This window comes from Nomascus leucogenys, chromosome 12 (assembly GCF_006542625.1).
Source record: "Nomascus leucogenys isolate Asia chromosome 12, Asia_NLE_v1, whole genome shotgun sequence".
Lineage (NCBI taxonomy): Eukaryota > Metazoa > Chordata > Mammalia > Primates > Hylobatidae > Nomascus > Nomascus leucogenys.
In genome coordinates this window covers 59817426-59889514 of record NC_044392.1, presented here as the reverse complement: position 1 = coordinate 59889514, position 72089 = coordinate 59817426, and the positions used below count along the sequence as shown (strand labels likewise).

The 72089-nt window shown below is 41.4% G+C and overlaps 1 protein-coding gene across 1 annotated transcript; it reads left to right on the top strand.

Moving 5' to 3' along the window:
- The first annotated feature begins 26460 nt into the window (after positions 1-26460).
- MAB21L3 (mab-21 like 3) lies at positions 26461-47984 on the top strand. Its single transcript, XM_003268034.3, has 6 exons — positions 26461-26694; positions 35031-35171; positions 38162-38453; positions 41829-42007; positions 42505-42699; positions 47488-47984. Exons 1-6 carry the CDS (start codon positions 26647-26649, stop codon positions 47719-47721), a joined length of 1089 nt encoding a protein of 362 aa, XP_003268082.1. The 5' UTR covers positions 26461-26646; the 3' UTR covers positions 47722-47984.
- The last annotated feature ends 24105 nt before the right edge of the window (positions 47985-72089 follow it).

Below are 72089 nucleotides of genomic sequence, written 5' to 3'. Positions count from 1 at the left end.
TCTTCATACTGCTTTTCATAGAGGTTATACTAATTTACATTCCTGCCAGCAATGTATAAGCATTCTCCTTTCACCCACATCCACACCAACATCTGTTGTTTTTTGACTTTTTAATAATGGCTATTCTTGCAGAAGTAAGGTGGTATCTCGTTGCAGTTTTATTTTGCATTTCTCTGGTGATTAGTGATGTTGAGCATTTTTTTTCACATTTTTCTTCCCCATTTGTGTATCTTCTCTTAAAAAATGTCTATTCATGTCATTTGCACACTTGCAAATGGGTTATTTTTTTTTTCTTGATGATTTGAGTTTCTTATAGATTCTGGATAATACTCCTTTGTTGGATGCATAGTTTGTAAATATTTTCTCCCATTTTGTGGGTTGTCTGTTTACTCTGATGATTATTTCTTTTGCTATGCAGAAACTTTTTAGTTTAATCAGGTACCATTTATTTATTTTTATTTTTGTTCCATTTTCTTTTGGGGTGTTAGTCATGAATCTTTGCCTAGGCCAATGGCCAGAAGACTTTTTCCAAGGTTATCTTCTAGACTTTTCATGATTTCAGGTCTTAAAGTTTTTGATCCATCTTAAGTCGATTTTTGTATAGGGTGAGATAGAAATCTAGTTTCATTCTTCAGCAGGCAGCTAGCCATTTTTCCCAGCACCATGTATTAAAAAGGGTGTTCCTTTCCCAATTTATGTTTTTGTATGCTTTGCTGAAGATTAGTTGGTTGTAAGTATTTGGCGTTCTTTCTGCATTCTCTATTCTGTTCCATTGGTCTGTTTGCCTACTTTTATACCAGTGCTATGCTGTTTTGGTAACTATAGCCTTGTGGTATAACTTGAAGTCCAGCAATGTGATGCCTCCAGATGTTTGTTTGTTTTGTGTGTGTTTTTTTGTTTGTTTTGCTTAGGATTCTTTTTGGCTACTTGAGCTCTTTTTTGGCTCCATATGAATTTTAGGATTTTTTTTCTAGTTCTGTGAAAAACAATGTGAGTATTTTGATGGGAATTGCATTGAATCTGTAGATTGCTTTCGGCAGTATGGTCATTTTCACAATATTGATTCTTCCAATCCATGAGTATGGGATGTGTTTTCATTTGTTTGTGTCATCTATGATTTCTTTCAGTTGTGTTTTGTAGTTCTCCTTGTTGCGATCTTCCACCTCTTTGCTTAAATATATTCCTAGACATTTTATTTTATTTTGCAGCTGTTGTGAAAGGGATTAAGTTTTTTATTTGATTCTCAGTTTGGTCGTTGTTGGTGTATAGCAGTGTTACTGATTTGTGTACCTTGATTTTGTAACCTAAAACTTTACTGAATTCATTTATCAAATCTAGAAGTCTTTTGGCAGAGTCTTTAGGGGTTTCTAGGCATATAATCATATCATCAGTGAACAGTGAAAATTTGACTTCCTCTTTTCCATTATGGATGCCCTTTCTTTCTCTTGCCTGATTATTCTGGCTAGGACTTCCAGTACTATGTTGGGTAGACGGGGTGAAAGTGGGCATCCTCATCTTGTTCTGGTTCTCACAGGGAATGCTTTCAACTTTTCCCCACTCAGTATGATGTTGGCTGTGGGTTTGTCATACATGGCTTTTATTAATTTGAGGTAAGTCCCTTCTATGCCTAGTTTGTTGAGACTTTTTGTAATAAAGGGATGCTGGATTTTATTGAATGCTTTTTCTGCATGTATTGAGATGATCATATGGTTTTTGTTTTTATTTCTGTTTATGTATCACATTTATTGACTTGTGTATGTTAAACCATCCCTGGGATGAAACCATTCCTGCATCCCTGGTATGAAACCCACTTAATCATGGTGTATTATCTTTTTTAACATGTTGTTGGATTTGGTTAGCTAGTATTTTGTTGAGAATTTTTGCATCTATGTTCATCAGGAATTGGTCTGTAGTTTTTTTGGTGGTTGTTGTTGTTGTTATGTAACTTCCTGGTTTTGGTATCAGCGTGATACTGGCTTCATAGAATGATTTACGGAGGGTTCCCTCTTTCTCAGTCTTTAGGAGTAGTTTAAATAGGATCGGTACCAATTCTTCTTTGAATGTCTAGTAGAATTCAGCTATAAATCTATTTAGTCTGGACTTTTTTTTCTTTTTTTTTTAGTTGGAAGATTTTTTTATTATTACTAATTTAATCTCACTGCTTGTTGTCTGTTCGGGGTTTCTATTTTTTCCTGATTTAATCTAAGAGAGTTGTATGCTTTCAGGAATGAATCCATTTCCTCTGGGTTTTCTGGTTTGTGTGCATAGAGGGGTTCATAGTGCTCTCAAATGATCTTTTGTGTTTCTGTGGTGTCAGTTGTAATCCAGTTTCATTTCTAATTGAGCTTATTTGAATCTTCCTTCTTCTTGGTTAATCTAGCTAATGGTCTATCAATTTCGTTCATCTTTTCAAAGAACCACTTTTTGTTTCATTGATCTTTTGTATTTTGTGTTTCAATTTCATTTAATTCTGCTCTGATCTTTGCTATTTCTTTTCTTCTGCTAGCTTTGGGTTCAGTTTGTTCTTATTTCTCTAGTTCCTTGAGATGTGACATTAGATTGTCAATTTTTGATCTTTCAGACTTTTTTATGTTGGCATTTAGCACTATAAACTTTCCTCTTAGCACTACTTTTGCTGTAGTCCAGAAGTTTTGATAACTTGTGTCACTATTATCATTCATTTCAAAGAATGTTTTCATTTCCATCTTGATTTCATTGTTAATCTAAACATCATTCAGGAGCAAATTATTTAATTTTCATGTATTTGTATAGTTTGGGGGTTTCCTTTTAGAGTTCACTTCTAGTTTTATTCCACTGTGTTCTGAGAAGACACTTGATATGATTTCAATTTTTAAAAATTTATTGGGACTTGTGGCCTATCTTGGAGAATGTCTTATGTGCTGGTGAGAAGAGTGTATATTCTATAGTTCTTGGGCAGAATGTTCTGGAAATATCTTAGGTCTATTTGTTCTAGCATGTAATCTAAGCCCATTGTTTCTTTGTTGACTTTCTGTCTCAATAATCTGTCTAGTGCTTGCCAGTGGAGTATAGAAGTCCCCTCTGTTATTTTGTTGCTATCTAACTCATTTATTAGGTCTACTAGTAATTGGTTTATGAATCTGGGAGCTCAAGGATTGGGTGCATATGTATTTAGGATTGTACTATCTTCTTGCTGGATTGATCCTTTTATCATTATATAATGACCTTCTTTTCTTTTCTTTTTACTGTTGTTGCTTTAAAGTCTATTTTATTTGATATAAGAATAGCTACTCTTCCTCACTTTTAGTTTTCATTTGCATGGGATATCATTTTCCACACCTTTACCTTGAGTTTATAGGCATCCTTACGTGTTAGATAAGTCTCTTGAAGACAGCAGATATTTGGTTTGTGATTCTTTATCCATTCTGTCAATCTGTATCTTTTAAATGAAGTATTTAGGCTATTTATTTTCAATATTAATATTGAGACATAAGGTACTATTCAATTCATCATGTTGTTACCTACTTTTTTTTTTTGCATTATGTTATTGGTTTTATAGGCCCTGTGAATTTTATGTTTTCAAGAGGTTCTACTTTTGTGCATATCAAGCTTTTGCTCCAAGATTTAGAACTCCTTTTATCATTTCTTTATAGGGCTGGTCAGGTAGTAACAAATTCCCTTAGCATTTGTTTATCTGAAAATGACTTTATTTTGCCTTCATTTATGAAACTTAGTTTTGCTGGATACAAAATTCTTGGCTGAGTTATTCTGTTTAAGGTGGCCAAAGATAGGACCTCAATCTCTTCTGCCTTGAAAGGTTTCTGCCGAGAATTCTGCTTTTAGCCTGATGGGTTTCCCCTTATAGGTTACCTAATGCTTTTGTCTCGTTGATCTTAGAATTCTTTCCTTCCTGTTGAGTTTAGATAGCCTGACAACTATATGTCTTTGTAATGATCTTTTACAGTGAATCTCCTAGAAGTTCTTTGAGCTACTTGTATTTGGATACCTAAATCTCTAGCAAGGCCAGGGAAGTTTTCCTCAGTTACTCCCACAAATAAGTTTTCCAAACTTTTTGCTTTCTTTTCTCCCTCAGGAACACCAATTATTCTTAGGTTTAAGTGTTTTACATAATCCCATATTTTTTGGAGACTGTTCATTTATTTTGATTCTTTTTTCTTTTCTTTTATTTTGTCTGGTTGGATTAATTTGAAAGCCTTGTCTTCGAGCTCTGAAATTCTTTCTTCTACTTGTTCTAGTCTATTGTTGAAATGTTCCACTGCATTTTGTAATTCCCTAAGTGCGTCTTTCATTTCTGGAAGTTCTGACTATTTTTTATGATATCTGTCTCTTTAGAAATTTTTCATTCATATCCTGAATTGTTTTGTAAATTTCTTTATTTTGGTTTTCACATTTCTCTGGTATCTCACTGAGTAGCTTAATAATCAATCTTTTGAATTATTTATCTGATATTTCAAAGATTTCATCTTGGTTTAGATCCATTGCTAGAGGGCTAGTGTGATCTTTTGGGGGTGCTACAGAACTGTGTTATGTCATATTACTAGAATTATTTTTCTGGTTCCTTCTCGTTTAGGTAGTCTATTTCTAATAATTATTTTTGAGTTTAATTTTGATTTGACTTTTTTTTAATTTCTTTTTTCCCCTTAAGAATGTAACTTTAATGCTTATAGTTTATTGTAGCCTAATTCAGCTCTTGGTGCTTTCGGGGTGAAGACTCTGTATGAGTTCCTTGGCTACAGAGAGTCTTTGTTCCTTGGTTATGGAGAGTCTTCCTCAGATGCTGGTTGTAGTAGCGATGTGATCAGTGTGTGAGCAAGTTCACTATCTCCTATCACACTGGAATAGCAGAGGTCACTTGAAGCTTATCTCATTCCCCTGTGGTGTGTACTTTCTTATTTATTTATTTTTCTCCCAGTGTTTTATTTACTGGGTTGAACCGTTCAGTTTATGCCAATAGGGGAGGTGTCCATGGATAAAAACTAGCTGTAGTTAAAGCAGGTGGGTAAATTCAATGGTGGGCAGAGGTCCCAGCCTTGACAGAGATGGCTAGGGGAGCTCTCAGTGAAACAAACTGAAGTCTTATCATAAGGAAGGACTGGATCTACCTCAGCTCCCCTACTAGGCCAGCAGGAATGCCATCCCACACCCAGACACACACCTGACCCAGTGTTTCAACTATTCAGATCAGACAGACACCTTTTTGCATATGCAGGAATGTTGATGTTTCAAGTAGAGAAGAATTGTGACTCTACCTCTCATGTAAACCTGTACTTGGAGGATGCTCCTCCTGTGGGGATGCAGTTACTCTGAAGTATTCCAGAAAGGCTGCCTCTAGGTGCACACACCAATCTCCTCTGGGAAAAGCCCCAGCTGTGTCTGCAGTGGTGGATGAGGGGGAAAAGAAGTTTCCTTCTCCAAGATCCTTAATGAGCACCAGGGATGCCTGAGTGTTAGGGTAGACTTTCAGGCTTTTCCTGTTAAACCCAGCACTGCAACTGTGCTTCTACTGAAAGAAACTTCCCAGAAGCAGAAAGATCTGGGACTTAAGTCCTGCCATCCAGGTTATTTTGTCCCATGGGGTATTTCCTTGATGTGGTGCCCTCTCCCTTCCCCTAGGTGTGGGAGTCCCTGAGAACCAGATTATTGTAAATGTTGTTGCTCTTCTAGGTCCAGCCACCCGGTGGAGCTGCCACATTCCAGGCTGGTGCTGGGGAATGTCTGCAAGGGACCCAGAGATGTGACCTGTCCTCAAGTCTCCCAACAGCAGATACCAGCACCAGCTCTGTTGGGGGTGGCAAGGGAGTGACATAGACTCTGCGAGATTCTTTTGTTATAGATAGCCTTGATGTGTTGGCTTTCTCAAATGCCAGTTGTAGATGTGATGAACTGGTCATGTGGACAGACTCAGGACCTCCTGGTTAGCCAGGGTGGTGCAGGCAAAGGTGATAGCTGAGGTCACATACAAGTTTTCTCCCTCCTGGGTGCTGTGTTGTTATACCTGGAGATACTATAATGGATTGTGTTGGTTGGCTTCCAGCCAAGAGGTGGCACTTGCAAAACAGCACCAACTGTGGTAGTAGTGGTGGGATTTGTGCTTGCCTTATGCTACCCAGGGACATAAGACTACCCTGGGAAGGTACTCTGGTTTCTCAGGCAATGGGTGGGGCCGTAGAGCTCTCAAAAGTTAGTTTTCTTTGTGTTAAGCTACCAGAGTGTGTGGAGGGGCAAAGCCAGGTTGGGGCTGGGTCAGTCAGGTTCTTGCTCTGTGACAAGCAGTGGTTCCTGTTGGATTTGGGGGGAGGTTCTCTGGCCGCTGGGGTAATGTTCCAAGAGCCTAGCTGCTTCTGCTGTGCAGAAGAGTTTGCACATGGAGTTGGGAGTAGCAGGTGTCAGTAAGCCCTACCATGCTCCTACACACTTGGCAAGGCAAATCTCACACCCGCAGTTTTCCACTAGTAGCTGTGAGCTAAGTTCCAGGTTGTCTATGCTCAGAACTCACAACTACCCAAGGCCATAAACTTTCCCCCACAGAGATAACAGCCAAGGCTTTCAGACCACACCCCTCCCAGACACTCAGCTCCTACACTTGTGGCTGCAGCACACTTCCCACTTACTCCCTGGTTTTGGCCAAGGGAGTTCTTCTCTACTCAAGATTATGTCGTGAAATTCAGTTGGGAGTTTCTTTTAACCTGCAACCACTGCCTGAGTTAGTTAGTTGGGAGACTTCTATGAAGTCCCCTGTGAGGCAGAATAAGGAATGGATTCTCTTGGTTAGTGCTGGAGACTGGGAACACATGCAAGTTACTTCTCACTGCCACTTCTACTTTTATGTTCTTTACCACTCACTAAACTAGTTCCAGCACTGGGCAGGGTTAAGGCTTTCCCTGTGGGCTGTATTTCCAGGTTCCCCTGTGGGGCTGTATATCACTCTCTCACTCTCTGGGGACTTAACAGTTTTTTGCCTGGCTTACAATGTAGGCTGCAGCCTCCTCCTTTCAAAGGGTCTATGGATTTCAGTTTTCCTTTTAGTGCCTGTGTTGCTTCTTGGAAAAAAAGTTTACAATGTAAATATCTACACACGATTTTGTCTTTGCAAGTCAGGGAAGCATGCACACATTGCCTCCATTCCTCTATCTTGGAAAAACAGCAACAACAACAACAAGAAAATTGTTTTGTTCTTTATTTTATTATTCTGCTATTGTTTTTTAATCATTTGGTAGAATTCCCATGTGAACCCTCTGATCCTGAACTTTTCTTTCTAGGAAGTTTTTTTTTTTTTATTACTAATTCAATCTCTTTAATTGTTATAGGTCTATTCTTGTTGAGTTTTTATCTTTTTAGAAATTGGTCCATTTGATTTAGGCTATCTAATTTGTTGATATACAGTTATTCACAGTATTCCCTTAGAATACTTTGTATTTCTATAATATCAATAGTGATGCCCCCTCTTTCATTTTTTAATTTTGTATCTTGAGTCTTCCTTTTCTTCTTGGTCATTTTTGCTAAAGATTTGTTGATTTTATTGATCTTTTTAAAATAACCAACCTGGTTTATTCTTCTTTTTCTAGTTTTTTTTCAAGTGGAAAAAAACGATTGATTTGAGATTTTTTCTTTCTTTTTAACATAGTCACTTACAGCTATAAATTTCCCTCTAACTACTGTTTTACCTGCATCTCCTAAGTATTGGTATGTTGTATTTTCATTTCATTTATTTCAAGGTATTTTCTAATTTCCCTTGTGATTTCATTTTTGGATTACTTATTATTTGGGATTGTGTTGTTTAATTTTTATATATTTATAAATGTCCCAAATTTCTTTGTCACAGGTTTCTAGTTTCATTCTATTAAAAGTTGAACATAATTTGTATGATTTCTACCCTTTTAAATTTAAGTGTTGTTTTAGGTCAAGCATATGGTCTCTCCTGGAAAATGATCAATATGCACTCTGGAAGAAAGTCTATAATGCTGTGGTTAGGTGAACATTATATAGATGTTTCTTAGTCTAGTTGGTTTATAGTATTATTCCAGTCTTCAGTTTCCTTCTTGATCTTCTGCCTAGTGGTTCTATCCATTATTGAAAGTGAGATATTGGAGTTTTCAACTATTATTATTGAATGTTCTGTTTCTTTCTTTAATTCTGTCACTTCATGGACATAGGGTCTTTGTTGTTAGCTGTGTATAAATGTTTATAATTGTTATATCTTTTTTTGTGTATGTGTGATAGGGCCTTGCTCTGTCACCCAGGCTGGAGTGCAATGGAGCAATCTCAGCTAATTGCAGCCTCTACCTCTTGGGTATAAGAGATTCTACCTCCTCAGCTACCAAGTAGCTGGGACTACAGGCTCATGCCACCATGCCTGGGTAATTTTTGTATTTTTAGTAGAGATGGGGTTTCACAATGTTGGCCAGGCTGGTCTCTAACTGGCCTCAAGTGATCCGCCTGCCTTGGCCTCCCAAAGTGCTGAGATTACAGGCATAAGCAACTACACCTGGCCTTGTAATTGTTATGTCTTCTTGATAAATCAACACTTTTATTATTTTAAAATATTCTTTTTTATTTCAGTAACAATGTTTATCGTAAAGTATATTTTGCCCCATATTAGTGTATCCATTCTAGCTCTCTTTTGCTTACTGTTTGTTTTTTAATTCTTTCACTTTCAACCCATTTGTTTCTGACTCTAAAGAGTATGCCTCTTGTAAATAGCATGTAGTTGGTTTACAGTTTTTAAAATCTATTCTATCAATCTCTGCCTTTTAATTGGCATGCTTAAACCACTTACATTTAAAGTAATTGCTGATAAGGTATAATGTACATTTGTCATTTTGCTATTTGGTTTCCGTATGTTTTATTTTCTTTTTGTTCCTATATTCTGCCATTAACTGGCTTCTTTTGTATTAAATAGATATTTTCTATTATACCATTTAAAAGTTCTTGTCATTTCCTTTTCTATGTAATTTTTACTTATTTTGTTGACATGGGGATTATAGTTAACATTCTTAACTCATAGCAATCTAATTCAGATTGATGCCAACTTAAGTTGAATTGGATATAAAAACTTTTCTCCTAGTTCTGTTCCTGAATCCTGCTTTCATGCAGTTATTGTCATGCAGATTACATCTTTGTACTTTATTTGCCAATTAACAAAGAGTTATAATAATTGTTCTTTACAGTTGTTTTCTTAATCAGATAGAAGGAAAAATATATATATTTGTACTCCATTCTTATATTTATCTATGTAGCTACCTTTATTGATGCTTTTGATTTTTTTTCATGTGGATTTATGCTACTGTTTAGTATTCTTTGATTTTAGCTTGGAGGACTCATTTTAGCATTTCTAGTAGGGCCAGCCTGCTAGTGATAACTTCTCTGTTTTTTATTTTCTGTGAATGTCTTAATTTCTTCATTTTTGAAAGATAGCACTGCTTAGTATAATATTGGTTGACATTCACAACCAAGAATATATAATTGTTAAATATGTTAAATTTTTATATGTATTATTATTAAATTGTTTTACATATGTTAACTTGTTACTATATTAAGTATTCTTGGTTTGAATGTCAATCAAGAAAACTATATTAAGTTTTTAGGTATTGGTTTTTAGGGTTTTTTTTTTCTTTTGTTGCAGCACTGTGTGTTTGTCATTCCACTGCCTCTTCAGGCAGCCATGAAGTTAAACAATTGCCCACAATTGTTTAGACAAATGCCCTCAGGGGAAAGGCTGTTTGCACTTGGGGAGCAATGAATCAGGTGAAATAGACAGCAAATGAGGTCTCCCAGGGAACCACTAACCAAGTCAAATGATAATTCTCTGGAATGAGGCTTCAAAGGAACTCTAGCCCTGTTCTTTGTCCTCTGGTGACTGACAAGTACTAGTTTTCAACATGAGTTTGCGCTGTTAATTTTCAAGGCTACTGTGGAGCTGAAGAGTAAATTATGGGACAAGTTAAAACACCACAAAGCTCACTCTTCTTACCAAGATTCAGCTGTTTTTCTTGAATAAATGCTCCCAGATTGCTGCAAGTCTTTTGTTAATATCCTGATTTCTGGGAAAGTTGATTTTGGCAATCCAGTTTTTGCCAGTATTCTCATTATTTTTATGGATTAGAGAATTTTTGGTGATTTTTACTCTGCCATTTTCACTGACATTACTTGCTCTATGCTTCTTTTTTTTTTTTTTTTTTTCTTCAGGGTCTCACTCTGACACTCACGCTAGAGGTGCAGTGGTGCAATCACAGCTCGCTGCAGCTTCAATTTCCAGGGCTCAGGTAATTCTCCCACTTCAGCCTCCTGAGTAGCTGAGACTACAGGCACCTACCACCAGAGCCCAGCTAATTTTTTTAATTTTTTGTAGAGACAGGGTTTTGCCATGTTGCCCAGGCTGGTCTCAAACCCCTTGGCTCAAGCATTCTACCTGTCTCGGCCTCCCAAAGTGCTGGGATTACAGGTGTGAGCTGCTGCACATAGCCCACTTTGTGCTTTTGCACTCATTTTCTCTTCCTGGATCATCCTTCCCTTCCTAAACTCTTGCATGAATTCTTTCCACATTTCAATTGTTTGTCTGTGTCTTTCTCAACATTAAAATGAACCCTTTCTATTTTATGAGTTTGCAACTCTTCAGTGTGGTGCCAAGTTTAATGTAAAGAAAGGTGTTATCAATGTTCTATAGCTTAACTTAAATGCACTCACCTATCTTGGGAGACTTCACTTAAGGCTTTAAAGGAGAGAATGCAAACTCCACTTACCAAAAGAATAAAACTAAGTTATTGATAAACCTCTACATAATAAACAGATATGTCAATTATATATTCTTCTGCCTACCATACCTAGGAGTCTTTCTGGGTGTGGTTGGGCCTTAGACAATTCAGGGTTACAAACTATATGAAGAAGAATCACTGTGTGCCCAGCTTGGGGAGAAAAACTATTATAAATCCCTAGTAATTTCAGCTATGGCTGTGTAATCTCAGCCTGAAATATTTAGAGAAGATATTTGGTTGAGAAGACTTCTAGAAGTGGTTAATCAAAAGTAGTTATGGTGAGCTGTACTGGGCAACCAAGCTAAGGTACAAAGAGCTGCAGATGTGGTTGACCTATATGTCATGTCTTTCATTTCCTTTTTGATATAGCCGTTAATGACTTATTTGCTGCACAGTGCTATTCAATGTTACTTTTTAATCTTAAATCATTTTTTATCTCTTTTAATGATTGAGGCAAAGTTAAACAGCTGGAAGCTGAAGATGTGTATAATCTTGCTCTTAATTGGATGTTACAGAAGAAACCAGAATTTGAGTAGTCCTTGGTGCCAAAAGCCTAGAAGCCTCCTGTGCTAATGACTGGCTACTCAGTGTTGTAATATGGCAAGAATTCACTGAGTGATAAGATCATTATTTGAAATAAAGCCACATGATCTAGGGATAAATGCCTGCTCTTTACTCCTGGTTGGTAGTGTCCTGGCTGCTTATGATTGATAGGGTTTCTCATGGTGATAGGGGAGAATGAATTGGGAGGTGGCTGTGATAGGTATTGCATTACGGAATAAGATAATTTAACCTACATATTATCTAGTAGGACTTTGTTAATAGCCTTTCTTTGAATAGGGCTTGAAATGTCAAGTTGCCCCTTCTGATACTAGAGTACAAAAATGAAGACAGTAAAAGTATCCTACAGTTCTGCAAATCAAACTTATCTCTGTTTTTATGCCATTTTCCGATGACCCCAAGGAGGCTTGGGTACTGGGGCAGAAACTTGGTAGTGAGAAACACTGTAGTGTTTTTATGATACATTTAGAAAATAAAGCCAAATGTAAAACAGCTGTTTCAATTGGAGCCCGTCATTTGGCACTTTGTTTCATGAGTTATTTTTACGAAATGTTTAACAATCAGACTAATTGCTGTTTAGGTATCAAACGTCATTCATTTCTATTCTTTCCTATCATTGTTATTGTTGTGTCTGGATAGGTTGAACTTGACCACTTTTATTGATGGAGCTCCTGCCCAAAAGGCCAAATTTTATTTTCTCAACATTGATTGTAGATTATAAACTCCCATAAACCTGTGGTAAAAAGCCATGTTCTCTTGGTATTTGGTTTACTCAATCATGTTTCAAGAACAAATATTGTGGTTTCTGAATAGTGAAACCAAAATGTGGGATCTGAGTGTTCCTTTTGGTGATGGTGACTCCAACATTCACTTTGAGAAGTTTTATTATTCTCAGAGGAAGGATAGGGTATTATCTCCAAGGTAAATTTTGTGAGCTTTTTTAGCTTCCCAAGGTCCTGAGGGAAAGCTTAGAAGAAATCCTTTGATTCCTAATTTGGATGCCTGAATCAGGAACTTTACATTATCATGACTGATCACCAGGAGACTGATTTGAAGAGTACCTGCCAGGTCTTCTAAAGAAAAATAATAAAGGAGGAATTGAAGTGGTGGTGGTAATAGTTAGCTTCCTATGATACTAGGATTGAGACTCCTGAATAAAGAGGGAAGATAAATCTGTCCCCAGCTTCTGGTGGACGTGGGAAGTGTAGCAGAAACATGTCCTTAAAAAGCAAAAAACTCACCTTTCAGGAAATACCAGCTGAAAGGTTGTTGTCCCTGCCTCAGGTAATTGATTGGTGGGTGGTAGAGAGTGCAACAACGGGTGGTGCCATTAAACTGTCTTTGTCTAGCTCTGGGAAACCCAAGTGAGTTCTTCAACAGAGGTATATTAGTCTGCGTGGGCTGCCATAACAAAATACCATAGCCTGAATAATTTAAACAACAGAAGTTCATTTTCTTACAGCTCTGGAGGCTAGAAATCCAAAATCAGGGTAATTTCAGGTTTGGTGTCTCCTGAGACCTCTTTTTTTGGCTTTCAGATGGCTGCCTTCTCACTGTGTCCTCATGTGGCCTTTCCTCTGTGTACATGTGTGTCTGTCTTCCTCTTCTTATAAGGACACCAGTTTTATTGGACTGGGGCTCTTACGACCTCATTGAACCTTAATTACCTCTTTAAAGGCCTTGTCACCAAATACAGTCCCATTCTGAGGTACTGGGGGTTAGGACTTCAACATGTGAATTTGTGGGGACATAGTTCAGTTCCTAACAAGAAGAGACAGTAAACTTCACTATTGGGAGGAGAAAGCAGGGAGCACACAACAAAAGAGCTGTGATTGACGTGGGAGCTAATGACCACTGAAGTATAATCATGAGATCTCAAGTGTAGCCAAAAGAACTGAAACCGGGCAGGTAGGTTAGGACCTTTATCCCAGTTTAGCTTGCTCCTGATGCAGCAGGAGAAGGGGACAGCAGCAGTGAGCACATGATATAAGGAGAAAAGCTAATGGAAACAAGAAACCCATCAATGTGTCCAAATAGCCAGAGATCTGTGGAGCACTCAGGAAAGTACTGAGTGGTGTAAGACATGGACACAGACATCAGAGAGCACACAGCACAACATGAGAACATGTGAAAAGTTATTAAATGCAGAGAAACGATCCAAATAATTACTGATGTTTTGTTGAGCCCTCTTTGTGCTCAGCAGTAGGCCAGGCATGGAAGTGCACTGGTGAGCCCACCAGACCTGGCCCCTGGCCTCTGTGGTCTCCACTCTAGGGGTGGGAACAGACCTTTGTCTAACAGCCACACAGATTATTTCAAATGGTGACAAGTGCTCTGAATGCAAAGGACAGTGTGACAGGGTTGAGTGTGGCAGACAGAATGAATTCTGATCCCTCTCAAAGGAATTCTGAGGGACTGACATGAAGGTTGAGGCCTCACGAATAAGGAATAGTCAGTCAGGCAAGAATTGAAGGCACTCTGTTCCAGCAGACAGAGTGCTAAAGCATTAAGTGAAAACCAGCTTTTAAATAAAAGATGAAAAAGCTTTTCTGATTATATAAATGAGACATACTTATAGAAAATTTTTTTTACACAATAAAGTATTTTAAAATTACCTGAAATTCTATTTTCTTGAGATAACTACTATGAGAATATATGCTGTTTTATGTGGCAATTAGCTTTAAGCCTTTTTTCCAGTTTCTTCCCATCCTTCCTGCCTCCTCCCTCTCTGTCTCCTACTCATAAGCCAATTGTGCCTCATTTCTTACTAATATTAACCATGTGTGTATATTTCCATACTTTTCTATGTTATTATATATAATATAAAATATATTTATAAATATATAACAATTATTTATATATAAATATTTGTCTTACATGTAATAATTTATAAATATAGAAAATTGTTTTTATAAACATTCAGATATATTAAATGTATAAATATATAATATATACATAAAATATTTATATATAATAAATATGTATATAAACTATATATACATTATACAGTATATATTGTGTATATATAGATATAGATAGATACATGCACAGATGAGTTTTTAAGTATGTCATTGTTTTTAAATATGGGATTATATTATGTACCCTTCTTGGAATCTTTAACAGTTTGCTTTGGACATTCTTCCAAGTTAACTGCCACATATCTAACTCAATGACTTTTGTCCTAACTGACCCTTAAACACTGATTTAATTGGTTTGGGGTGGGGCCTAAGCACCTGCGGTTTTCAAAAGCTCCCCAGATGATTCTATGTGTAGCCAAAGTTGAGAACCACTAATCCAAATCATTCTTTTAAATAGTTGCACAATAGTTGCACAATATCACATTTTATTCAACTATTCCACCATTGATAGGCAACCTATTTGTCTCTATTATAAAAAATGCTATAATAAATGTTATATATGTATGTCCTTTTACATATATTTTAGAACTGATTTGTAAAATGGAAAAAATAATAGTTCTTATCTCACTGGGTTGTCATGTAGATAAAATGAGTTAATATTTGTAAAATATTTAAAACAGTACCTGGCATATCAAATGTGCCTAATATATATTAGCTATTATATGGCAAGTTTCATCATCATTACTTATATCTGATCATTGGATAGGATTCCCAAGGGTAGGATTACTGAGATAGATAGATAGATAGATAGATAGATAGATAGATAGATAGATAATCTCAGTGATCCATAGTGTGATTTTAACTAACTTTTTTTCAAGAGTAAACACATATAATTTTGCTGGATATTGCCAGATTATTTTTGAACAAGGTAATAATGATTCACATTTATACCACCTGTGTTTCAGAAGTACCATTTCCCCTACATCCTTACCAGCAGCAAAATTTTCTGCTCTTGAATATTTGTCTGTCAGATAGGTGAGAAGTGGTATTACTTCTTTAATTTGCATTTCCCATACCATAAGGGAAAATAAGCTGAACATTTTTCATATTTTCTTGGTCATTTTGAGGAGTGTGTGTGTGTGTGTTTGTGTGTGTGTGTGTGTGTGTGAGAGAGATTCTCCTTTTTTTCTTTCTTTTTTTAATCTTTGGTGTTTCTTTTTTAATAGGCCTAGCAGGAAAGTCTCATAAATATGCAGTCACTGTTCATGACATTCACTAGTCCTTGTTTCCTTGTCATCCCCTACAATGTCAAATATACACATAAGCAGTCCAAAGCTGCTAATCTCCCTTGTTAACAGCTTGTAATTTGGTACAGGTTTAATTCTATTAAGTCATTGATTGAAGGTAGATACTCATCTCTCTTAGCAATCCCTAGGTTGGTCAAAATATATATATATATTTTTGTTATACTTTAAGTTCTGGGTTACATGTGCAGAACGTGCAGGTCTGTTACATAGGTATACAAGTGTCATGGTGGTTTGCTGCACCCAACAACCTGTCACCTACATTAGGTATTTCTCCTAATGCTTTCCCTCCCTTAGTCCCCCACCCCCTGCAGGCCCTGGTGTGTGATGTTCCCCTCCCTGTTTCCATGTGTTCTCATTGTTCAACTCCCACTTATGAGTGAGAACATGCGGTGTTTGGTTTTCTGATCTTGTAATAGCTTGATGAAGCTGGAGATTCTCCTCTTACGACCTTTTGCCTATATTTTCTATGGGAGATTTACCCTTTTTTTCTCATTTGTGAGAACTCTTGATTGGCACATATAGTGACCCTTTTTCTTTGTTTACATTATGAATATTTTATCCCAAAATATTATATCTTTTCACTTATATGGTATCTCTTGTTCACATAATTAGTTGTAATGTTTATATTTTCAAACATATCTATCTTTTCATGCATAGCTTCTGGATTTCTTGATTAAAAAGTTCATCCTAATCCCTAGATTATACATAAATTATCTTACAATTTATTTCAAGATTTAAAATTTTCAAATGTATTTTACATTAAAACTATAGTGTGAGGTAGATTTTAACTAACTTTGCTTCAAGATGGACAGCCAGTTTTTATAGCACTATCCTTTCTAGCTTGATGCTTTTGGAGAAATAATTTTTTTAAAAAGGTCAATAGGGCTAAAACTTTAGAGGTGTGGGGAAGATAATAGTGGGAGTTGAGAGTTGAAAGGCAGGCAGAAATCAAGTCATGAAGGGTGACGGGAGCATGGAAAAGGACTTCGAAACTTAACAATGTAATTCCATTTAAGAGGCTTTCAGCAGGAGAATAACATGATCCAACATAAATTTTAAGACCACTCTGATTCCAGTGTGAAAATGCTGCATAGACAGAAGTGAAGAAGTGGAGGGATACGTAGAAGGCATTGCAATAGTCCAGAAAAGATATGATGATGACGTTGCTTTCGAGACACAATGGCAGTGGTGGTCAGGAGGAATGGATAAATAGACTTAAGAGCTATTTTGGAGGTAGACAGGATTGATTGGAAGATTGAATGTGGGAGACCTGAGAAGGACCCAAAGATGACTTTAATTTGGGGATAATGATGGTTTCTTGATCTTCATAAAACTGGAGGAAAAAGCAGACTTAGGGGAAAGAGCAAGAGTTTAGTATAAAAGAGATGAAAAGAATCATAAAGGAACATTGCATAAAAGTCTATTGCAGTAAATTTGAAAGTTTACAGGAAATGGATGATTTCTGAGTCAAATATAAACTGACAACATTGATCCTAGAAGAGATAGAAAACTTAAACATATCATTAGACATGAGGATGTTCCAAAATAGTTGAGAGTTTTGATTTAAAAAAAAAAAACAGGCCAAAGTGCTTTAGCAGCTGAGTTGCATCTAACCTGTAAAGAAAAGACATTTCTTACATTATTTAAGCTATTCTGGATGATGGAAAAGAATAGAGTAATGGCAGCATTGTTTGTTTCCAGGCAGAAACCCAGAGGCAAAGAGCATGCTGATCAGAAGCAGAGTTAAGTTATGGCACATTCATACTATAGACTATTATATACCTATTTAAAGAATGAATTCTATCTATAGCTGTAGACATGGCTGGCTGAAGGGGTGGGAATTTCCATGCTATATTTTTAGGACGTGAGAACAGAGAGAGTATATATATAATGTTATCCTATTTTTGTAAAATGAAACAACAAAAAGGAAACCTAAATGAAATGTGGTGGTGCTGAATTTTGAATTTTCAACTTATCTTTTTATATCTTTGGTGGCTTTTTTTTTTTTAAACAGAGTCTCACTCTGTTGCCCAGGCTGGAGTGTACTGGTGCCATCTCACTGCAACCTCTGCCTCCCAGGTTCAAGCGATTCTCTTACCTCAGCCTCCCAAGTAGCTGGGATTACAGGTGCCTGCCACCACACCCAGATGATTTTTGTATTTTTTAGTAGAGATGGGGTTTTGCCATGTTGGCCAGGCTGGTCTTGAACTCCTGACCTCAGCTGATCTGCCCGCCTCAGCCTCCCAAAGTTCTGGGATTACAGGCATGAGCCACAGTGCCCAGCCACTTTGAGTGGTTTTACTTGTTATGATGAGAGTTTTTCTATGATAAGAATAAAAAGCAATCCATGAGGCTTTAGCCACATTGATTTTGAGAAATCTTCAAGATATTTAAATAGAAATGCTGAGTGGTGAAGATGCTGTAAGGTCTGATGTTTGGAAAAGAGGTGTGGACTAGGGTCATCCAAAGGAGTCACACACCCAGGGCATTTGAAGTCGTGGGAGTGGATGGCACCAGGAGGTGGGATGTGTAGGTGAGTGAAGTTAAACTCAGGACCAAACCAGGAACTCCTGCAGAGAAATGTTCAGTGGAGGAGGAAGAGCCAATGAAAGAGACAGAGATGGAGTAACCAGATATGCCACGGGGAAATCAGTGTTTCTGGGACAATAGATGTTAAGTGGTCCAGGGCTAAAATGAACCTCACCTTGCTAGAAGTGGTCTCCATAGATGTCTCAGAAGGCTGTAGGAGAAATAAACACCCTCTGCCTTCATTTCCTTTCCACCACTAGAGAAAATTAGCACTTTTCATAGCTTGTTTTTAAGACAGCATGAGGGCAGTTATTTATACGTACTATTAGCTCTCAGGCTTAAACATCATCAACTGGGAGTGGAAGAAAGTGGAGCCAATCTATGGAGAAGCCAATGCCTATGGACAAAACTTTGAGAAGAGAATTTTCTAGCAGAGACATCATTGAGGAACTGAATGGAGCAATTTGTTAGAGAGGCCTGTGTTTATTATAGACAGTACCCAGCATCCTTTACAGCAATGATTCCTGTTAAAATGCAAGGAAAATGTACATGTCTCTTAGACACTTGTCTTACTTTTCTTCCCTGGTTTCCCACTGCCATTAGCCTAATTCAGTGCCTAATCTGCTCACCTCTAAACCAGTCCCCTCCCTGTGGTTCCTTAGGGTCTCAACCTAATGTTATGCAGGTTGCATACTGCACAAGGATGTCTGAGTGAGGGGCAAGTGGGGCTGAAATCTAACATGTTCTGCCAGCCAACCCATGGGTGCTTGTGTAGGCCTGCTGCTTCCTGGATAATTTTTCTCACAGGGGTGTGGCAAGCTCATGGAGCCTTGACCTTGCATGGCTAGGTTCACCCAGAGGGGTTGCTTTCACTATTGGCACAGTGATGTTGAAGTGGCTAGTAGCGGCCCTGAGTCCCATGGCAACAATGAACTAGACACAATCTCTGCCTTCAAGATTGACAGGTTAGTAGAGATGGATAATTCCATAGACAACTATCTGCAAAGCAAATACTTTAAAGAACGATTGCTATCATATCAATCTTCTTTCAAAATGCTTCGAAGGCTCTCTATTGCCTTCCTTAGTCTTGAATTCAGAACTTTGTGTAATCTCTCCAAGCTAATCTGGCATCCTCTACTTTGACCCCTGTCCCTGAGCAAGCCTCTATGCCTGTGCCCAGCTGTTATTTCTGGCTTAGGACACCCCTCCCACCCACCTCTCTGGGCAGTCACCTCCCCAGTGTGCACTCAGCCTTCCCGCCCATGCCTCCCTGAAGCAATTATGGCTTGGGCCAGCTGGGACTCGACCCATCATTACAAGGCTGAGGACACCCAATCCTTATGCTTTGGCCTTGACTCTCTAATTTTACCTAAAGTAGGAACCTACGGAATCAATAGTATCATTGCATTTTCGGCACCCAGCACAGGACTTGTACCAAGCAGGATTGAAATGAATTTGGCGTCTAGTCTGAAGATTCTATTAACATTTTGCAATGTACTTTCAAATATTTCTGTTAAATGCTTGCCCTTGAAATTGTGTAGCTACCTTGAAAAGATAGATGTGTAATGCAAAATGATTTATGAGTGTTCTATTACTGCCTCTGACCTACATATATTTTTCTTTTTTATGTATATATTTTCTTCCTCAGCATGATACATCTTAATAAAGAAAGCCAACAAAGAAATACATACTTTACAATCTTACTAATAATACTTTTCTGTTTTCAGACATGTATGCTTGAGAGTGGGTCTGTTTTCTAATTATGCAGATGAATGTTGACAAAACTGAAAAGCAAATAAAAAAGAAGCATCAAGAAACGAGTTCATTTTATTTTATTTTTAATGGCATTTGTAGCATTTATACCTTTTTCTGGTTGTAAATAGCATATGCTCATTGTAGAACATGTATTGAAACAAATTCACACACACACATAGCCATAATTATTCCACCGTCCAAAGATAACAATTATTGATTTCTTTGTGTTCCTCTCTGTATAAAGGTTTTTCCTCTAAAACCTTTTATAGTTTTATGTTATTCATTTAGATCTATGGGCCATTTTGAGTTAGTCTTTATTAACTTCATATAATTCTGAGGTGTGAACTCTATATTAAGGTTTATTTCTTTTCCTGTGGATGACCAATTGTTCCAGCACCACTAGCTGGAAAGGATAAGTTTCCTCCACTGAATTGTGTTTACACGTTTTCAAAGATCACATGGCTGTATTTGTATGAGTCTATTATTGTACTTCCTCTTTTGTTCCATTGATCTCTGGGTCTGTATCTTCGCTATGGGTCTTTTTAAATTAAAACGCAGACATATTTGTCATGTGTCATGAGCAATAGAGGCCAGGAGGAGAAAATGGTCCCATATGTACCCAAGAACAGGCAACAATTACTTCCTCCAACCAGCTAGTCCCTGCCACCTTCTGACTCAGACAACACAGAAACTGAGGTGAACAGCTCAATGAAGTTACCACTTAGATCCATGGCATAACAAATTAATAAAACCAAATGTCTGCTTTTTTTTTTTTTTTTTTTTTTTTTTTTTGAGAAGGAATCTCACTCTGTCACCCAGGCTGGAATGCAGTGGCACCATCTCGGCTCATTGCAACCTCTGCCTCCTGGGTTCAAGCAATTCTGCCTGCGTCAGCCTCCCGAGTAGCTGGGATTACAGGTGCCCCCAACCATGCCCGGCTGATTTTGTGTTTTCAGTAGAGACGGAGTTTCACCATGTTGGCCAGGATGGTGTTGAGCTCCTGATCTCAGATGATCTGCCTGCCTCAGCCTCCCGAAGTGCCAAGATTACAGGCATGAACCACTGTGCCCGGCTTTGTCTTCTTTCTTAAATGCCTTTCTCACTGTCAGTGTTTTTCTGGTGGTGTCAACTGAAAAATATGCCAGCCTTACAGGGCTCAGGGCAGAGGAAAAGGAGTTGCCCATAGACTTAAGGAAAAGTTTCAGATAAAAATACAACTCTTTTGTTTTTTTAAACCAGGAAGGAAAATGTGAAAATGGAAACACCTTTTACTATTTGATTTGAAAATAAAGTATCATCCAAGCCATAGCAGAAGCTTCATTATTTTGACAACTGGTCTCTGTTAAAAATAAGTTTCCAGGTTGCCCTCCAGCTTGCACCATTTGAATGAGGAAGATCCAGAACGACATTCTAGTGCATGAAAATATAGATAGGTGGACATGCGGAGAGATGGAAACAGATATAGTCTCCCTTCCCCCCGCCCAAACCGAGATTTTTTTTTTTTTTTTTTTTTTTTTTTTTTAGATAGCATCTCGCTCTGTTGCCCAGGCTGTAGTGCAGTGGCACAATCTCAGCTCACTGCAACCTCCACCTCCCAGGTTCAAGCGATTCTCCTGCCTCAGCCTCCTGAGTAGCTGGGATTACAGGCGCCCACCACCATGCCCACCTAATTTTTGTGTTTTTATTAGAAATGGGGTTTCACCATGTTGGTCACGCTGGCCGCAAACTCCTGACCTCGTGATCCACCCACCTGGGCCTCCCAAAGTGCTGGGATTAAGGAGTGAGCCACTGCACCTGGCCCAAACCAGGATCTTCTATGATGTACGATTTTGTAACTAGAACAGTCATCTTTGCTGCATAGAGAGCTGGCGTTGACAGCACTGGTTATTTCTCGTTCTTTCTTGTTGACCACAGGCTCTACAGTGGTAGAATTGTTGGTGTTAAATAAACTTTTATTTTCTTCCTTCAGTCTAATATTGAGGAACTAGTCCTTTCTATATGTATTGTGATAATAATTGCAGCTAAGAAATAATGTACTTTTAATTGAAATGGCCAGATGGAGCCATGACTTTTACAAAGACGTGGGTTTTTGGCTTCAAAGTTCTACACGGCATGTTCTAATTATTGGGCAGTTTTTCAACATTCCTGACACCTTTCGGCTGTGAATAGTGGCTTCCTTGAGGTACACAACATCTTATCCTGTTGTTTTGCACTTTCTGAGTTGAAATCAGCCTTTCCAAGGAAAATTTCCTCATTCCTTTTCTACTTTTGTTATGTTCCCAAATGAACTAATGGGAGCTTACTCATTATTTAACTTTACTTTTCTCACTTTATCTTATGCCTGCAGATGGGAGATAGAATGGGATTAGATTGTAGAATATGAAAAGGGGCCACTGTCATTTAGTCATTAATTCATGCATGCATTCATTATTAAGCAGCTACTATATGTCAAATACTGTTTCCAACAAGGTAAATCTTTTCCTTCAAGAAGCTTTTGGTACCACAGGGCTAGATACAAGAAAAGTAGCAAAATGCAGTATGATAAGAGCTAAAGTAGGAGTTTAGCACTGGGTGGCCTAGGAGCATCATGTAGAGTCCCGCACCCAGTCTTGAGAATCAGAGAAGGCCCTGGAGCAGGTGGCAGCTAAGACAAACCTTGTGGAACAAATAGAAGCCCAGTGAAGGGGTGGAAGGTAAGGAGAGAATCCAAGCAGTGAGCATTGTCAGTGCAAGGGTCCAGAAAAGATGGTGAGGGAGGGGGTCTTTCAGGGAACTGTAACTATTTTAGTATTGCAGGAGTGCAGAGTGTAGGGGTGAATCTTGTGTATAGTACAGTGTTGCTTAAAAAAGACAAACAAATTAAACAAACAAATAACCCAAACAAGTTAGAATATCCCAGATAGGATATATACTCTTGCATCCACCACAGACCCCCATTGCTTTCCATTGTTCTACTCTATCCTGATTTATTTTATTAACCACCTGGCCTATGTAGGCATTTGTGTTTGAGATTCCCTACCTCTGAACCCAGACCAAAGATCAAATTCAAACTATCTCAGTTACCATGTCAGGTGTGAAAGGAAAGAAGACCAGCTTTTTGATGGAACTGTGAAGACCAACCCAGTGAACAATCCTACCCACCAGGTAAGACCAGGAGAATTACTCACATACATTAAAAGAAGGATCTTTCATATGGAACCAACCTAATTGTCCATCGACCAATGAATGGATGAAGAAAATGTGGTACACATACACCATGGAATACTGCTCAGCCATAAAAATAATAAAATTATGTCTTTTGCAGCAATCTGGATGGAGCTGGAGGCCACTATTTTAAGTGAAGTTAGGAATGGAAAAATCAAATACCTTATCTTCTCACTTATAGCTGGGAGCTAAGCTATGGGTATGCAAAGGCATACAAAGTGGTACAATGGACTTTGGAGACTCAGAAGGGGGACGTGGGAGGGGACTAAGAAATAAAAAACTACATATTGGGTACAATGTACACGATGTGGGTGATGAATGCACCAAAATCTCAGACTTCAGTACTATACAATTCATCCATGTAACCAGAAACCACTTGTACATGAAAAGCTATTGAAATAAAAATTTAAAAACAAACAAAAAACCAAACAACCCTTTAAAAAAAGATCTTTTTCCGTAGGGAGTGAAATGGAGTATAAACACAAATATTTATTGAGGTCTTATCATGTGCCAAGTACTATGCTAAATTTTTTTTATAACAGGCCTTTCTATAAAAGAAGATAGCAATTTAAGCAGTCACAGATGCATGTATATAATTAAATTTATAATTTGTAAGGTGATTTTACACATATTAAAATATATTTTATTTACTAGAATGTCACTTTATAATGTGACATTCTAATAAATAATGTCATTTTGCATAATGTTTAATGCAAACAAATAAGCATTCAGTAGTGCTTATTGAGGGCCAGTTGTGTGTTAGGTACTGAGGCTTCTCTGGAGATACAGAATAGACTGGACCCTGCCTCGGGTTGTTCACTACTGTGGACTTCATCACATCACAGACGATTATCTCTGTCTGGTATTCTGCATTGTCAGATTTACTCTGAGTCATCCTGGGATTACAGGAAATCTTTTAAAAAGTCAGAGTTTGTTCCTGGCTAATATGGTGAAATCCCGTCTCTACTAAAAATCCAAAAAAAAATTGGCGGGGCGTGGTGGCGGGAGCCTGTAGTCCTAGCTACTCGCGAGGCTGAGGCAGGACAATGGCGTGAACCTGGGAGGCGGAGCTTGCAGTGAGCTGAGATTGCGCCACTGCCCTCCAGCCTGGGCGACAGAGCAAGACTCCGTCTCAAAAAAAAAAAAAAAGAGTTTGTTATCCTGGCAAACTTTAACAAATTTGCATATTTAAGGTTGATTTTGATCAAGCTAACCTTCCTCCTTCTTGGAATTAAAATCTCAGACACTGAATAAATCAGTTACGCTTCTGCTGGTAAACCAGGGCTAGCATTATCTCCCTGGGACTTCTCAGATTGACAGCGTAGGGTTTTGAATACCTTGTTAACCTGACTTGTAATAAGTTCTTAGTCTTCACAATGGAAACTGAGCCAAAGCAGGTTTACATTTCCATACTTGCATTTGGTGTGAGTCATGAGAAAGGAGAATATTTATCTTCCGAGGAAGGAAGAGAACTTGAGCTAACTTTGAATTTCCTCAGTGGCCTAGCATACAAGTGCCTTAGGCTTACTGTAATTCAATCCTTTTTGCGGATCCTATATCCAATTACCCAGATATCTACATCTAAAAAAAGCTTGTCTTCATCAAACTGTCAGACAGGAGCTGTCAGAGAGTCTGTATTTGTGGGACTGCCCTGTATTTCAGAGCGTTTGCCCATAAGGAGCTAAATCATTGAGTAGGGAACTGGGTTGTGCTTCCACAACACACCTATTCCCTGGATATGACATCCTGGTAAAATCGGACTGTGTAGCTTTCCTGAGCACATGATTATTTCTTCGTTTCTTAATTGCTCAGTTGGCCCTGTTGGTTGCTTTCCCTGCTCACAGCCGGCAATTGTCGCTGGATCTTAGGGCAAGAGAATATTCCAGTTATAACATTTTGATCAACTGCAGTACTGGAGCAATCAAGACAGGGCAGCCACAGGTACAAAAATGATGAAACTTTGTGCATCTGATGACAGCTGTCTGGGGTAACCCTCGAACATTAGGAAAGACCCCACCGGAGGAAAGGGACTAACAAGTTAATGATTACAGTGAAAGCAGAAGTAACAACAAAAATGAGCACATGAGAGAAACAGTGGGACTTTGGTAATGTTGAAAATGAGGTGGAGAGAGAATTCTAAATTGTAAGTTCAGAGAAAGAGGCTCTTGCTGTCTGTGAAAAACAAATAGTTTGGCACTACTATGATAAGAAAAGCCCAGGGAATAAGATTCTGAAGAATTTGGGAGGACTTGATATCAAAAGAAGGAGATTTAGAATTACATATAGAAGCATATGGAAAATCAAGGCTGTTTTGAGGGGTGCTATCAGAGGGTCATTGGAGAGGATGTAGCTTTACAATATTTATATCAGGCTGTGCATTGGCAGGAGTTCTGTAGAAACTGGACTGAAAGCTGGAGCTAATGACGTGGGTGGGGCACAGAGCAGCTAGGGAGCTCTGATGCGACTTTTGCTTGGGGCAGAGTATGGGAAAATATGCAAACGCTGAGGCCCCAGATAGTGGAGTGGCCTTTGTGGGCAGCACTTACAGGTGGGCTTGGAAACACTTGCCTTTGGAACATTGCTCAAAAGTAAGCAGTGCCCCCAGAAGGGCTGTAATTTCTTTAGATTACCTGATAGCAGACTCCGTGATGTTTACCAGCTTCAAGGAGATCAGACCATTGTGAAATTTTTTTTTTTTTTTTTCTGTAGTAAAACTAGCCCCGGCCAGCCCAACTGGGAATTTACTGCCTGAGCTGTTTTCCAACATAAGTTTTGCTGGCAAAACCAGATGCGAGTGTTCCCTCGACTCTCAAGGGACCTGTTTACACTGACTTTATTTTTACTGCCAGCTTTCAAGTTGGAAGAGGGAAATTACGTTTAAAGGTCAGCAGGTGAGCAGAAGGATTCCTGACCAGCCATTCCTGTGGGTGTGTGCCTGTGTGCACTCTGTACGTGTGTGTGCCTGTGTATATGTGTGTGCCTGTGTGTACATGTGTGCCTGTGTGTACGTGTGTGCATGCTCTTCTAAATGCCAATCGCTGTGCTCTGCGCTGGCTGACAAGACCTGATCACTTGTTTGTGGGCATAATGATGGGTGTCAGGCTGGTTGTTGGGCAGTTTCCTATTTGTTTATTGTAAAGAAGGTAAATCAATCTGTGGGATTTTCTGGATTGGAGAGCAAGGGGTGTTTACTGTCAACAGGATAAGGACAAGGAGATATAAGATACTGAGTTCCACGGTGCATCCAGTGTCGGGACAGGAGCATAAAAGGTGGGGAGAAGCCAACTACAGGGTATTTCTGACTTGGATGGAACTTTTAAGTACTTGGGTGGGAAATACAATTTGGAAAATTGCTCTCTGGTCAAAGAACCAGTCAATGTAGCTAACTAAGGTATGATTAGGTTGGACTCAAATTCAATTTTATCAACTCTTCTTTTTAAATTCTTTTTTTTTAATTTCTCAAAAGATGACAGTTTTGATCTCAAAAGATCACAATTTGAAAATAAAAACATGAGTGAAGGGTTCAGAAGGCAAGTCTCTGGTCCATTACACACTTCCAGAAAAACTTAGTACCCAGAGACTCACATTACTGGGAGTGCTATCTACTCACAAGTGTTGCACTCCATTGAGAAAAAAAAAAACCAGGAAGTTGCTGTTCTCCTCAGGACTGACCAAGGAGCCATGAAATCCCTTACTGTGGGAGACTTAGAAGATTGCCTACTGAATAAGGTAAGGACAGACCCGGTCTCTCCCGTGTACCCCCTCCCCATTCACACTACTTCCAAAAAAACCTTCGTCCAGAAAGGATCTCAGGCTGTTTCTAAAGACACGTAAAATGCTCCTCAGAAAACAGACTGTCACCCATAACAATGTTTGGGGGCTTAACATATCTCAGCCTTACTTCTCTCTGAGGGTCCGGTACCCAGAGACATGCTGGGTATAGAATATAGAATGGAGAGTTGGAATCTGGGGAATGAGGGGGAACTCCAGCTCTGCCACTGACGCTCATGTGGTTGTGAGTCACTTAACCTGCCTGAGCCTTGGCCTTCTTCTCTGTAAAATGGGAATAATAATAGGAGCTTCATGGGGTAATGGAAAAAGCGCTAATGAAATTAAAACAAAGCTTTTAAAAACTGTGAAAGTACTAGGTTCCTAAATATCATTATATTTTTAGTACATATCAGTTAAGAACTTAATTTCTTCTAGATCGTCTAGATGGTCATGTCAAATGTTAGAACTTGAAGGAAACTTAAATATTATCTAGTTTAAGCCTTTTCATTTACAGATAAAGCTACTAAGGCATGATGTTAATGTTAAAACCAAAATATTTAAATTGACTAAGAAGTAGGCACTGGTCTGCAGTTTTCATGCCTTTACAAGTACAAAAGTGAAGATCATTATCATAGTGATAAGTAAAATGTATTTCCTAGGCAAAACCATTAAGAGAGATAAATAAGGAAAACCTGGGATGATAAAAACTAGAGTAAACAAAGTGATTTCCCATTATTCCTCCCTTTGAGGGCTCTAAGTGGAAGAGATATTGGCTGGCATTTTTTTCACGGGTCCTGTATTTTTCGTAAGAAAAAACTCCAAAATTTTTAGCGTGGTGTTCAAGTAACTTCAACTGCTCTATCTTTCTACCCTCTGCTTCCCCTGCATTTCCAATAGCAGAAATCCTAAACAGTGTTTGACATGTTGAGTCCAGTGTGTGCTCATGTTTTGTTTGGCCTGTAGATTATTTCTAATGTTTTTCACAAACATTTCAAAATAGATTTTGCATAGAAATCCAGATTTCTGTCTTTCCAGGGGAAAAAAATCAGAATATTTGGCAACTACAGGTCCCAGTTTCTTGCCTGGAAACCGTGTGCTAGGGCTGAGTGTTTGTTAGCCAGAGCATGTGCTGGCCAATTCTCAGGAGGCTGATCACTCCTGTGTCTGACACTTGCTCCTGGTCCCCACTGCCTCTCTCATGTGTGTCCCCTACTCCATTCCTGTAGGTGGTTGAGTCTCCCATTTCTGCCCAACAAGAACTGGGCCCTGAGCAGGCCAAGGGCCCCAGCTCCTCCTCACCACTTTTCTGGCTCATATTCATCCTTCAAACTCAGAGTCCACTTTCTCAAGAAAGAGGAGTCCCTGACACCCCAGCACAAAATGATTTTGCCCACATATTCACTCCCATTATAATTAGTATTACTGGCACCATTTATTTGATCATGAGTTTGTATATCAACTCCTGACACTTTTCTAGTATCATCTTGGTTGGCAACTTGCATGCCATATCATTTCATTCTTTATAAGTTTCTGGAGGGAAGAACAGTGTCTTGCATACCTTTCTTTCCTTTGACATTCAGAGTATCTTGCACATATATGATCAGAAATATCTTTAGAGTTTGTTAAAGGCAAGAGTGGTGTGGAAGGCGACAGGTCAAGCTGCATACAGGATTTCATTTAATCTAATCAACAACTATGTGATGTACATATTGCCTCCGTTTTTACAGAGGAGGAAACAGAGGCTTATGGAGATTAAATAACTTGTCCAAAGTTACACAGCTAAATTAGAGGGTACTGAAGTCTCAGCCTCGTCTTTTTTACTCCAAAGGCTGAATGTCCTCTGCCAAACTCCTCTATATCTCTGCAAACACATACTAAGGACCTGCTTTGTGCAAAATACTGTGCTATTGTTTGAGGGTAGACCAAGGCCTGAGATGTGGCCTGCTAAATGAAAGAGAAATTTTGGTTTTGGTCTCTGGGATAGCCCTGTCTCATCTGCAGATTTTGTACATAACCCCAAAGGAGGAAGGAGGGAATTTCACATGCAGTCAGGCAAGTGCTTAATAGAATGCATGGTAGACCGTAAGGGATGCAGTAGAGATTTCAACAGATTGCTGGAGCAGCACGGTGCATTAGCTCTGATGGGAAAGGTGTCTTACAGAAAGAAGAGTAGAGACAAAGCCTTGGAGGAAGTGTAGGGTTTTAATAAGTGGAGAAGTACAGGAAAGGTCTTCCAGGCTAAGGGAACCCCGTTCAAACATTCAAGGTGTATTTCATTCCCAGTCACCTTTTTCTTTTGGAGAGGCAGAACAGGGCAGTGGTTACAAATATGGGCTTTGGAAGGCTGCTACCTGTGTTCTGTAACTTACTAACTTTGGGAACCTGGGCAAATTACTTAAATGTTCTGAACTTTGGTTTCCTCATCTATAAAATGGGGATAATCATAGCATCCACCTTAAAGAATGATAGGTAGGCACGAATGAGTCTACTCTTATAAAATGCCTTGCACACAGGAAGGACTCAATAATCTTAGTTTCACAGTGATGCTGCTGCTACAGCTTCTGCTACATTTGGGGGCTGCAAATATTCTGTGTGACTCAAGCATTTGATTTATGGAAGAATTAGTCTACAAAGGAAGGGATATGATGGTGGAAAGCCTATGGTCTTGTGTGTAACTATCACTGGATTTAACTTTCCATTTCCTCACATGTTTAGCCCCTGAAAGACAGAGATGATGCCAGTTTTTGTTTTGTTGAAATTTTTCCAACTGATGATTGGATTTCATGCAATTCTGGAATTAAAGGTCTGACTTCTTATTTTCTGGAAGGAAGTCCTCAGACTTTTCTTCTCAGTAACACTCATTGGGAATGACATACACATAGGCTGCATGGTCATGGGTGTGACCAGGCCTGTGTGACATTCCTGGCATGCTACTTAGCACCACCACTCTGTCTCTGTCTCAAGGAAGCGTATCGGAATGCAAGTGAGTCAGAGTGATATTATTATAGGGGATAACCTTGAATTCCCATAATTTATATTTGAAACAGTAAATTATTCGTGAACTTGAGCTATTAATAGCAGCAAATGACTTGTGGGGCAACAATGAGCCTGATGCTGCGGTTAAGGAGGAGGGGAAAGCAGCCCAGGATGGGACATGGACCTGCGACAGCATGGAGATATGCCTGGGAAGAGCAAGGCCCAAACAACATTTGTTTCCACGTTTTGCCATGAACTAAGTTTGGTGACAAGGTTGCCTCAAGGCTGCCTTGAGGCTGCAACTGGTATCTTGCTGGCTTCCTAAAGTTTGAGAGGAGTAAAGGAATTCCAGCGTTGGGCTTGCAGCGGGTGTCTACTTGCATTAGAGCCTCCTTCTTTAGATCACTGTACAGCTGCCCCAACCCCACTGCTTGCTTTTCCACACCCTGAAATGAACTTTTTGCTGTATCTGTCTAGGGTGTGGCCAGAATAAGTGGAGAGAAACAGTCTGGGGGTTCTGTGTTGTCACATCATGAGGGTGACAAGAGGTGTTTGGGACTAAGCCTGGAAACCCCCAGCACAAATCACTTCTGGGGCTACCAAATAGCACGGTGATGCTGTGTGAGTAAGAACTTATTGCAGGAAGTGTAGCCAGAGATGTGGGGAGGGACGGGGCTGCCCACTACCTAGAGAAAGAGGCTTCCACTCAGGTCCCACAGCAGGAGCATCACTGTCTGGCCCTTGCTGCATGACCCTTTGTGCTTGTTAAATGCCAGAACAATTGCTGATGCCCAAATACATGGGGACCTAGGACTCCTTATTTCATGAGTCTTGACTTTAAATTGAAGGCATTTTTAGGTTCAGGAAGAGGATAAAGGGTAGGCAGTACTTCTGGTACATCAGTACTTAAGGGTGTGGCAAAGTGTGATGGAAAGAAGCCTGTCTAGTTCTACATCTAACTGCTGGTGTGATGTTAGGAAAGCCGCTTTGTCACTCCGGTCCTCCATAAAGTCACACCAGACAAGGCAATTTCTGAGGTCTCTTCCATTTCTAAGATCCTGAGTCTAAGTTGCAGCAGAAGTGACGGAGGAAGAAAATTAAAACTGGAATTTGTGGTTCTAGGACTCAAAAAGCATTATCTTATTCTGACTTTCACCTTTAGCAATCAAAACAGGTCATAAGGGTGAACTAATAACCTGTGTAACAAGTGAGAGATTACAGTTGTTTTCCAGGAGTGTGTGATCTTATCCTGCTCGATAAGAATTTCACCATCAAATAAGGGCACAATTTGTAGAATAGATTTACAGTGAAGTACCTTTTCCAATAGGCTACTCTTCACATATTATGTGCATACATGTATGTACACATGTGTATGTATGTGTGTACATACATGTATACATATGTGTACATACATGTATATGTATGTGCATGTGTGTATATGTGCATGCGTGTGCATATATGTGCATACATGTACATACATACACACATGCACACACACTTAAGCTTCTATTTAAAAATGACTTGGTGGTGATGAATTTTTCATTAGTTTATTAACTCAGGAAACAAAATATATATAGTCACTGCTATGTTAGTAACATTCAAGTTCTATGGAATTACATCTGCGGGGCTGGCAGATTCAGGAGGCTAGTCTTGGCCTTCAGCACATTCTGAGAACTTAACTGTTAGAGAATACTATTTCTCAACCACTCTGCCTGCAATGTTCTATCTAGTTAACCCTTGTATTACTTTTCCCCACTGTACCTGCTCAGACTTCAGGTCCCTGAAGTTGCCTAATGTTCCCTATTCTACCACTAGCTTTATCCGTTCTTTATTCCGGCTGGAAAATATAGCCCACTGCTGAAACCCTCTGTTGCTTTTTTATCTTTCTCCAGCTCTTGCCCAGCAAACTCCAATCTTAGCACCTCAACTCTTACCTTTGGAAGGCTAAGAGGTGGTGGAGAAGATCTCACAGCTGAACTTACTGATAACCCACAGCCTCAGAGACCCAGCCTCAGCCAAGTCTTGATACTGTCTGGTTATGTTTACACATGTACCTAAACAGTCTCTCATTCCTTATAGCAGCTATCTCAGCAGTCTATCGCCTGAAATCTCTTGCCTTCCACTTCACTCTTAACTCATTAACATCTCCCACTCTATAAAGAACATAGACATCAGACTGGAAATCTCTCTGATTTTCACTGCCCCCTACCCTTTTATCTGTATCTGCATGCACCGTTTTTCCCTTCTTTCTTTCTGCCACACCAAGATGAATTCCTCACTCAGGCCTCTGGATGTGCATGACTCCTTTCGGGTGGGAAATCCTTACAAAATGGTTTTGCTCTCTGCTACCTCTTCTTTCACCACTGACTCTTTTCTCTCAGCATTTAAACATGTTTACACCTGTGTGTCATTTTGCAAGAAAAAAAAAACTGTTCGCATCCCTGTTGTTTTGGTTTTCCCCATAGTAAAAGTTCTTGGGGCTGGGCGCGGTGGCTCACACTTGTAATCCCAGCACTTTGGGAGGCCAAGGTGGGCGGATCATGAGATCAGGAGATTGAGACCATCCTAGCTAACATGGTGAAACCCCATCTCTACTAAAAATACAAAAATTAGCCAGGTGTGGTGGCATGTGCCTGTAGTCCCAGCTACTCGGGAGGCTGAGGCAGGACAATCACTTGAACCAAGGAGGCAGAGTTTGCAGTGAGCCAAGGTCATGCCACTGCACTCCAGCCTGGTGACAGAGCGAGACTCCATCTAAAAAAATAAAAAAAAAAATTCTTGGAGGAGTTGCTTACCTCTGTCTTCACTTGGTTGTCTTCCATTCACCCTTAATCCACATTTAATGTCCACCTCTTCCCCACCATTAATGCTGGTGCCCAGTGTTCCCCCAATGCAGCAATCCTATTCTAGCTGTCAGACTCCATGGACATTTGGGGGCCTTAACTCACTCAAGCACTTACTGTTGACTTTGTTCTTGAAATTCTTCCTTTACTTTCAGGACCTCTCATGGTTTATTCTCCCACTTCTCCACCTCCTCTAAGGCAATTGTGTTCTAAAAATGTCACAGGAACAATTGCACAGGCATGAGGAGCACAAATTCTCTCTTTGTGCTCCTCAGACCTGGCTCAATACCTGCTATTTTCTCGTTCTAGAACAACTTTCATGCCCCCTTTTTCCTAGCTAACTCCTAGTAAGCTTTCAAGATACCACTCCAACACACTGTGCCTCCAAGAAGGCCTCCCAACCTCCAAACTGGATGAAGTATCCTTTTTCTATGTATCCATAGCATCTGTGCAAACCTCTACCTTGCACTAGATTGCAGTGATTTTAATTTCCAGGTCATTTGTCTTGCTTTGTCAAGTTATCTATAAACCTCGTGGCAACATGTATGCACAGAGCGCAGCATAAAATGGATGTTCCACTCAAATTACTCAAATGGAATTGAATCACAACACAGACGGGAAGTCCTGTGCTGGAGAGGACACTTAAGTTTTGGCTTCTGAAACCTTTATTTTTGTCATTTGTTATTTTTCCCGTAATAGCATCCCACACTTGTATTCTGTACTTAACATTTGTCTTCCTCACTACTGTGAATGCATGGCCATGTCTATCTTGTGCATTGCTGTGTTCCAGCATGTAATGGTGCCCACCACAGAGGACGTGCTAAACAAATACTTATTGATGAACTGACCCTATATGTGCTATACAACGTGTCTGCCAATAGGTGCACGGTCACATTCTTATTCTATGAACATATGAAGTTGGCTTGCTGGCTATTGAGAAGTATGAGTGAGGTCTCAGGTGACTGGCCTAGTTGATGACTTAGTTTAGGAAAACAGGAATCTCTTTGACTTGGGCTTTTTTTTCTGGCTGTCGTGATCAGTTTATGGGTGTCTCACAATGACTCTAGAATATGTAGAAACAGCCGTTATACCAAATTCAGAGAGAATATAAAGATTCATGGATGGGCATTAGATTGAGATGTATCAGATATTGCTTGAAATTGGCCCCTGGCTGAAGGAGCCTCTGAAGGAGAGTCTTGCTGTCATGACAGCAGCTAGTAAGTGCCTCCTGAGCAAGATGACAAAGCGCCCCCTCCATTTCAGAAAAAACTTGCAGACCCTTCCGTATCTTATTTGGATATTTCTGTGTCTCTCCTGGAGTTTACTAAAAGTTCCTTTGTGTTTCCCACAAACGTCTATTTCCCTAAAGTGTAAGTATCTGATTAGTGTTGAGTTTTCTATGAGAATTTCCCAATTCTTCATAACACACTGTGGTAACTTTCTGTCAGCAGAAACGTGCCTTTTCTTAAGGGTCTAGAAGCAAAAGGCAGGGGTGAGTACAGAGGCAAAGAGAATCATCATTTACTGATGACATCAGTGGCAAGCAGGCTGCTGGGTGCTGATACATGTTAAGCAGTTTACTATTCACACCATGGGCAGCAGGCATGACAATACCATGGTAGAGTCTCACCATGGTTCACAAAACCCTGTGTGGTGATCTGGCCCCTGCTTTCCTCTCCAAACTCACCTCCTATCACTTTCCTTTTGCCGGATCCAACCACAGTGGCCTCGCTGCTAGCCTTAGAGCATTGCCTACGTCAGAGGAGGAACATGGAATCTGCTCTCCTAAGCTGTCTTCAGCCTCACTCAAATGTCACCTCTTTAGAGAAGTCTTCTTTGTCCATTGCCCGCCCTGACTAAAATAGCTGCCCCTTTATTCTCTAGTCCCTTATCATATTTTATTCTCCTTCATGGGACTTATCATACTTGATATTACGTTATACACACACACACACAGACACACAAACACACACACACATATATATATACAGGAATACATATATATACACATTTATATGTGTGTCTGTGTGTATAATATCAGATACGACACTATATATTATAATATTGATATTATATATTATAATTATATATAATATATTATGTATTATATCTACATGTATTCCTATATTTTCAGCTAGAGGGCAAGTATCTACATTGTTCACTGTTGTCTTAATCACTGTTGTCTTAATCACTGTTGTGTCCCCAGCACCTGGCCTGGCACCTGCTACATAGTAGGTCCTAGATAAATATCAAATGAATGCACCTGTTACAGAAAAGAACATTGAGGCACCACCAAGTGTCTTCTCAGTGGAGTCAGACCTAAATCCATCTCCCCGGCATCTTGGGAAGGCAGGATTTTTGAGCTGAACTCCATCAGTCACCCCTCGCTGTACCCTTGCCTTCTCACTCTCTTATGCCAGTACCTTGGGGCCCACAGAGGAAATAACCACCTTTGCTGGTCCCTCTAACACCCAGGTGGACTTGAGGCGTCAGCAGATTTCCCAGGCTATGGAGGAGGTGCAGAAAGTCGTTCATCATTTGACCACAAACATCAGCAACCAAGACATTAGATTTCAAGCTGTGCCTTACTCTGACACATACAATGAAAATATTAAGGTAAGCAAGTCTCATTGTCTCTAAGTGCCACCAACAGAGACAGGACACTTGGGCAGGTGAATCTCAGTGTGTGACAGATGATTGCCTCACTCAGAATACTCATAACAATTCTTGTTTTCATAGGTACTCTTAGTTTTTACTATTTACAGTCTCATTTTATACATGTCATTTCAGCCAGCAGCGTGCCTTATGCGTATAATCCCAGCACTGGAGGCCGAAGTGGGAGGATGGCTTGAGGCCAAGAGTTTGAGACCAGCCTGGGCAATGTAGTGAGACTCCGTCTCTATAGAAAAAGAAAAAAGGATAGATGTTATTTCCTTTGAGCCCCCACATTCCTAGATGAGAAAAACTGGCTTAGAGAAGTCAAATGACTTGATCAAGTCATATAAGGCACTAAAGCCAGAACTCACACAGGGGCTTTTGATTCCAAAGCACATTCCGCCATCACAATCAAAGCTCTGTTAAATACACATTCATTTATTAAGCACCTACTTAATAGATTGGGGGTGGGGTGGAGGGAACTGAGGGCATCCATAAGAAGACAGTTGAAAGTCATAGTCTGTGGGTTGCAGATGGGGAAGGAAGAAAGTAGAAGAGGTGCCACTGAGAAGCTGCAGGAGCAGACTGGCAACCCCTCTCCCTGCTAAAGAATCCCACCCAGTGTAAGCCAATGGGTAACGCCAGCATTCAGGCAACACAGTAGTGAGGGCAGAGCTGTACAGACAGAAACGACCTTACTTAAACCTGTAAACCACCTTGTGGAAAAGACAGTCTGGTTATTTCCATTTTAGAGGTGAGAGAAGTGAGATTCTGAATCATTCTGAATCTCCATCATTCTTTATCTCGATTTTTATTATGCCACATACCTCTTTCACTTTGTATTAAATTTGTATGTATTCATGGCCCATTTCTCACAACAGACTGCACATCCCTTGATTGTAAGGACCGTGTTTACTGTTCGTTTTGTTCCTAGCACCCAGCATGGTGTGTGGCACATGGTAGACACTTAACGTATGTGGAATGAATGAATAAATGAATGAGTAAAAGAATTAGTACCTGAGCAAAAGACCATTGCTGGCCCATTACATCTCAAGGTTGGTGGATGCAAAAACCACCCAAGAGATTCTGGGATTTGTGGATTCTGAAACAGAGTCAGATTGTAGGAAATTAATCCCAGGGTGAAAATTATAAACTAGACTGAATCCTGGAATGCTAGAATATCACTTGCCCAACTCTATCACCCAGACCAATCTAACTTGGACACACATAGACCAGTGACTAGAAATAGAGATATTACATTACTTTTCTTAGCACTATACCCAAGGAAATTTCCTTCAGTGATCCCACTTAGAATTCATAGCTTAAAATATATCTTGCATTTATATATGTCATGTCTTACATATTAAGTTTTGAAAATAGCTACAGCATAGCATATAAAATTGCTTTTAACTTAGATCAGAATCAACAAGTTTTTGTTTGTTTTGCTTTTTTGCTTGTTTTTTAAAGATAGGATCTCCTTCTGTCACCCAGGCTGGAGTGCAGTGATGCGATCATGGCTCACTGCAGCCTCAACCTCCCAGGCTTAAGTGATTTTCCCACCTCAGCCACCTGAGCAGCTGGGACTACAGGTGCAAATGCCACCAGGCCTGGCTAATTTTTTTATTTTTATTTTTTATAGAGATGGATTTCATCATATTGCCCAAGCTGCTCAACAAATATTTACTAAGCACCACTTACATGACTAACAACATGATAGTTGTGCTTTTGAATTCACATGAAAGTGAATTGAAATAATGTACAGATCTGAAATTCCAGGGACTTTAGATGTTTTTCCTCCTTTTAAATCCAGCTGCCTTTCTATGGGTACCAGAAGTCATGTGGATACATCATCTAAAACATCAAACTATTGTTTTCTTAGAGTTAGACAGAACCAGCTGGAGCTGATTAGGGCTTTCCCCCCTCAATGGGTCAATGACTGGCCCTGGGCAAGAGTTAACCAAATTCCATGGTCAGAGCTTTCCAGGAGGAGGAGGCAGCTGACTCACAGCCAAAGGTGTGAGTGCAGTGGGACATGGTCAGAGTTCAAGCTCCTTTGGCTGCTCTGTTTACCCACTTGTTCTATCTCTTGGCTGCCGGTCTGCCGGCTTTCCCCCAGTCGTTGCTTCACTGGTTCCTGGAGAAAGGAGTTAGGTAGATTCTGATTGTTTGCTTTTTTTCTTTAAACTTAGAATCGTCTCAACAGCTCACATTGTCTCAACAAATAAGCTTTCATTTTGCCTTTATTTTGGAAGGGTTAGTCATGAACATTGACCATGGGTCATCAGTACAGGCCAAAAAAAAAGGAGATATTTTACAAGATCTTTTACCTCCCCTCCTGTTACTTCCCACCTTTTATTTGTGTCAAAACATTCACCATTCCATGTCATTCATTGTTGGCTGAGTGCCAGCCCAGGGTAGAGAAATAATAACTGAACAAGCTGTCCAAAGACCTAAACTCAAATTCTGACTTTTCTACTTACTGGTTGTGTGTCCCTGAGGAGATCTCCAAGCCCCTCTGCATCTTGGATTCCTTATCTGGAAAATGGCAACAAAGCTCACCTCACTGTGTGATTGTGAAGTTGAAATGTTCAAATGCATTAGAATTACAGTGTTGCGTCTGCATGGAACTCAATGCATACTCATTCTTCTTTCTCAAACCTTAGGCCTCGTCTGGAGTTCCTGGTTTAGTTCACTGTCTTTACTTGTATATTCATGAGATAATAAACTCAGCAAGTTAATTTACTTGCCTGAAGTATTTACAATGATTCAGTAGCAGAACAAAGAGGTAATCCACTTGTAACACCCAGGTCGAGGTCTCTGTGTATCTGGTCACACTGCTGAGGGTGGAGTGCTTAACAGAGGTGCCTGGCGAGACAGGTCTGCTCCCAGGACTTCCGTTACCTCCCGAATCTGTGAATTCATGCTTGTTTTCAATCCTTTCCTGACCCTAGGTTTTGGCCCCCAGTCAGTTCCTCGTCACAGTCCCAATAAAAGGCCTGGCCGGGTACAGGGAGGCCAGGGAGCAGCGCTGGCGGTACTACACCCTGCAGGGCACCAGGCTGCCCTGCCCGTTGCGGGACCCTGAGGGTCTGCAGCAGTGGCTGGAGGTGGAACAGTTTATGAAGAGCCTGTGGCAGTGGCATGAGACAGATGTGAACATCGACGGCGACATTGTGCCCGCCAAGGTCCTCCTAGTGTTCCGGAAGCTGGTGGAAAATGCAATTAGAACCTGTCACCTCTCAGGTGAGCTGATCAGGAACAAGTGCAAGGGTTATTGCTGGCATTCCCCTTTCGCTCTATAAAACCTCTGTTTGGGTGTTACCTGCAGCTCACAGCCTACATTTGAGAAAATAATCATGTGCTCTTCACATTTATTTAATCTTCATAATATGAATCAGCTTTTTTTTTTTTCCTGCTGTTGATGCACAGAAGATTGGAATTCATACTAACAAAATAGTCTTGTGGCTTTAAGAAAGTTACTGTGCTGGTATAGATATAAAGTCCTGTGGATTATGCACCTTAACCAGGCTTAAAAACTTAAGCGTATTTTTTTTTTAAAAGCAAATTATTCACAAACCCCAGGTCTTCTTTATTAGCCCATTTCTACTGCAGCACCTCCATCTGACTGCAGTACCACAATGTGCTTAGATTCCACATTTGGAAACCACTAACTTATACCAAAGCACAAAATCCAGGAGCCATAAAGAACTGACTAAGTTTGACAACTCCAAAGTCTTAAGCTACTACTGTACAGCATGTGCACACACACACACACACACACACACACTCCCTTTTTGTTCACACAAAGTGAAAAGGTGAATTTCAAACTGGAAAGAAATGGCTAATTTTCTTAATTTATAAATCAATAAGAAAAAAGATGAGCTGACCAATAGAAATAATTACCAAAAAAAAAAGGAATCACAGAAAAAGAATATAAATGGCTTGCAAAAATAAGAAAAAGCATTCCATCTAAGGTATATTTCAACGTATATTAGAATATACCTAACGTTAGATGTATTAAAATACCAAGCAAGCTAAAAGAAATGAAAAGTTTGATCGGCCAGGCGCGGTGGCTCACGCTTGTAATCCCAGCACTTTGGGAGGCCGAGGCGGGCGGATCACGAGGTCAGGAGATCGAGACCATGGTGAAACCCCATCTCTACTAAAAATACAAAAAACTAGCCAGGCGTGGTGGCGGGCGCCTGTAGTCCCAGCTACTCGGAGAGGCTGAGGCAGGAGAATGGCATGAACCCGGGAGGCGGAGCTTGCAGTGAGCCGAGATTGCGCCACTGCACTCCAGCCTGGGCCACAGACAAGACTCCGTCTCAAAAAAAAAAGAAAAGTTTGATCATGCTTAGTGTCGAGTGGGCATGGTGAAATTGGTATTCTCATATTGTTATTAGAAGTGTAAATTGGTGTCTCCTTTTTAAAGGGCAAGTTGTCTATATTTTATTTTTATAATGTGCTTACTTGACAATTCAACAGTTCCAGTTCTAGAAATATATTTCTACAAATACACAAAGAAATATGCACCAGGGTATTCTCTGCCATAGGTTTTATAATAGTGAATAGCTAGAAGTAATCTAAATGGCTAACAAAGGAAAATTGGCCAAATTAAATTATGCTATCTCTGCCTACTGGACTACTATGCAGCCTTTAAAAAGAACAGGCATATGCTCATGCATACATACAGAGCTATGAAAAATGCATGTGCTAAATAGTTAAGTGAAAAACCAAACTGCTAAACAATATGAGATTCCATCTGTGTGAAAATAAAAGGATGTATTCGTACATACATTTGCTTGTCTAGACAGAATAGTTTGAAAATTTCCATAATGGTAATAGTTTATGTTTAATAGATTTTTTTACTAAGTAGAATAAGTTTCATGGGTTAGTTAATTTAATCCTCATAACCACACAGTACAGTAAGAATTCTTTTCCTACCTGTTTTAGAGATGAGGAAACTGAGAGAGATTAAGTCACTTCTGAAGGTCACACGCCTCGTAAGCAGAGGCAGCTGCAGGGCAGGGTGTGGGCCTGCGGGCCGGCTGCAGCATCGGCTCACCTCTTATGCTGTGCGACATTATTCATAGTGAAAGTGCAAAGCAGAGACTCAGAATGGGCAAGGTTGATGAGGCGCTTTTAGTAAATAATGCTAAAGTGCCAGTTGTCACGTTCCTGTCTGGGCAGCTCTGATGAGATGCAGACAAGCCCTTTATCCCACCCTGGCCAGGGAATGTTTCCCTTTTGAACAGCCTAACACAAGTAATGTGCTTCCATTTTCTTCTCTGTGCAAGGAAATGCAAAATAGTAGATTCCAATCTATTTCAAGAATTAGGATGAGCAAATAAGGATGAATAGATCCTGGTCTATTCAAGACTGCTTATCTTTATCTGCAATGAAGGCAAACAAACAAAAACTGTACCTTTTGAAAGAAGAAGGAGCAAATTGGAAATGAGGAAATTATAGTATGTGAGCTGGAAAACTACTACATGCATTAGTTTTCTCTTCTTCTCTTTGCCTGGTTTGAAAACGAGGCAATGGAGACTTCTTTCAAATCACTCAATCCTCTGAAACAGTGGCTGTGACATGCTTTGATGTATTTTGTGGTTACAGGGGTTTCTGATGATAGATACCTCTGAGGCTCAGCTGGCTGAGTGGATGGTAAAAATGAATACCATCTAAGAGACTGCGGCTCAGATAAAAGAAAGGCGAAGCCACATTTCACCAAAGGCATATGTATAAATAAGGAGGCTGATGCTGTCCCTAACCAGTGTCAGAATATCTAGGTGAAGAGGGAAAAAAAATGGCATTAGCCTTCCCTATGTTTGCATTACTCTGAAAACCAACATTTAGATATTTGGGTGGAATGGAGAAGGATTTAGAAAAATAGTTAGGTTTCATTTTACAGTAGCAAATATAGAAGGTCCCCAACTTGCCACGGCTCAACAAGAGCCATGATTTTTTTACTTTACAAGGGTGCGAAAGTGATATATGTTTAGTAGAACCCATACTTCGAGTACCCATACAACCATTCAATGAATTCCATGAGATATTCAACACTTTATTATAAAATAGGCTTTGTATTAGATGATTTTGCCCAACTGTAAGTTAATGTAAGTGTTCTGAGCACTTTTAAGGTAGGGTAGGCTAAGCTATGATGGTTGGTAGGTTCGGTGTATTAATACATTTTCAACTTACAATATTTTCAGCTTCATCAGGATGTGACCTCATCATAAGTCAAGGAATATCTGTACTACACTTTTTCTTTTTATTCTATGGCTTTTACTTTCAGTTGAACCTCCTGAAAAGAATCTATTAATTTAAAAGAAAAGGTACCACAAAAGCCTTGGGGTTGGGGGAGAAAGAAAAACCCACCAGCAATGAGACTTCTTAGTAATGTTCTGACGCTGGCTAGCTGACTAACCATCTGGTTTTGATGTCAAAACCTTGATGTGCTACAGGCATTGTGATCCTTCACATGCTACAGACATTGTGAAAGTTGCCACACCAGTTGCAAGGTGCTGGTCAGAGCGACTGCTCACGAATTTCTTGTTTGAACGCTTGTAATGTGCAAGCCTTTCTCTTCTCCTTATCCATTTGGTCATTTCCCATCAGGTAAGCTCAGCATGCTAGGAAACCGCTCTGCAGTTTGGGTTGCTGTGGAAACATCCGCATATCAGGTGGAACTGGAGCTGGTCCCCGCAGTGGAGATCCCCACCACCTGGTCCAGGAAAGCCCGGTGGCCTCGATGTCTGCAGCGCTGGCCTTCCCAAGAGAGAGTGGAGTGCATCAAGGTATCAGTGGGCGGGACCCAGCTCTCCAGAACAGTGATGCCAACAGCTTAACCAGTCACAGCATTACTGACTGCCCACGAGTTTCCGAAGGAAAGTTGAGGTGTCACTAGATCAGCAGTTCTCAAAGTGTGGGCCCTGCAGCAGTGTCACCTGAGAACTTGTTAGAAACACAGCTTCCCGGGCCCCCGCTCTGGACCTGCTGAATGAGACCCTGTGCACAGGGCCCAGCAATCTGTGTTTTAAGAAGCCCTCTGGGTGATGTGATTCTGATGCATGCTCAAGTTGGAGAACTGCTGCAGGAGAGGAAGTGGGTACCACCTTCTAACTGTCCACATCCAAGGTGGTTTGTGGTCTCCCTGACACCCCCTTCTCATCCCCACGTAGGATGTGTTGTCTGCCTGGTGACAAGTTCCCCAGACCAGCGGACTGCTTCAGAAATGGCTTTCTACACCAGTGAGCATTGTTCTTATTTCCCAATATTTTTCTCTTTCTTCCAGTCGTTTGGGTTTAACTTGTTGGCCTGTTCAAATTATCACTGGCAGCTGAGCTTCCTCCGTGCTGAGCAGGTGTTACTGGAACAGCTGGATGAAGATGGGGGCTGCCGTAGGAAGTGTTTTCAGGTCATGAGGCAGCTGAAGGAGGACGTCTGGTGCCCAGGGAACAGGCCGGTCATCACGTCCCACCATCTGCAGGTGAGTGTGAGGCAGGTTGGAGAAGACCCAGGGGCAGCTTTGGATAGGCCATTCTTCCTGTGGCCTCTGTAGGGCCTGGCCAGAGCCAGTCAGAAGGGGTGGCGTGTGTGAAAAATTCAGGATGAGGCTCTAGTATCTGTATTTGCCATCCAACAAATTACTACTTATTATGGAAATATGTGAACTAGCACCGTATGGGAGTGCACAACACCCCTGCCCAGGGTAAAGTTTCCTCCCTCCCTTCCCTCTTCCAATTCTCTTCTCTCCCACTTTTGCTCCCCTCTCACTTTTATTTTACCCACCAAACCAACCTGAGTGCCCACTAGGTGCCAGAAACCCTGCTGAGGTTCAGAAATGAATCACAAAATGTGGTTTGTGCCTCACACTTTGATGGCTTTATGTTTGCACCGGTCTTCAAACCCATTGCAGCCTACGCACACCTCCTCATGCACACAGACTCACTAACACAGAGGGGACCAGGAAATGCAACACAGAGGTGACCACACACGTAGTGCCACACACCTCTTTCCAGGGTCCAAATCACCAGGCAAGGATCTTCCCTTGCTCTGCCAGCCCCTGCCTCTCCTTGCCCTAAACCCAACAGTACACATTCATTCACGCCTTCACTCACTCATTCAGCAAGTGTTTATTGAGATTACTCTGGGCCAGAGGCCTGCCCCAGTACCTGCTGTGGGCTCAACCTCTGCAGGCACAAAGGTAAACAGACACAGATGTGGTTCCTCACTCATGGCACTTCTGGTCTAGCATAGGAGATAGACATGGGTCAGGCAAGCCAGTGGGTGCATGTACAATCACACAGTGAGGAAGCACTGGAAAGGAAGGAGTATGGCTCTGTGAAGGCTCAGAGCAGGAGCGCCTGACCTGGACTGGGCAGTCAGGGGGGCCTCCCTGGAGAGGGGGCCTTTGACCACCCTCCCGACTCTCTCTTTCTCAAATTGTGAACCACACAGAGTGAAGTGGACTCTCATGTAGCACCTCTGTGCAGCCTGCTGGGGTAGGGAGGTAGGAGTCTTGCAGGACACCCCAGCCCAGCCTAGCTAGTGTGGGTCTAGGAGCTTCAGCCCTCCTCCCTGGCCCCAGAAAGGATGGACTGCCTTTCCACTCAGGTAAGCACAGGTACCTGGGGCAGTCACCTATCTGTGAGGCGCCTTCCTCACATACCTGTTCCTCCTCTCATTCGATGGACAAAACTGTCTTCCAGCCCCATGTTACTCTGTCTGCTCTAAAGTAACTTATTGAAGGACCGATACCACATTGGTCTTGTCCAGCTGGCAGGCTGACCTAACTCGATGCTCTTATTCATTGGGAGAAGGATGAACAACACCCCCAGTATCTCTCCCAATGCTTTGTACATAGTAGCGCATTAAATATTTGTTGAGCAAATGAATGAGTGGCTTCACATCTTACTCAGCTTTTCTTTTTTTTTGCACAAAATCACTAACCTTGCTTCACCTTCTTATCTTTCCAATAACCTATCCATTTTGACCTGCAGAAGAATCTGTTAACATCTCATTCACATGCACTGGGGCTTCTCTCTGGAGTTCCAGCATTCTCAACGTGTCCCAAGCACACTCCCCTAAAAACACGCAGGCTGTTCTCCTGGATGGAGGGCATATGCTTGCAGAAGATACTTTGATTCTTTCTGTGGATTTAGCTTCTCTTGCTTTCCTTTATACAGGCCACACTAGAAGAGGCAGAGCTGAGACACAAACTCAAGTCTATCTCATATCAAAATCTCATAACCTTAACGAATGACTTCATTACCTCTCAATTAAGATAGATGGAAATACCATTCAGTGACATGAATATTTCAGGCAGGATTGAATGGGGCCACCATGGATCTCCCAGCCCATGGCTGCTTGCGAATCTGTACTTCCCACAAGGGCTGACTTCTATTCTGGTGGCTCCTAAGTCACCTAGTGGATTTTAAGGCAACTCCTTAAGGATTCCCTGTTTCAATCCTCCCTGACCCACCTGCATGGCACAATAGAATTGGGCATCCTCAAGGATGGGCATTTTTTTTAAGGGGGCTATTTCTGGAGTAAGATAAACAGAGAGTGCTAACTGCCTTTTTCTCTGGTCTTCCATCCTTAGTCCACAGACAGAATTATCTCCCATTTAGGCATCCCCGCCCTTGAAATGAATGTGGCTGGTGATAAACGTGGTGCTAGACACCATCCCAGATGCTAACTTGAGTGTGCTGGATCCTTGCCAAGTCTTCATTTTGGGGAAAGTGGAAGAGGCTGGGTTGCAAAACAGCATTAGGAAGCTGTGGCACTCAGCCTCGCCTCACCGTAAGTCTGACACTCTCTTACAAGGCCCTCACCTTCTCCCCAAAAAGGCTCTGCCCCAAGACTATTTCATGTGAAGCAAAAGCTTATCTTTTATTGCCTTATTTATTCCTAAAACCCACTCAAAGTACATTGGCTTGCTTATAATGAGCTTAACTGCCCCAGTTTGCTTAGGGAGATAAAAGCTTAATTAACAAGAGGAATTAACATTTTTTCTGCTTTCTAGGTTATCTTCACTTGCATGAAATTATCTCTAACTCATTTATTCATAATAATGTAATCTAAATACATAGTTGCTATGAACTTACAACTGCTCTAAAAAATAAAGACTGTATAAAAATACTCAATATCTAAACCATAACATTAATGAGTAATTCATTAATTCATTTATTCAATAAATGTTTATTAACTTCCTCTCATGGGCTAGCCTTTGCTGGGTACTAGGTAGCTTAATAGTGAATAAAAATAGGCATCATTCATTGCTCTCATAAAGTTTATAATCCAGTAGGGGAAATGATAAAATTAATCACATAAATATAAAAACTACTACTGTTGTCACTGCTTCTTATGAGAAGTACATGGCTAAGAGAGTGTGCAATGGGTGTACTAGGGAAATTTGATCTGATGGACAAAGAAGGGAAAGAAGTGTGCCCTATGCAGCCGCAGCAGGATGTGCAAAGGCTCTGTGGTAGAAGGGAGCATGAAACAGCTGGTGTGGCTACATGAAGACAGCAAGGGAGGACACGGGTCAAGATGAGTCTGGAAAGGAAGGCAGGGACCAAACCTTATAAACCACACCACGTTAAGGATGATGTTTTTAGCTAACAAACAATGGGAAGACCTTGAAGTATTTTATTTTATTTTTTATTTTTATTTTTTGAGATGGAGTCTTGCTTTGTTGCCCAGGCTGGAGTGCAGCGGCATGATCTCGGCTCACTGCAAGCTCTGCCTTCCAGGTTTGCACCATTCTCCTGCCTCAGCCTCCTGAGTAGCTGGGACTACAGGCGCCCGCCACCACGCCTGGCTAAATTTTTGTATTTTTAGTAGAGATGGGGTTTCACCATGTTAGCCAGGATGGGACCTTGAAGTATTTTAGATGAGAAGGGAAGTAGATGTATATTGGCAGCAGTGTGGTTGGTGATAGTTTGGATGGTGGCAAGAACAGGGATGGGCTGATGAGATGGCTACTGCAGAGGTCCAGTGAGATGTGGAGGCAGTGTGGAGGGGGATGGTAGAATAATACTGGAGGTGAAGGTAAATGGGTAGACTCGAGAAATACTTAGACAAGAGGATTACAGGACTTGACTGGGGGTGGTAAGGGAGAAGGACGACTCCTAGGTTTGCGTGTTGCACAACTAGCTAGTTAAGCAACTCTGGAGGCAGATCAGGTTTGTGCAGGAAGAGCAGGGGTTCAGTTTGGACATGTTGGGACTGAGATAACTTTCGGATACTCAAGAGATACATGGTAAGCAGGTCAGAGGAGAAGTCTGGGCTGGAGACACAAATTTGCAAGTCATTCATATGTAGTGAGAATTAGAGCTGCTGTTGTGGAGGCAACATAGAGCTGAGGAGTGAATGTAGAGTGAGAGGAGAAGAGGGCCTAGAATTGAGCCTCCAGAAACTCCACCTCTCAAAGGCAGGCCAAGGAGTATAAGCCTGCCAAGGAGGTGCTGTAATGCTAGGAGAAAAAACCCAGAGAGTAGACTGCTTGGAAGTCAAGTGAAGGATGGCTCAGAAGGGAGGGTGTGGGCGAGAGAACCAGGTCTGCTGAAAGGTCAGGTAAGGTGCAGGCTGACAAAGGCCTATTAGATTGAGAAATGTGGAGATCACTGGGCCTTGACGAGAGGAGCCTTTGAGGATTAATGAGAGAAGAATCCATACTGAGCAGACTGAGACAAGAAATGGGAGGAGAGGAAATGACGGCAAATAACTGAGCCGACTCTCCAGAGAAGCCTGGATTTGCAGAGGGAAGAGTGAGGGCAGGAGGCAGATGTGGGGTTGGGGTTGCAGGAGAGCTTTCAACTTGTGAAAACAGTTGAGGAAGAGGGTAATCAGTCATACACAGTTCCTGGAAGATGGGATCTGGGGCCCTGTGGAGGGATCAGCCCCACAGGCAGAAGAGGCAGAAGCAGGGAGGAAGAGAGGAGGGTGCCGCAGTAGGCAAGATCTGTCTGGTTTGGGAGGATGAGGGGTTCCATTTTCCCTGTAAAGTAGGAGGCAAAGACATTGCCTGGAGTAGTGACCATTGGAAATGTTGGAGGAGAGTGGGGGAATAGGTTAGGGAAGAGGTGCGGGAGACCAGCTGGTAAACTGAAGGCCCACCTGAAGTTGGGGATTGTGAATTCATGGTAGATCCAGTCTGCCCAGGCAACTCTTTTCTCCCTCCTTCCAAGGCCACATAAGCTCAATAATTGTTTCTAAGCTATCCTCCTCAATTGCCCGAAACAATGTCTGACAGCACTTCTTCCTTCCACAGACTGTGCTCTTTTGGACCTGCGAGAAATATCCCCACTTTAAAGACTGGCAGGTTTTCAGCAAAGCGTTTCTGCGCCTGGTGAGAAAACTGCACAAGTGCGTGAGCCAGCACTTCCTGAAACACTATTTCGTCCGGAACAGCAACCTCTTTCAGTGCACCAACCCTATTGAACTGGACACTGTGGCCCAAAAGGTGGCCCCCTTCCTGAAGAACCCCCAGATCGGCCCACCCTGATGGCTGCCCCAGCGTGGGAGGCTCTTGGACATTTTATTCTGGCTTAACCTTGTTCTTTGGATGGTTCCTCAGTCAGGTGCCAGGATCCTGCCTAGGAGAAAGGCCACGAATGGCAGCAGAAATTACATCAAACCAGTAACTCTTCAGCAGGGGGAAAACTGTGCCCCAGGATGTCTGGCCCAAGCCTCCCTGGAGCCTAGCAAGCATTTCCGCCCCAGCTACCTCTCCTGGAGACAGCTCTCATCAGGCTTCCCCAGGCACAGATTTGGAATGGGTGACAGTTCTGAACTTAGTTTCCCTTGTTCAGGCTCTGATCGTCTCACAGTGAAGATGGAGACAGAACCCCTGGAAGGCTGGACATGAGCCTGCTGGCCAATACTGTGCCCAGCCCACTGATCATGGGCACATTCTCCTGCCATTGGTAAAATGGGAATGTTAACGTGCCTACCTCTGAGCAGGGCTGTGTGCCTATGAAACTGTGCTGGCGCCTTTTCAAGGGGAAGGCATTGGATCAACACAAAGTGTTCCTGGTTGGTTGAGCAGCTGGTGTTTGCATCCTGGATTGGTACCCACAGCACTGACGCAAAATTGCACCTGATGAGTTAGTGAGCCTGTGCTTCCTTGCTGCCTTCCAGCTCCCTTAGCATGTAGGTCAGTGGCTCCTGATGTTCTGTCTGCTTCCCTGGTATTCTCTAAGCAGGGAGGGAAGTGGTTTTGATGACAAGTGTTAAGTCAAAGATGAAAGTACAGCTCTTGGCCTGATCCCAACCATAGCCCTCTCTTTGCTTTCCATGCCATGGGCCATGGATGGAAATTCCTTATATATTTAAGTAAATAACCTAGTACTATGATCTGCATGGAGTGACCTTAGGTGTCTGTCACTGCTCAGTGTGTTCCTTTGCTCACTTCATTCACTCACTCACTCACTCATTGACAAATAATGCTCATTAGGCACTGGGAACACAGCAAAGAGCAAAGTGGATGAAGACCTCCCCCTGGGGATTCCACCTAATGGTGGAGACAAGAAATGAACGACAGATAAACACGCACAGTTATTACAGATGGAAGCAAGTGCCCCAAAGGAAATAAACAGAATGTTGAAGTAGAGTCCACAGAAAGGTCCCCGAAGGATGAAATGCAAATAGCTGAAGGGGAAGGAAAAGTGACCAAAGGAAGGCATGGTGGGGCTGGCATGAGTCAGAGCCAGGAAGGAATCACTATTTTATTCTAAGATCAAAGGTGTGACATTTGGCCTCTCCAGAAGCAGAGGAGTATCACGATCTGACTGCATTTTAAACAATTGTTCTGGTAACTGCATGAAGAAGTTCTGGGGACTCACACAGGAGCTGGGCACTGAGCGCTCTTGAGCCACCCATTTGGAATTTCACAGAGGCCCACAAGGCAACATATTCTGTGTGGCACAACCAATCAGGAATTCTAGGAGTTCTCGGTGAGATCAATGGTTTTTTTCTGGAGTTTATGTAATGCTTCTCAACTCAAGGGGCTCCTTTGTTACTTTTGAATGTTTTTGCCCAAATGTCTATACCAAAGATAAATTTCTAAAGCATGAACTACTGATTTTGTTTTGATGAAAATTCACATTTGAAAATGAAAATGATTACTTTTCAAAAGTGCTGTAACCGAATGGTGGGGTCCCTAGGCTATGGTTTAATAAGTAATGATTTTAAAATATTGAAAAAAATATTTCCAAACCAACAATGAGTTTACAATTTTTGAAAACACGAAGGCCTGGTGCAGTGGCTCATGCCTGTAATCCCAGCACTGTGGGAGGCTGAGACAGGAGGGTCACTTGAGACCAGGAGTTCAAGACCAGCCTGGGCAACATAGCCAGACACTGACACCCCGTCTCTACAAAAAAATTTAAACATTAGCTGGATGTGGTGCTCAGGAGGCTGGGATGAGAGGATTCCTTGAGACCAGGAGTTTGAGGCTGCAGTGAGCTTTGATCGTACCACTGCACTCTAGCCTGGGTGACGGAGTCACCGGGAGGGAGACCCCGTCTCTAAAAAAAAATTTAAAAAGAGCATATAAAATGATGAACAAACTAACATTTTGTTAAATCATCTAAAATTTGTATTCTAATTCTCATATTCTTGTGTCTTAGGAAATATCATTTTTGAAAAGGTGGCAAATGTAATAAGTTTTTAAATTTAATCTCGGCCAGGCAGGGTGGCTGAGGCCTGTAATCCCAGCACTTTGGGAGGCCTAGGTGGGCGGATCCCTTGAGGCCAGGAGTTCCAGACCAGCCTGGCCAACATGGTGAAATCCCGTCTCTACTAAAAATGCAAAAATTAGCCAGGCATGGTGGTGGGCACCTGTAATCCTAGCTACTTGGGAGGCTGAGGCAGGAGAATCGCTTGAACCCGGGAGGCGGAGCTTGCAGTGAGTCGAGATCTTGCCACTGCTCTCCAGCCTGGGCAACAGAGCGGGACTCTGTCTCAAAACAAAACAAAAACCATCTTAAGCAACTTTTAAAACAGCTACACAGTCACGGAATGCTAAAAAGTGAAAATTGACTGTAACATTGGTTCAATATATGTGTATGTGTGTGGAGAGGGATGAACTGACGCGCGCCACAGTCTGATTCCGGTAGATTCTTTCCGTCTTTCCCAGAAGATCTGCGGGTTTTGCAGGAAGTAGGGATACCCGCGGCTTCCTACGTATTCCCAATTCTTGTCAGCAGAGGGCAGCAAGGGACCACATGAAAGGAGCCGGGTCCTACCCATTCTCGTCCTCGGAGCCCAGCAGGTGTCACCCTTCTCAGCCCATAACTTACACCTGGTCCCTCCAGAGCAAGGATGAGAGGATTCCAGCTCATGCTAAATTGTTGACCTTTCCTGCCATTTTAGCCGAGATTTACATCTTTCTCCTAAAAACTCAGATTTTAAAAGGGAGCCTATGAGAGGACCGTCCATCCTGGCTCCCGGAGCATTCAGCTCCATTCTGTTTCCTGGGACAGATTGCACAGCTCAGAAAAGCCTGAGAAGATTACTCCTTTATTCTGTTTTGTTTTGTTTAATTCTCCAAAAGACCGTTCCATCCTTCTTCACTCTTCCAGGCCCAAGACTAGGTGTGTAGAGGAATTGTTGGTTTTCAGCCACCGCAGTTGACCTGCCTTCGTCCGCATCCCAGTTCTGATACCAAGGAGCTGCATGACCTTGGCAAGCTGTTTGACCTTTCTGTGTCTCTAGTTCCTTCTCTCCAAAATGGGCATTGCGATGGCCAGAATTGTGCCCACCTCAATTCATAAGTTCAAGCTCCAACCCCCAGAACCTCAGAATGTGACTGCATTTAAAGAGGTGATCAAGTTAATAATAAAGAGGTGATTAGCTGATTCAGTCTGACGGGCGTCCTTAAAGGAGAGGAGATTAAGCACACAGAGAGATGCCAGGGATGTGCACACGCAGAGGGCAGCCACCCACAGACCAAGGAGAAAGGCCTCAGGAGAAACCAACCTGTCCACACCTGCTCTTGGACCACCAGCCTCCAGAACTGGGAGAAAATACATTTCTGTTATTTAAGTCACCTACTCTGTGGTATTTTATTTTCCTATGGCCCTAGGAAACTGTTACAGGCATCATGAAAGACAATATACCTCATAGTGTTAATGAGAGCAACGAATGGAATGATGGATGTAAAAGGCTCTTAGTTGAGTACCTGGCATGGGATAACTGCTGAACAAATGTTTTCATTTTAGATGCCTACCCCTCGTGCTATTTGCCCACCTCTACCATTCCTGATAACTATACCAGACCATAGATAAATTCTTTGTAAAGAAAATATAAACCATTACAGGGGAAACATGAGAAAATTTCACTGCAAATTCTGTAAGCCCATTCTCCCCTTTGTCCCTCTTGCTAAAATATAGAAGGTATCTCCCTGAAAGGCCAATTTCTCCACATGTGATAGCTCAGATGCTTCCCAGCTCTTCAGTCTTTCCATTTATTTCCTGTAGTTTCCTCCACATCCTCCCGCAATGGCCGCTTCACTCTCTTCTCCCCTTTACTGTCCAGCTTCCTGAGTTACTATACATGTGTCTCCACCTACTTGCCTCATTCACTCTTTTTTTTTTTTAATTGTGAAATATATTTATACATGTGAGAATCTAACCTATTTAAAGAATAATAATAAAGCAGGCTGGGCGTGGTGGCTCACACTTGTAATCTCAGCACTTTGGGAGGCTGAGGCGGGAGGGTCACTTGAGGCTGGGAGTGTGAGACCAACATGGCAAAGCCCCGTCTCTACCAAAAATACAAAAACTTATCCGGGCGTGGTAGTGCACACCTGTAGTCCCAGCTACTTGGGGAGGCTGAGGTGGGAGAATAGCTTGAATCTGGGAGGCGGAGGTTGCAGTGAGCCAAGATTGTACCACTGCACTCCAACCTGGGCAACAGAGTGAGACCCTGCCTCAAAATAATAATAATAATAATAATGATAATAATAATAATAAAACACCAATATACTGTACCTTGGTGAAAAATAGCACATTGACAGTATATAGAATTCTGCTTGCTTCCCCTTCCTTCTCGCAGCCTCCTTCCTCCCAGACATAGGTAATTGTAGATATCCCAAATTTTATGTTAATCATTCTCATGCTTTTCTTTATAGTTCTACTTCCTACCATATTTCATTGAACTTAAGCTCCCAACATTGTAATATGTATTATTATTTCACCTCTAAGAAAGAGACTCACAAAATGAATGGTTTGGTTACAAAATTTTGGTTACAAAATGAATCTCAATTTTGAAGTGTTTGAAATGTCAAAAAAAGAGACATGGCTTAGAATCAACAAAATATGGTCTGCATGCATCCCAAATTGTGTTTTTAGTTTTGACTGTTTCATCTATCTAAAGGCTTTACATACATGAAATCATACCGTATAAAGTCTTCTGTGATTGTTTCTCATGGCCACAGAGAAACAATCTTTTGAGATTGTTTTTATGCTTTTGAGACTCCCATGTGTGTCTTCATGTAGCAGTCGTTTATTCCTTTTCACTGATAAATAATATTCCACTGTGGGAATCTGCTGCTACACTTTATATATTCTTGTTACTGTAATTGGACATTTGCATGGTTTCTAGTTTTTGTGATTTGAATGATGTTTTTATGTTCATTCTTATACATCTTCAGATGCACACAAGTCTTTTAAGGGTGTACACATAAGAATGAAATGTAGGTTCACAGAATACATGAATGTTTAAATTTACTAAATATTGTCAAAATATTTCCAAAGTGATTACGCCAATCTAAACTCTCCATTTTAATATGGGTGGATTTTCAGCAACTTTCTCCATTATAATGGAGCACATTTTGCATCTCGTTTAAGGAATCCTCCTCTCTTTTCATGTCATGGGAGTGCTCCTATATTCTCTAGAATTTTATAGCTATGGCTTTTAGGAGAAGTAACTGTTCTTTATTTTTCCTATTCTATTCCAATAATATTGGGGTAATCTCTTTGCTGGAAAGTTTGGTATAACTCATGTAAAGAACTGATTGGACCTTCAGTTTTATTGCCAGGAGATATTTTACTATTAATGTTTTTTTTTGTGGTGTGGGGGGCGCGGAATCTCGTTCTGCCGCCCAGGCTGGAGTGCAGTGGTGTGATCTTGGCTCACTGCAATCTCCGCCTCCCGGGTTCAAGCAATTCTCCTGCCTCAGCCTCTTGAGTAGCTGGGATTACAGGTGCATGCCACCACGCCCAGCTATTTTTTGTATTTTTAGTGAGATGGGGTTTCACCATGTTGGTCAGGCTGGTCTCGAACTCCTGACCTTGTGATTCACCCACCTGTAATTGCCCACTCACGCCTGTAATCCCAACACTTTTGGAGGCTGAGGTGGGAAGATCACTTGAGCTCAGGAGTTGGAGACCAGCCTAGGCAACATAGTGTGACCTCATCTCTATATTAATAAAATAAATAAATAAAATTAAAAAAGAAATTCCTACCCTTTCTTCTTTTCTAAGTATAGAAAAATTTAAATGCCATTTTAGTGCAATTCCACAGGTTTTTTTATAATTTATTTTTTATTGTCTTTAAGTTCTATTTATTTTCTAGTTTCTACACTAATTTTAAGAAATTGTTTCCAAACCTGTTGTGTTTCCTAGTTATATTTTTGTTATTGATTTCTCACTACATTGCACTGTAATAACAAAAAGTGATCTGAATGACCCCAATCCCTTGACATTAATTGAGGCCAGCTTTTTAGCTTAGCACTTCTTCATTGTTCTATGTACATACAAAGAAGATATACAAGTTTAGATGTAATGTCTAATAAATGTCAGTTAGATCATACAGTGCTCAAATTTTCTATATTTTATAGATTTTTTTGGGGGGGGCTGTATTTCCTAACATTTACTGAGAGAGTTGTTTTAAAATTTCTCATTATAATAATGGACTTTTCAATTTCTGTGTATAGTTTTGTCAAAATTGTGTTTAATGTACATTGAGATTATATTTTTAGGGCTGTATGGTTTAGAATTTTTATATCTTCCCAGTTAATTGAAGCTTTTTCACTATAAAGTGACCTTTTTAAACTCTTGTAAACATTTTGCCTAAATATTGATTTTTGTCAGTTATTAATACAATAATATCACTTTATTTTGGCTAGTAATTGCCTGGCATATATTTTTCCATCCTTTAACTTTCTATCTGTTTGTATATTTACGTTGTTGATAACTGCATTCTTTATAAATGGCTGATTTTTTCAAACTCCCATCTGATAGTTGAAGTCTTTTGCCTCTATGTTTAGTCCATTTATATTTATTCTAATTGAAAATACATATGGATTCATTTCTATTCTCTTATTATTTTCTTTCTATTTGATCTATTTTATAAATCCTCTGCCCCCACTTTTTATCTTTTTAAAATTAAGAGGTTTGTTTCTTCTTTTTAAATTTATTTTTCTTCTTATTGGCTTGGAAAGTCCACACCCTATCTCTGTCCTTTTAATGGTTACCAAGACTATTTACACATACAGACTAAATTGTGTAGATTAAAATCTAAAGCTAATCAATACCTTCATTTTCCTTTCTGACAAGGACTCGAAGGCTTTGGCTGCTATCACTCTGCCTACTACATTGTCTGCTGTTGTCATCCTGGATTTTGGTTCTAGACCACACATATAAATAAAATAGATGTTTTTATTACATTATTTTATATTTCTTATTTTATGCACATATTAGCCACTAGGTTTACTCACTACTGTTTCTTGCATCTTGGATTTTCTATTAGGGATCATTTTCCTTCTGCCTGGAGTAGATGCTCTACTGTTTTCTATAGTGAGAGTATACAAGAGTAAACAGTTTTTATTTGTTTGAAACTGTTCTTATTCACCTTTATTCTTGAAAGGTAATTTCAATTTTATGTTGAAAAACAATTTTTTCAGCATATTAAATATTCTTTCACTGTCTTCTGGCTTTTGTTGCTTTTTAAAAGTCAGTCATTAGACTATTTGTTGTTTCTTTGTAGAGTACATGCGTTATTCTATCTGGGCTCTTTTAATACTCTTTCTCTCTCTCTCTGTATCTCTTTCTCTTTTTCTTTGGATTTATTAGGCCTCCTGAATCTGGGGAACTATTTCCAGTAATTCTGGGGAATTATCAGCCGTTAACTTTAAATATTGTCTCTTCCCCATTCTCTCAGTATTCCATTATAGAAGAAAACTCAATTTACATGTATAACACATTCTATCATTCTACCCTTTCTTTTACCTTCTCTTTTTAGAATTGGCATCTTTTTTTATCTCTCAGACCTACATTCTCAATAATTTCTTTGGATATAGCTTCCAACTGACTAATTTTCTCTTCAGCTGCATCTAATCTATTGTTTAATCTGTCCACTGAATGTTAAATCTCTAACGTTTCAGTTCTCATTTTTAGGAAGTCCGTTTGGTTATTTCTTAAACCTGCCTATTTGTTCTTTAAGGTCTCATGTTCCTGCTTATGTTTGCAAGCTTCTCTTTTGTTTAAACATAATAGATATAATTGTTCTACATTCCATATCTGAAAATTCTGTTTATTTTCCTTAAAACTTTATCAGTAGGAATTTGTTTGTCATTTGATTTGAAGTTGAGGTATCTAAAAGGATTTGCTTTTAATTCTGCCAGTTACCCAAGAGCATACCAACTCGAGACCATTTAAATTAAACTTGATGTTTGTGGTTTTTCAGGCCAACAGGTAAATGAATCCAGATAGAAAACATTTGAGGCTATCTTGTGGTTAAAAATCCTTAGGGGATTTTTTCCCCCTCCTTCCAGTGCTAAGGTCAAGGTAAGCAAGATGCCTTCTTTATAGCAGGTTTATTCCTCATTCACCCTTATTCTGAGAGTGTGGGCATTTGAGCCAAATTTAGGCAGGGGAATCTTAGTCAATTCCCTACCCTTTGCAGGCCATAGACTTCTCATCTGTTCCCTAGACTAGTACAGCTGACCATGAAAAGTTCCAGATTTCTAGGATCAGCAAACCTGTCAGGGCAAAACCTAGTTTTGCTCTCTGCTCATCTGGGGTTCTTAGTTTTATTTCATTTTTGGAGTCTGTGGATTTCTTTCTTTCTGATATTTTTCCTTCTACCTCACAGACATATTTGTAAAGGTTTTAGAGTCCATATATTTAACAGCATTTTAGCTCTTTCAGTTCGGAGGTCATCCAGAGTGCCTAATCTGCTATACTGCTGGGTACACAGGAAATTTCATTCAAACAAAACCTTAAGCCAGCTAGAAACTTCATTCAGACATAAACTCTTCCCACCTTATATGCAAAATCAAGTGCTACTTCTTGCTTCTCGTTTTATACAACTTCTCAGAAGCATTCAGCAGTCAACCCCTCCTCCTTGCATCCCTGTTTTCTCGGTCCCTGTGACACCACTCCCTGCTTCTTCTTCAGCTCCTTCTGAGTCTCTTTGGATTCCTTCTCTGCCCTCCCCTAAATCTTATCATCCTCCCCTTAAGGGCTTGGTCTTGGGCTCTCTTCTTTTCAGACTCTACTCACTCAGCCTAGCAATTTTAGCTACTCCTGTGGTTTCCAGTACTATCCACACTCCAAGGATGCTCACATATAGAGCTCCAGTCCGGCCTTCCTGTGCACTGCAGGCGGTTCCTATGAAACGCCACCACCTGATGCTTCACAAGCAGTTCCAACAAAACGAGGGTCAACCTGACCCCCAAGTGTGATCACCCCTCACTTTGCTCGGACAGAATCATGTAGTTAAGAAAATTCCTCAAGCTGATACTCTACAGGCTATCAGTAGCTTTAAAGACAACGTTTTTATCTTTTCCCCCAATTGTACAAAGGAAGCTCTTTTATTAGAATACCTAAGTACAACCTTCTCCACTGCCCACCACCTCCAAAGAGTGAAGACAGAAAGGAGAGAAATAGTCTGGCTAAATGTGGAGTGGGAATAAGATGAAAGGAAAACTAAAAACCATTTCTTAATGTCTTTTTTACATAAAACATAAAATATGATGGTAAACATAGCCTAAAGAGAATTTTTTTCACCCACTGCAGACCTCCTTAAAGAAATTTTTTTAAAAGGTCAAATATAACAAGTGGGTCTATGATATTTTGGTAACCTGAAAAAGGAAGGCCAGGGACATCACTGAGAGTCTATGTGAGGAGGTGGAGAGAATGTGTAGACTCTGTGATGTGCCGCTCAGGTCCCTCTGGATGGAATGAAAGGCTTATTTCCCAGTGTTATCCCAGTGTCATTCTTCTTGGAGGATGACCTCACTAAAGAAAACTGTCTCAGCCAAAATTACTTCCCTTCTAGGGGCAGCCAGACACAAAGACTGATTAACGTGGGTGTGTAAAGGCCCAGGCCCCTCACCCCAACTCAAGACAACTCTGAAGGCCTGTTCTTAGCTGTAGAGCTTCTTCAGGATTGGTTGAGGCCTGTGTTGGGCTTGCATCACAGCTCAGCTATTTCCTCAGCTCGACCCTGCTTCCTTCCCCTGCCTTCACAGGTGTTGCTGTGGAGGGCGCTCCCTACTAAACATTGTGCTATGCATCTTTATCACCAAGCTGCCTTCCAGGGATTTCAATTTATGGCACCGTGGACAGACAGTCTACAGGCATCCGTTTAAAATCCAGCTCTGCCCTTCAGAGTGTGGCGATCTTGGGAAAGTCTCTTCATTTCTCAAAATGCTTTTCCTCATCTGGATATCCTGCAGGATTGCAAATGCTGGCTGCCCCATCTAGAGTCAAACAACCCAGGATTGGAATTCCAGCTCTGCCACTTACTAGCCAATAACTCACTAAATTTGGCAAGACCTCAACATCCTTGTCTATAGAACAGGTAAAGATTATGTCTTTTATCTCATTGAATTTCCAGTGTGTAGCACACAACAGACAACCAACCACCCTTCAGTAGATAAGCAGATGAAACTTACAGCCAGCTGCACACCAAGGGCCAACAATTTTGTTTTAAGCATTTGCTGAAACAAATATCCTCAACTGCTTTAGAGCTTAATGTATCTTGACATGGCGTCTGATATCCCAGGGATTCTTTTGCCCCCACGTATCATTTGGAATTTGGGTCTTCCTTCAGTTTTTCAGGTCATGTTACTCATCTGCTCACAATCCTCCAGTCACTTCCTGCCTCACTCATACTACAGTCCCAAGGCCCTGGATGACCTGGAGCCCCAATCTCTCCAAACCCATCTTCTCCTTTCCCTGTTTCTAACACACATCCCTAATCACACAGGCTTGCTCACTCTTCTCAGAATATCTCAAACACGGCCCTATCTCAAGACTTTTGTGCTTGCTGCTTCCTCCCTCTGGAGACCTTCCCAAGTTTCCCACTTAAAATAGTATCCCTGGCTCCATCCCCACCCCACCTCAGTCTTGATAAGCTCTACCCATCCTCTGCTTTATTCTTCTCCATAGCACTCAGCACCACCTGGACTTCCAGCTCTCCAGCTACCATCTGTCTCCCACCACAGTGAAGGCTCCACAAGAAGGGGCTTTATCTGCATTTTCAGGGTTGTATCTTTAGAGCTGAGGACAGAGCCTGGCACATTAGTAAGTACACAATTAATATGTGTTGAATAAAAATGTTTTCAATACTTCTTCAAAGCTATCATTTTAGATCTCCAAGTTCTTGGACTTTTCATTTATTAGTTCTTTAAGGCAATAGAATCACAGAATTTTCTATCTTAAAGATACAGTAAAAGTGTTCAAAATTTAAAAAAAAATGTAGAGTGGATATGATGAGGTCCATACAGACTGAATGACTGTCTTGGGCTTTAGAGAGTTAGTGATGATTGCCAGGCCAGCTCTCTTTCCACTAAGCCACAAACTGAGGTAGTTTGTAATTGAAAGTCTAAAATAGTTTTCCTTTCAGAAGCCCTTGAATCTTCTAAAATGCAAACCTAGAAAGTGTAGGAAATGAAGTTTAACTCAAACTGTGGCCAGTCACACATTTTGGGTTGTCCTTCCCCGCCTGTGTCCTCTGCCCTGACTGGCTCGCCTCTCCCTCCTCCCATGCTCTCCCCCCTCATGGTTGTCAGGACATCAGCCTCCGTGGGACCCCTCATGGGACACACAGGCTTGTTTCGTCTATTCTTCTCACCCCCAAAGAGAATTAAAACAGTCCCATCATTTCTAGTCTCTGAATTCAGAATATATTGGTAGATTTGAAAGAACACAGAAAATTAAAAAAACAAAATAGCTCTAATCACCACAGAAGAGATGCTGGTTATCAACCGAGCCAACCCCTTCCTTTTACAGATGCGAAGGCAAAGGTCCAAAGAGAAGAGGGAAAATGATTTGCTCAAAGCAAATGCATATGTCCCAGGCTGAACTCCTGATTTTCCCTCTCAAAGCTCCCATCGCCTCAGTAAACAGTGTCACTTCAGCCACATGCTTCAGCCAGAGGCCCGAGAGTTAGCCTTGAGGCCACCACCCACCATGTTCAACCCACCAGCACATCCCTTGGCTCTCCTTTCTCGGTGTAGTCTAGGTAGGCCTCCTCATACCCTGCAGGTCAGCCCACCCCAGGCCAGGTCATGCCTCTCTCTTCCAGACTGCTGCAGACCTACTCTTGCCCCCCACCCCCACCCCACACCAGTCCTCCCCACACAAGAGCAAGGTGGGCAACCTGCAAACTCAATCATCCTTATTTTCCCTGCTCTCATCCTCCCAATAGCTTCTCATCTCTTAGAAAAAAAATGGGAAACTCCCCACCAAGGCCCACAAGAACTATGTGATCTGACTTGGGCCATTCTCTCTTTCCTCGCCAACTACCACGCTCCAGCACCCTATTCCAACCATACCACACTGGCTTCCTTGCTTTGCTTCAGACACCCAAGCTCCGTCCCGCCCAGGGACTCTGTACCTGTTTCCCCCTTTGCTCAGAAATCCCATGCCCCATGCTGACATGTCCCAACCCTCCCCGACCAGCCTAACACAGCTAGCCCCCAGCACTCTTGCCCTGCACCACACTTCACTCTCCCCGTAGTGGTTTGCCGGTTCCCCTATTAGAATAAATATAAACTCTATGCAGGGAGAGAGCTTGTCTTGTTCACTGTCCTATTATATCTCCTGCACTTGGAACAATGCTCAGTGGGTAGGAGCTCAATGAATAGTTGTTAAATAGATAATTGCATGAAGGAATGGATGAATACATGATTTTGCTCCATAACATGTATCTGCTTTGTGGCAGGGCTTGGATTTGAACCCAGGTCTTCTAATTCTCAGGCCAGGCTCTTTCCTCTACAAAATAACATTTTGAGAGTGTGAAGAATCCCACATCTTTAGTTTTAGAGAAAGAAAAATTGCCTCTGGCTCCAGAAGCGCGTTTTCCCAGAAGGGCCTGGCTCTCCTCACTGTGCAGAACACAGCTTGATGCAGCAGAGCTTGAGAATGCACACTCATGCTGCAGAGGGGCCAGCCTGGCAGCTCATCACAGCAGCCACTGACAATTGTGGGCACTGGTGCATACTTTGTAGCAGGTGTTTGCTGGACATGCCTAGCTTAACTGGGCTCCAACGTGCAACATGTAGACTGTGTGAGCAACACACACACACACACACACACACTGCATTTAAACAAAGCACATCAGAAAAGAGTTCAGACTTTCACCCTCCCTTCCTGCCAAGCACGGAGACAAACAGTACTGGTCTTGGTTCTCTTTGTCTCTGAGTCTAGACCATTCATTTCCTTTCATTTAACCAGCTTTGTTTTTGGCCATGTAACTTTCTTTCGTGAGCATATATCTTATGTTCTCAGACTTTGTAACCTACGAATCTCCTGTGAAGACCGACCTACGAATGCTCAGAATACAAAGGCCGGAGTGAGCAGTGCTCTCTGTGAGACAGAATGTTACTGCAAATGAAAAAAACCACCTTCACCACCTAAGCAGGATTCTTGCTTCTAATGCAAAATGTAACCTCCCTCTATAGGATGGATAGAGGGTTATTAGGTTGAGCACTCAACACACTGGGGTGCTTACTACAGAGTACCCCAAAGTGTGGTTTAGGTCTGAGGGACTGAGCAAGGAAGGCTGTACCGGTGTAGGGACAGACACAGTCTGGGTCCTTTGGTGGCCGGGGGTACAAAGGAAGCAGAGTCTGGGCTCCCGTCCTCTCCTGCTGTCACAGCCCCTCCATGGGGGCCCTGGCCTCTCTCTCCTCCTCTCTCCTGCCTCTTTCCAGGATGTTCTTTGCCCCACAGTGAGATGTGAGGGGCATCAAGAAGGCTCCCTGCCATTGACTCTCTCTGTCCAGGGACCGCCATATGTGACTTGTGCTGTCTGTGACCAGGACGCAGGCTCTTGAAGGAGCAGGGATGAGCAAGAGAGAGGGGAGCGGACGCCCCGACTCGCGCAGGGCTGAGGCTGGAGGGGAAGACGCACAGGGACTACGGTCTAAGGGGAGGCCGCCTTGCGCGCCGCGGCTCGGAAGCGGCAGGGGGCGCCCGCGGCTCCTCGCCGCCCCAAGCTGTGAAGGGCTGGGGAAATTCCTCCCGCCGAAGGCAGAGCCCGCGCCAGAGAGCAGACTGGGACACTGCGGTTCCCGAGAGCCGCAGCCCCGCCGCCTCCGCCCACGACGCCCTCGGGAGGCGGAAGACGAGCTGACGGCGGCCCCCACACGCGCTCTGCAGCCTAGGGGTAACCCTCAGCCCACCCAGTGCCCAGCGAGGGGGCTCTGATCCACAGGCTCCGCCCAGCTCCCTGGGTCCACTTTTCAGTGGGCCTCTTTTATTGCCTAGGACTGGGGATCGGGGCGGGGGGTGGGCAGTTACCCCAGTATAGATACTGGCTCATCTGGACGTATCTGTGCTGCTGCAGGGCACTCAGCCTCCTTCCCTGCAAGATTAGAGGGGCTGTGGAAGACAGAAGAAAGATGCTGTTCTCTTATGGACTCCTTTTCCTTAGACTAACGCCCACGGGAAAAGGAAAGGAAAGGGAAGGGAAGGGAAGGGAAGGGAAGGGAAGGGAAGGGAAGGGAAGGGAAGGGAAGGGAAGGGAAGGGGAAGGGGAAGTTAAGCGCTCCATCACCCCCAGGCCAGGCGTCATGGTAGGAAGGTCATAAAGAGGGCGGGTGGGTCAGAATGCTCCAGGAAAGGAAAGGACAGGACACTAAGATTTGCAGATACTGCCTATGTGCCTGGCACATATTTTAGGGGCTTTGTGCTTTATCTTATTTAATCCCCTCTGCACTCCTTTGGAGTAGGTAGGCAGCATAAACCCACTTTGCCAATGAACACTTGCAGGCTCACAGAGAAAAAAGAACTTGCCCAAGGTCATGGGCTGGAGTGGACAGAGCCATATTCTTTATGCATTTGTCATAATGAGTTCCTTACAGTGCAGGTGACAGGAGAGACATGAAGGCACAGCCTACCAGGACCAGAAGTCCAGGAGGAAGAATCAGTCCTTCTGCTGGGCCCTGCAACCCAATGAGCCTCGCAGGAACCAAGAGAGAGGGAGTTGAGCAGAGAGGGACCCAGAGGCACCCTCTGTGGGTGCTGTTCCCTGACCTTGACATAGAGGACATTCCCCAACATGGACGTGGGTCAAGGTCCTTCCCTGATGGTGGAATGGGTGGAACTCGTAGTGTGACAGATGGTAGAGAAAGGTGTTCTTACAATTGTCCCTGGGCTAACATTTTCCAGTTGTACCTTTGAACGCTCTAAAAAATCCTAAAAAATCACTTTCACAAAAGTTAATCATTCACTCCGCAGGCCAGATGACCTTTGCTATGTAGTTGGGGTTTTGTTTGCTTTTTTTAAAAGTCCTGTAGTTTGTAATTGGACACATGTCCTTTAGGTGAAGAAGAAAATAATTTAGGGTCCAGTAAAAGGCTTGGTTTTCTTCTTGCCCTCCATCTCCCAGGAGTTTAGAAACATTTTCTCAGTGAGAGGCTATAAATTGAAGACTGAAAACAAATTAATCTTTCAAAGCTGTGGCCTTCATGGAGTGCTATATATAGGAGACCTCAGGAGACAAAAACATACCAAAACCAAAAAACCAATAAAATCCAAGCCATCACCCACCTTGCACCTGATTCCTTAGGCCCCTGCTGTCATCTGGGTGGCAGCTAAGTTTACCAATAGAGAGGATTCTGGAAATTTCATTGGTACAGTACTGTAACCAGCTTTGCCCTTTGAGAGATGGATTTGGAAATTGCATTGGTACAGTACTCTAACCAGCTTTGCCCTTTGAGAGATGGATTTGGAAATTGCATTGGTACAGTACTCTAACCAGCTTTGCCCTTTGAGAGATGCAAGTGTGGAGCTTTTCTATTTTAATATTTCAATCACTTAAAAGTTAATTGACCTCCTATAATAATTTGGGAGGCCAAATTGGCTATGTAAACTGGACAAGCCACCCAACTTCTTTAGGCCTCAGATTCCCCTTCTGAACAGAGGCTGGGGAGTAAGCTCCAAGTCCTCTTCAAAGGCTGATGCTCTGCAGCCTGTAATCCTGCAGGTTGCCTTAACAGGCTCCCCAGCTCTGTTCCATTAACTATTTTTGGCTCAGTGATTAGAAGGCCTTGTTGGGCCACACCCTTACCTCTGACATTCTGACAACTGGCTGGACATTTTCACTAGGTATCCCACTGGGCACTCAAACTCAAGATGCACAAACCAAACACATCACCTCTCCTTTCCTTTCCTCCTCTCAGCCTAACTCTGACTTCCCTTTCTCTCCTCCAGGCATCTGAGCTGGGAACATCAATATCATCTTTAATGTCTCGCTATCCAACAGCTTCCACATTCAGTGAGTTCCCGAGACCTGAATATCTGGCTGCGAAGAGCCCTCCTCTTCATAGTCCTACAACTTCTGTCCAGCTCAGGCCCTTGACCCCCTCATATGGGCTCTTGCCACCACACCCAGCATGCCCAACAACCTCCCCTCCTTTTTCCTTTCTCTCCCCACTCTGACACATACAAAGTGTCACTACCAGATCATCGCACTCACCCACAGCTCCAGCAAGCCTCTCCCCTGCTACAGAAACTTGAATGGTTTTCTTTTGCCAGCTGAGCAAACAATTGCCATTCGGGACCTCCATGATATAGCCTTAACCTAACTTCCCTCCCACACCCACTCCCTGCACTTCAGCCAAACTCAATGTCCTTCACACACAGGCCAGCTTTTCTCGTCTGTCTCCATACTCGACATTCTCTCTGGAACATGCACAGCTCCCATACCTGCCTATAAAAACTCTACCTCTTCATTAAGGCCAAGTTTAAATGATACTTTTACCTTGAAATTTCCCAGGAGATCCCACTAAGGATCAATTTCTCATTTATTTATTCAGCCAACAAATATTTATTGAGCACCAACTATGCCCCAGGTTCTGTTCCAGGCCCTGAGAATTCAATGGCAAATAGGAAGGATGCATTCCTACTCACAGGGAGCTTGCTGTTGGCAGGTGACAGAACAAAAACAAGCAAACAAACAAATAAATGGTAGATCCCAGTAAGGGCGATGTAGGCACTCTTGGAGTGGTCGACCTTTATTACAGTCTACTTGTAGTATGCCTTTTTGCAATTAGATACTACCTTGCACACCCTCTGAGGGAAGAATCTGAGTCCCATTTATCTTTGTGACTTCCACAGTGCCTGACATCACCCCATCCGTGTAATACCCCCTCAGAGTGCATTTTTGGAAGGAAGGGAAGAAGAAAGGAAAGAAGGAAGGAATGGAGGGAGGGAAGAAGAAAGGAAAGAAGGAAGGAATGGAGGGAGGGAAGAAAGAAAGAAAGAAAGAGAAGGATTTGAAAAACATTTAAATAAATACGCCAGGTCTGCAGTGGAGCACCTATTAATATCTTACTAAATTAAAACACGAAGGAAATTCTCATTTTGCATTTGTCAAAGGTTGTCAACTTTGCAATTCCTAGAGGTGCCTAGAGGTGGCTTTCAGTGTAAGAGCCTCACTCCAAATAGGAGAGGCAACATGGGGCAGGGGAAAGGCACTGCATGGATCTAGGATTTAGTCGCTGCCCTGCCACATAATGGTTGAGAGGTTTTGACAAGTTCCTGAATCTCTCTGATCCTTAATGTCCTCATCTGTAAAATGGGGATCATAAAACCTGCCTCCCAGACTTGGAAAACTAAATGAAAAATTCAGCACCCCAAAATCATAAAATTAATTCAGGAGTATCCTAGGTACTTATACTGGCTTTGTTTGGAGGACACAAAAGTAGGCTATCTGCCTCCAAAAGCAGAAATCTTTGGATATAGGAATATTTTAAAATATTATTTTTAAATCTCTTGTTCTGGATACTTAAGGAAGAAAGAATCCTGGGCTCTCAAGATAATCTCAGGCTGCCTGAGAAGCAACTGGGTCCTTTCTTACTCTCCCCTAAAAAATGTCCTCCCAGAATTGCGCTCCTTCCAACCATCAGAATTTGTTGCTTCAAGCACAGGAACCATACAATTGCCTTCCCTAAATAGCATCCTCTACTGCCTCCTGCTCCCAGAAAATATGGCATAAGATGAAGTCATCTCTTGCCCTTGGCTATGATTTGCTAGTGCCAGTGTGTGAAATGCGGCTTACCCATACCTTCTACTCATCAAACACAGATTGCAAAGACCCTGCAAAGGTCTCCCTTAGCCCACTGCCCTATTCCGATACTGTCTCAGATTCAACTTCACATCTTCTGTGCCTTCTAGAATTCACTCATCTCTGTACTCCCTATGTCAGACAGATTCCCATGGGGTTAGAATGGTAGCAAATGACTTAGCCTCCAGATGTTTCATCCAGAATTAAGCCTCTTGAAACACATTATCACTCCAACATGATGTGCTTTCAATAGGGTAAGGACTGTGCTGGTGACCACTAGGAAATAAATTTGTCCCTTGCTTGTCCAAAGTGTCCGGATGGGCTCCAGAGTTTTGGCAAAAGTTTCTTGCAGCATCTTGAGCTGTTATTCCATTTTAAAATTAAGTCCCCTGAAAATGGCTCTTGGCCACCAAAATCTGCTTCTCTGACAAAGACAGCATATACGCGGTTTCTTGGACAGATAACCCTCCGGATATTTGATGAGTGTTCACTGAATTAAAGAAGGGGGAGTTACTCAAATATAAGCAATCTTTCATCAGCATGTTCCTTACTCGAGTGTTCCTGGAATATCACCCCTCACCCCTCACTCCTCCTGACCACCTCAATTAACTAGAACCCCAGTGGGTATGTTTCCCAGTTTCTTGGTTTCTCTTCCTTCCTTAACACACACATGATTTTTGTTTTAATCGGTGGGATTGAGAGGAGTAGGGGGTCTCTGAGATAAACATTTTTTTAACCTTTCCTATGGTGGTGATATCAGACAAATATTTTAATGAAGTTGCGGGCAATTGGAGAGAATAGAATGGAATACTCTGGCAATTTTCATTCTTGCCTGAGAGTCCCCTTGCCCCTCCACTCGTACCTTTCACCACTTACTTCATTCATGGTAGAATAGCTCACACTCGTGGTAAGAGAGATAATCACAAAAGGAAAAGAAGCATCTGGATAGCAGGTATCGAAGGAGTGGCGAAGCCTTCTCTGGTGTGGGTGAACTGAACCCTTGATTTTGTGAAGGTTAACTGGAGCTGGAGCTGCAGCTGCAGAGCTGTGAGTTCCTGCTCCCACTGGAAACCTTCTCCAGTGAGGCCTGGAGCTGCTGTCCTTGGGTGAAATTGCTCATGGGCTCACTTTCTATTCGGGGGACACAGAATTTCACTCTGTAACCATCTGGGGGCTTAAGGGCAGAGTCAGGGGAGAGTCAGTGGGAACTTTGGCTGGCAGAGGCCTTCCACTGAGGGCCTGGTCCTGTGGCATGGCTCTGTTCATTAGTACATATGAAGCCATCTCAATTCTCTAAGGCAGTTTTCCCATCTGTAAAAATGGGATCAATAATACACTTCATATGGTTGTGGTTCAGTGAACTATGTGGAATGTATTTGAACGCACATTGTATTGAAAGTATAGTACAAATGCTAGTTACTGTCATCACAAATGACACATAAAAAAACAATTTTTTTGAACTTTATATTAAAAATTAACATATAGTAAAACTGATTGGTTTGTATGTGAACAGTTTTATGAAATGTAATACATGTATAGATTTGCATAACCATCACCACAATAAAAACAGAGAAGAGTTTTATTGCCCCATTCATTCATTGAATAACATTTATTCATGGTGTATTATTATTTTATATATTATTGTTGTATATATTTTATATTGCTGGATTCAATTTGCTGTGTGTGTGTGTGTGTGTTAACAACATTCAATATGAAACCTACCCTCTTAACAAATTTTAAGTATATAATACAGTATTATTAACTACAGGCACAATGTTGTATACCAGAGCTCTAGATTTATTCACCCTGTATAACTAAAACTTTATACTCTTTGAATAGCAACTTTCTATTTCCCTTGAAGGATATTGTTTTAAAGTTTTCTTTTCTTGTACTGTGTTTGTCTGGTGTGAGGGTAATGCTGGTTTCATAAAATAAGCTGAGAAATATTCCTTTCTTTTTTCTGGGAAGATTGCTGTTATTTCTTGTTGAAACATTTGCCAGAATTCATCAGTGAGACCATCTGAACCTAGAGATTTCTTTTTCACAGGATTTTCAACTATGAATTCAATGCCTTTAATAATTATAAAACTATTTATATTATCTATTTCATGATGGTTAGATTCTGGTAGATTGAAATTTTCAAGAACTTGGTGCATTTTTATCTAACTTGCAGGATTTGTATGTGTATAATTTTTTGTAATACTCTGCTATTATTATTTGTTTTAAGTGTCTGTAGGGTCTGTAGTAATACTCCTTCTTTCATTTCTGATGCTGGTAATTTGTATCTTCTTTTTAAAATAGATGTTTACCAATTTTATTAATCTTTTCAAAGAACCATTTTTGGTTGTATTGATTTTCTCTATTGTTGTTCTATTTTTAATTTCATTGATATATATACTTATTTTGTTATGTCTTTCCTTTTGTTTACTTTGAATTTGCTCTGAATTGAATTTGATCTAGTCTTGTAAGATGGAAGCTAAAATGATTGATTAAACACCTTTCTTTTTTCCTAATATAAGCATCTATTCCCATAAATTTCCCTCTAAGAACTGCTTTAGATACATACCATAAATTTTAATATGTTATATTTTAATTTACATTCAGTTTAAAATATTTTCTATTTTCCCTCGAGACTTTCACTATGCTCAAAAACTTATTTAATAACAGTGTTTTGTCTCTAAGTGTTTTATGATTTCCCCACATGTGCTTTTAAAACCGTTAAACCTAGGAAAGTTGCAGAAATCTAATGAAGCCATTATTTTACAAACTAAATAATTTATTGAGCACGTTCTGTGTGCAAACCCCTAGGCTAAGTGCTGTTTAGGATGTAAGGCTGCATGAGTTTTAGTTCCAGTCTTTGAGTAGCTGGAAGTCCAGGAGGGAAATCAAGATATCCATATAAACAAGTGGGGTGTATGGTGGTAGGTGACACATTCTGTTATGTGGTTCATGGTGCAGAGCAGCTGTGTAAGAGGGGTCTCTTCCAGCAGAAGTGCTCAAGGTCAAGGGTGTGAGGTAGGACTTTAGAATAGGTAGTATTTCCATAATGAAGGTTTTAGGGGAGGGCCATTTCTAGTTAGTGAGAGCTTTGTCTGAAAGTGGCAGTAGCTCTTGCCCTTTGGGCACCTTTCCCTCCCAGTGCCCAGGCAAGCCTGCTGCTGCTTGGCACACTTGGCCTGCTCAATTACACATATCTTTGGAGTGAATTAATCAGACTCACTAGACTGAGCTTTCCCAAAAGGCTTTAGAGAAGCAGATATTTTTCACTGCTTTCTGGACCAGCAGAGGTGACGTTGGGAAAGGGGGACAAAAATAAAGCTAATACTGAAAGAGCATTCTACTTCCCACACATCCTGCAATTTCAGAGATAGAGTTTGTCCTTCTGCCTTGTCAGGAGCAGAGCTAAGAATCAAGGATGCAAGATAATAAAGCAGCTCATTGGCAAAACCTGGAGCATGCTGCCACTTTGTGAAAGTCAATAAAATTAGCTTTAGAATATTGGCCTCTCTGGCCTCCAGAAGCAAGAGGAATATTGGGGTCGTGGAGGCCAAAGGAGAGTGGAGTGGCAAGGAGAGGAAGAGGAGGTATTTGCTTAATTTCTGACGGCACTGGCTCATTGCACAAGGGAACAGAGTGGGAAATAAGAGGTAAAAATAGCTCCCATCCCTTTGAGACACATGACAGATCAACCAACAAGAAAGAATTCTGGGGAAAGTAAGAATTGACAAGCCAGAAGTCCTTGTAACCAAGTCTTTTTCATCCTTCCTGATGATTTTGGTCATATTTTACCTTCTTCCCATTTTTCTTCAAAAATTGACTTGCAGGATTTGCTTTCAGCACTTGAGAAGAACTGACTAAAAGCAATGCTTCTGAAATTTTTGAAACTTAAATTTTTGTTATTTTTTTGCACTTGCATAATTTGATTTTTACTGAAGAACGATTTGTGTATGTTGGTGACTTAACAAGAAAAAAATACTTTTCAAGTCTTCTAGGAAAGATTTAATTTATAGAACACTAGACCTAGATTTAACTTTATAGAAAAGAAGATTTTTTAATGGTTACTTTCTCATTAAATTTTCTTGGACAAGTTACTTGAACTCTCAAAGTCTCAGTTGTTTTTTGTTTTTTTTTTTGTTTTTTTTAATCTGGAAAACAGAAATAATAATACCTACCTCATGGGGTTGCCGTGACATGGGAAAGAGCAATTTAAGAGTGTTAGCTGCAACTAGGCAAATGTAGATCCCTTGATATAGATATGGCCTGCATGAATAAATCAACAACAGAATAAATTAACCTAATGCTTTATGAAATCTTACCATGGAACTTCCAAACAATGCTATGAAATCAGAACTAATCTTGGTACCTTAGTGTCTGGCCCCAAAATGAAAGGTCGATATGACCTGTTTCTCATGCAAGTAACTAATCTGTTCTAAAGAGGAATAATTCTAAAGCAGAAGGAAGTTTTGTGAAGAAACAGATTGTGATTCATGCAAAAACAAGACTTCCTAAGGGATTTTATATTTTTATGGTGCTTTATAGCTCATAAGTGACTTTAACCTGCCTCATCTCTTTTGGACCAAAATCACCCCCAGAAAAAAGCTGGAAAGGGGTTTTACAAATGGGGAAGGAAATAAAGGCTTCAAAAGAGTAAAGAACTCATCCACAGGTCAGGTGCGGTGGCTTACACCTGTAATCCCGGCATTTTAGAAGGCTGAGGTGGGCGGGTTGCTTGAGTTCAGGAGTTAGGGACCAGCCTGGGCAACATGGTGAAACTCTGTCCCTACTGAAAATACAAAAAATTAGCCAGGCGTGGTGGTGTGCACCTGTAGTCCCAACTCCTCAGGGGGCTGAGGTGGCAGGATTGCTTGAGCCTGGGAGGTAAAAGTTGCAGTGAACTAAGATCATGCTAATGCACTCTAACCTCAAGGCTAATAAAGGCTAGAAGTAGCCTCAAACTCAGTCTTCTATGTCCAGCTCTAACTTAGGTCACTTTGGTTTAGGAACTGTAGTTAAAGCTATTCCAAAGTACGACTGAACCCTTTTCTACCTATGGGTATATTTTTCTGTTTTCCTACATATAAAGTGACTAGAAGCACTTGAGTAAGGGTTTAGATGAATGTTTGATTAGTTTTTATGATGAGAGTATATAAAGTTTCACCAAAGTTCTTGAAGTACTCACGTGTGAATAAGCTCCCAATGTATAATGGGGTTGAACTAAACGAGAAAAACATAGTCAAGTGGTCTATTCTGCAGGGTTGCTCTGAGTTATTGCATAGCATGCTGCTGTGATCTGAATATTGGTGTCTCCCCCCAAATTAATATGTTGGGACTGAACATCCAACATAATAGTATTCAGAGGTGGGAAGTGATGATGCCATGGGGGCCCCCACCCTTATAAATGGGACTACTTCCTTATAAAAGAAGTGAATCTGTTGTGCCCCTTCCACCATGTGAGGACACAGTAACCAGGCACCATCTATGAGGGCCTTCACCACACACTGAATCTGCTGGTGTCTTGATCTTGGACTTCCCAGCATCCAGAACTGTGAGCAATAAATTTCTATTGTTTATAAACTACCCAGTCAATATTATTTTGTTATAGTGAGCCAAATGAACTAAGACAATGCTAACCAAGCCTTTCCATTGCACCATTCCTGCTGTTTTGTCCTGCATTTTCAATGAAGCCTGCAGACATGCAGCTTTGTGCCTTTCAACATTCAGCATGGGACAGGACTTTCAGATGGCTCTGGCCTACCCAAGACTGATTTTGATCCATTTTAAGGGATCTCTATTTCAGTTCCAAGCCCTCAGGTGATCTTCCAGTTCCTCCTCTTCTGGCAACCCTACTGAGGCAACCCTACTGAGACCTCAGAAAACACAATAAGCTACAGCAGGTCTTGAGGCACTCCACTTTTCTGCCAATCCTCAGCAGCACTGGTGGGCAAGATTCAGGGACAAAGAGGCCTCTGTGTGTTTGGCACTGTGCCAGGGACTCAGGCAAGAACCTTAGAGTGTCCTTGCCTTGAAAGCCCAGGGATAAATTCTCATTTCTTTTTATCTTTGCTGCCTAAAAATTGGATCAGTGAAGGAATTGGTTCTCTAATGTCTTTTCTTTCAGTGAGTTCCCAAAGCAGTTTATTGTTACCAGCAAGTAGCAAAATAAAAGCAGCAAACAGCCAGCCCATGCTCCTCAGTGAGTTCCTGTGGCAGTTTTGGGGGACTCTGCTGCACACTGCTACTTGTGCTTCCTTGGGGCACAGCATCCGTGGTTCCTGGGCAGTAAGCATTGCTAGCCTCCACCCCCATCCATTGTGACGACAAAAAACATACACCCATCTCCATACC

Bases quoted from the DNA above. Each gene is read 5' to 3' on its own strand.
- MAB21L3 (XM_003268034.3), top strand. From the start codon at position 26,647: ATGAAATCCCTTACTGTGGGAGACTTAGAAGATTGCCTACTGAATAAG. The intron at 38,454-41,828 runs GTGAGCTGATCA...ATTTCCCATCAG, and splicing joins TAGAACCTGTCACCTCTCAG to GTAAGCTCAGCATGCTAGGA. The intron at 42,700-47,487 runs GTGAGTGTGAGG...TTCCTTCCACAG, and splicing joins TCACGTCCCACCATCTGCAG to ACTGTGCTCTTTTGGACCTG.